This window comes from Dreissena polymorpha, chromosome 8 (assembly GCF_020536995.1).
Source record: "Dreissena polymorpha isolate Duluth1 chromosome 8, UMN_Dpol_1.0, whole genome shotgun sequence".
Taxonomy (NCBI): Eukaryota; Metazoa; Mollusca; class Bivalvia; order Myida; family Dreissenidae; genus Dreissena; species Dreissena polymorpha.
The window spans coordinates 45,943,659-46,015,747 of NC_068362.1; the positions used below are offsets into that span (position 1 = coordinate 45,943,659).

At 35.5% G+C, this 72,089-nt stretch overlaps 1 protein-coding gene across 1 annotated transcript; it reads left to right on the forward strand.

Moving 5' to 3' along the window:
* The first annotated feature begins 40,899 nt into the window (after positions 1–40,899).
* On the forward strand, positions 40,900–58,761 carry LOC127840944 (uncharacterized). The gene is made up of 6 exons (XM_052369409.1): positions 40,900–41,000; positions 41,280–41,351; positions 46,569–46,750; positions 51,461–51,671; positions 52,387–52,465; positions 53,381–58,761. Exons 3-6 carry the CDS (start codon positions 46,666–46,668, stop codon positions 53,561–53,563), a joined length of 558 nt encoding a protein of 185 aa, XP_052225369.1. The 5' UTR covers positions 40,900–41,000; positions 41,280–41,351; positions 46,569–46,665; the 3' UTR covers positions 53,564–58,761.
* The last annotated feature ends 13,328 nt before the right edge of the window (positions 58,762–72,089 follow it).

Consider the following 72,089-nt stretch of genomic DNA (forward strand, 5'->3'; position numbering starts at 1 on the left):
ACTTAAATGTATTATGAATATTGCTGGGCCAAGTGTGAGGTTGAGCGCTCTATAACCAGGTTTAAACCCCCAATGCTTTGCATTGACCGTTCCAATGCGGTGACCCCAGCTTTATTCATATTTTGTGTTTATGTTGGTTTGTATTGTTCTGTATTGTGCAGTTTTGTACTGTTTGGGCAATCGGTCTCTTGCCTTAAATAAAGGACCAACTAATTGTTTTTAATGAAAATTCAATACTGCTCCAGCAGCTGGAGTTTCACTTCTTTATATTGAGCTTTTTTTATTATATCTTTACCTAAATCCACGGAGTACTGGTTCTACTAAAAACGGACTCAAGAGCGTTTTAATAAGCCTTCGGCTTTCGATACAATTAAACTACAATAAATCGGTTTAAACTAAATTTGGAATACACAATCATAAATTTAATACCATACTTATTTAAAGTGAAAGTGTTGATTAAATCGTACGACTGACTAAGAAATATGTATAATAGTAATATATGCATTAATCAACTCTGATAACGACAATAACTGAACGCAACTCTATGATTAAGGTTATTTGCAATCGCTCAAAACTTGCTTTGCATTGACCGTTCCAAGGCGGTGACCCCAGCTTTATTCTTCTATGTGTGTATGTTGTTGCGTATTGTGATGTTTTGTACTGTTTTGGCAATTGGTCACTTGCCTTGAATAAAGGACCAACAAATTGTATATAATGAGAATGCAATACTGCTCCAGCAGCTGGAGTTTCATTTCTTTATATTGGGATAGTGTGTGATCATGATCCAAAGAAAAAAGCTGGAATGAACGCAGTAAGTTTAATAATCAATCAGCAAGTATATGATCTTATGGAACGCTGTGTCTTGCTTTTTGATAGCTTTGCCTAATTACATAATCATATTTGGAAATCTTGTGTACTCATGATTCTGTGACGTTGATCGTCATCACTATTTATTTCAACGTCAAACTCAAGGCTTTTTCAAGATCAAGTATTAATTGTTTATCAAAATAAAAAATATATAAAAGAACAATCCTACACTTTATGTTCTTATACATCATATAGGGTTATGCTTAAGCATTAACTTTACACGATTAGCATGGAAGAAATACAGTGATCCCGCGTGTATCCGGACACGTCCGTTCCGGAAGAAATTTCCGGATTAACGAATCTTCCGGATTATCGAACCAGTGCCGTATCAAGAGTTAAATATTTACCTCATGACATAAACCTTATGTTTATGTACATTTACTTACTTATTTCGCATCAAGAATGATATTTTCTTCTTACGCAGACATTTATTTGGTTTAAAAATCAAATGTTGTTAAACAATGTAAATACAAAAACGCGTAACCGAATTTTAGTACATGTACACACATGGCGTAAAGCTTTGTGAATGTAACAATCACACAGTTAAGCGTTGATAGCTAAGTATTGAATCGATATACCGTTGCTGTATTACTTTCCATGAGGACTGCGTGTATCTCGTGTGATACTGCCGCAGTGAAAAGACGTTGCCATGGGTGGCACTCGAGCTGTAAGCTGGTGATGTCACAGAGTTACACATCAAGGGTGTTGCAGGCAAATGAAAATAAAACATAAAACTGCGATACTGTTTTAATATCTTCATTTATAACCCGTCTCATACAACAGAATGTTGAAATAATCAAAATAGCGACACGTAACGCTCGATGTGTTTAAAATGAATTGCTTAAATAACCCCAGCACAACTTTTCACGCATTACAAGTTAATTTCGTAAAAAAGTCCGTCACTTTTGGTCCAGTGAACGCTGGCTGTTTTGATGGTCGTTGTTTGTGAAGCCGGTACCCGTCAGCTCGAAGTATGAAGTGACAGTAGAAACTGCAGCCCGTGCTTCCTTGGTGGTGACGTTATTTTACGTGATAAACAGTTTGTGATATGTTTGTGACATATATATATATAATCTAGGTCTTTGGTTTAAAGTCGGGGTCAAATCGTGTTTAGTAACGCCTATTAGCTATCACGCCTAAACACAAAAATGTTTCACGCCTCGGTGATCGCCCTTTTGTTTAAACGACGGGTTGGCGATTAAGCCTAAAACAACAATACTTCACGCCTCGGTGATTGCGCTTTTGTTTATACGGCGGGTGGGCGATTAAGCCCCCATGTTGGGAAGCATCCGGATTAACGAGACATAATTACGGCTAAATACTATTAAGGCATGCCTGTCATGAGGTAATATTCGAGGATCTGCCGCGAGTTGTCGATTATGAAAAGATAGTCGAAATTTTGTGTGAAGTCTTCTTCAGCTTCAGACAGTCAACACCGAATAAGGGATGAGGCATTTTGGCATCAGGGAAGCCAGCACCCTGGGCAGTCGTCAGTCAAATTCTTGCCTATGATCAATATGTACTCTGGGAACAAATCGTACATTCTGTCCACATTATACTTTGTTTGCAAAATTGTCATGAAGGAAAACCTTCATACCTTTGTAATTCTTGTATTGGAAAGCTTCAGAAATCATCATGGATGCGCCATAAAGTAGTTGCCTGTACAACATTGTTCTGATGTTGGGTTGTGTTCATGCACTCATTAACTTGCTGAGAGCCATACGACCCGTGATGGAAGGAACGGGCCCCAAAAACATACTTAACACTGTCTATGGGGAAAACTCAATTGTGCATATTATAACAGAAAAAGCTGTCCAGAGGGCGTGTTTACAAGTGCCTACGCAGCTAGCTCATATCCAAGATCCCAAGATTCAGATACTGCTGGTTCAGGCCTAAGATTTGTACTCTTCCCTTTTAGGGGGAGATACGACGCTCGCAGATGCTACATATTCTGAGATTTTGATCAAGCTTCAGATGGCTTTAGACAAGAGGATACATTTACTTGCCCAAAATTTAAAGACAAGCCACAGCTAAATAAGAAGCTCATGTTTAGCATGGCAAGGATGTTTATCAAGGAATATCGTAATGGTTGTGGTCTTGGCATTGAGAAGACTTTGATGGGGTCTCTTAAGCATATATATTTAAGACAATACAAAGCCGAAACTCTTCAAAGTAGCTCCGCTGTTAAGATTGCTAAAGACCATGCTATGGATTATGTCTTCTGGTTTTAGCATGTCCTTGTGGTGTCAAAATCTGGAGATCTTTCCATTAAAGACGTATTGTCGCCCCATCCTTCTGCCCTCTATGAAGCCGGTAATATACTTCCTAAAGCAGACAAGCCCCAGATCATTCATGCAATTAGATATCATGCTGAAACGCTTCAAGTGAGGCTTTGATGAACTTTATTCCTGAAACAGATTGTTACTTGCTCGGTAGTGGCACTTTGCTTCATTGTTTACCATTTAAAAATGGCGACACATAGAACGCAATTGACGAGACTTATGCAGATTTCACTGTTAGGTATTGAGGGCAAACGATAGTGGTGTTTGACGGTTAGGTAAACTGCCATTCTATCAAAGACAACACATACTAGATACGAGGAAAAACACTATGTCTGATATTCTTAAAGTATTCTTTGACCCCCGAAACCGAGGTAGATAAATTTAAATCATCAACTTTGAGGGAATTATTGCATAGTTACATGTATAACCATAAATAGGTTTCGATGGTCATTTTGTCGGACATCTTGAAAAAAAAACTTTCCGGAGTTCTGATGTCGGTTAATATGTTATAAAGTACCTTCTACCCTACCAGGATCAGTCAAAATACCTTTTGTCGCAAGGTTTAGGGGTTAAAGTGTATATTGACTTGACTATAATACAAACGCTAAAGTTGATGAAAAGTCACTCGCTGTAAAAACTGTAGAGGTGCCTATATCAGCATGATATATGTTCATGTACTATATAAGCATGTGTTAGTCCATATTCAAGTTAAATTCTTGGTTTTTGACTTTTGGATTATTTTACATGGTCACTGTATTTTAAAATGTAAATTAAGGCGCTACGATTACATTTGATGAATGGACACGTGGATGAGATTTATTTATATATCAGTTTGTTTACAAAATGCTGATGTCATCTTCAAGAACTTATTAGTCTACATTGTGTGGAAACTCTTGGTTGGGACTTTGGACACTGAAAACCTGGGTACTGTACGCTTAAAGAAATTTTAACACGATAGCTAAACTACAAGCGGGTGTTATTCGATACTCCGGTGAAATGTCTTGTTTGGAATAACTAGGAAATGTACGTTTTAAGCTAACACAAACTCTAAAAATAAGTACAAAGGCTGAACCTGATATCACGTAACCTAACTAGCTGGTAGGTAGAAGTGTGCTCGAAAAGAACCAGTTCGTCTATTGTAAAGGTAACACTCTTCTTTTAGACTTTAGGACACTGCAAACATGGGCACTCTACGTAAGAATATAATACAATAACACTTAATTAATATCACAACGACATACGTTCTAATGTTTGTAGTTGTTGCAGATTAAATAAAGGACCAACTAATTGTTTATAATGAGAATGCAATACTGCTCCAGCAGCTGGCGTTTCACTTCTTTATATTGTACACGTTAAGAGATAACTAAGAAAGAAAATGTATGTTCCTATTTGGGTTTGTGTGAGGTATGAAGACCTGGTTCCATTTCCCTCATTTAACCGGTAAAAAAGGAACGGGACCATTAATTACATGCAGAAATTTGTTAAAACACGTATAAAGATATCAAAACATATCCAAAACGTTCAGTCACGAATATCTTTTTTTGTCAATCCAAGCCAACGTATACTGAGACATTAAAAAAGTCCGTTCTTAATGGTTGTAAGGTCTGCACAAATATTATTTTGTCTTACTTGTGCGTGGTATGTTTTTCCATTACTCATGGCATGTTAATAAATTGTTAAACGTATTTGCAAACGATAATGATATTTGTATGTTCCATTTAAATAACAAATGTACTTTTACAATAATGTTTACGTTCAGGTAAAAGAGAGAAATGTATATCAACAAATATAGGTGCAAATTCACTTTTGCAAATACGTCTTAAACCACTTCAATATATTCTTGATATTAAGAACTGCCCATATATAAAGCTCATCATGGAACCACTTTGGTTTTATCACTTCTTGCCGATTAAAAGTAATGAATACATATATAAAACCAATCATTATGTTAAGTATTGTGGAAAAAGGTCATCATGGTGGTTTAATCGTTACATAATTCAATGATAAATTCGAATATAAATGAGCTCATTGTTTCATATTATTCTCACTGTAAACACTAAATCCTCTGTAGTCTTTGTCGCGGTTCGTAAGAACGAAACTCCATGATATGATTTGAAAATGCACGATACATGTTTTTATGAATGTTAATGTTATTAATTTAATGTTTGTATCATCCGTTCATAGGTTCTATCGTGGGCCTTAAATACCAAAAATACCAATAGCAATATATTTAATATGTTTTTTCTCAGTTACTTATTTAAACTGGTGGTTCACAATATTTTGTATAGTGTAATTTATAGTTATAGTTATATTCGGAATGGACAACGTGTAATAAGCAATGTTTAAATACAATATATTGTAATTGCATCGACAGTTATAACTTTATAATTATGATACATGTGTTGTCTTACACAAAAAGGTATCAGTCTCTAGTGAATGTAACATTCCATGTAAGAGTGAATATTTCATGACAACGGGTTGTTGCACTGGAAAAATAATGCGTTGAATATGACAACTGATTGTTAATTGTGTAGGTCAAGGTAATTACTACTGTAACTTAATTATATGCTCCAGCTAATCATATATGGTTGTTACTGGTTGAGTCGTGGGTTCTGTTTGATTCGTGGGTATAGAAATCGCCTGAAATCTCGCGAAAGAATGTTCGCACATGATGCAGTTCGTTACGGAAAAATGTTTTGACACGGTCACCATTTTTTCCGATCAAAAATGCGTCAAAAACAAGTAAATAGTGTAATTCATCATAACTTGATAGGTCGGTATGAAATATTTCCTCATTTATGTATTGTTCATATAGTGTTTCAAAGTAACACAAAATCGTTTATTTAGAAGTATTTACCATGCTTCATCGTCTGTTGACATTTTTTTCACAAGAAATTAACCTGTCCTGCAAGGTCAGTTTTAAGGCTATTAATAGTATGCAAATCTTGAAATTCTGGCAGCCAATCAGAACCCACGAATCAACCGGAAGCTTATTTTCATGACGGTAGTTTGACACTATCAACACAGTCGATAATTTTGATGATAAAAGACGATAAACATTTGAAAAAAAGCAACAAATCTTAAAGAAGAAAGGTTAATTATTATTTTCTAAATGATTCATGGTCAGATATTTATAAAATATTTGTGATGTAACAACTTTATGAAAATTACCCACGACTCAACCAGTCTCGCGCTCATCGCACTCATAATTATCCGTATCATCATCTTCCGCAGAGTGACTAATATCTTCATTGTGATAATTGTTATATAAATTTCTTAATGACCTTAATTAGAATAATAATTATCATATATGTATCATTTTCATTTTTATTATCACAACTACCTACAACTTCATCACCCCCACCACCCCCACCACCACCACAACCAGAAACTACACCATCATCACCACCACTAACGAAACCACCGCAAACACCTCCACAACCAAAATCACCACCACAACAACAACCACCACCGCAAACATCAGAAGCACAACCACAACCGCCACCACCACCGCAACCATCGCCACCAACACAACCATCACCACACCTTTCTCTTCGCATAAAATCAGTATCAACAGCAACATCATCATTATCATCCTCAGCTTCGCCGTCTTTATCAGAATCATCATCATTAACAATATCATCATCATTATCATCCTAATCATTCATTTGGCATGAGTGCAACAAACTGATCAACGGGTAAATAAGTTACAGCTGAAAGGAAAATATACAAGTTTAAGTAAACAACAACATTTGCCAAGTTAAAACTTTTGGAAGCAAACACATTACATTTGGTGCCCTGACCAAACAGTAAAATGCCGACGACAACAGAGAAGTTACTAGGCTAGGTTTGAAGAATATTGAATAATATTTTTGACCGTTTCGTCAGTAAAATACATGAAGCGAGCGATGAAGACGATGACATTCACTTTCAAGCGCTTATCGAAAATTTTGAAGAAAAAGTTGCATGTCTGCGAGTCTATAATGAAAAAATTCTCTCGCTCACCGACGCCGAAGCAGCGCCAGAGGAAATGGTCGAGGCAGAGGAGTACACCTTCGACGTAGAGGTCATACTACGAAGATACAAGCAGCGTCTACAGCGGACCAGCATTGGCATCACAGACGCCGCCGATTTATCATCGCATGCATCCGGTTCCGATAATCAGCAGGCATCCGGTCCACAAACACCAAACAACCAACTCAGGGTCAACACCAATTCGTCCAACAACAGCGGCCAGTCAGCTCCCGATATAAGTACATCTACTTCTCATATATTGCAAACATTAACACTTCCACGATTTGACGGTGATATATTACAATGGCAATCGTTCTGGGATTCCTTCGAATCGTCAATCCATTGCAATGTCAACTTGACGGATGTGCATTAATTCAGTTATTTGAAAGCACAGTTGGAGGGTGCAGCCGTCATGACTATTGAAGGATTTGCTGTCACGAATGCGAATTACACGCGCACAGTCGAATTGTTACTTTAAAGGTATGGTCAACATTGCAAAATTGTTCATGCAACCATGCAAGCGTTATTGAAATTGCCATCACCAACGTGTACAGTCGCGAGTTTGAAAGGGTTTTACGACCGCATGGAAACGTACATCCGGGGTCTCGAGTCGCTAGGACAACATAAAGATATGTACGGTAGCCTATTGGTGCCAGTTGTATTAGAAAAAGTGCCGATGACTGGTTTTGCAAGATCTACGACGAGCAATTAACAAGGAAATCAACATTTTCGAGATCAGCACCGGTTAAGCGTTGCCGGAAGTGAACGACTACAACTCAACAGCATTGTTTCATGCAAGTACGAATGGTAAGAAATTTACAGAATCGCCGCAATCGGAAGCCGCCGTATTCCTCTCGTCTACAAAGAGGTCGAACGCAGACGTTGTATTAAAGACCGCCATTGCCCATGTTTCGTCGTCCTACACTACAACGGACGCCGCCATATTATTCGACGAGTGCGAGCAGCGATCCTTTATCACGAGAAAGCTTGCTGACGATCTTTAACTAGAGAGTGATGGAATATAGACACTTAGTCTGACGGGATGCGGAGGAAGTAATAACAGAAGCCTAAAGTAACTAGAACGCACGACAGTGTACATAGTATCGAAGAAAAAAGAAGATACCTTTCAGTGTGCTTATCGTCCCCACTATTGCGGCTCCCATCAATTTTGGATGTCTCAGATCCACTGCGGAACTTCCGTATCTGCGGGGATTGAAGTTGGCTCATTCCGTTACAGGTGACCCGTATTTCACATTTCATTACTCGTTGGAACTGACCACTATTGGGATGTTGTCGAAGATCGTGTTGTTCGAGGGAACGGGCCGACCGCCGTTAAGTCTAAGAAAGGTTATTTACTGTCCGGTCCGATGCCCTCCACGTCTCATGCGCAAGCTGATCAGCACATCTTGAATGTACATGCATCGCGCGCCCCAGAAAACAGCATATTAGAACGTTTCTGGAGTCATGAGAGCATGGGTATCTCACCTTGTGAACCTGACCGGAAGTCTGTCGAGTACCTAAAGCAATACCAAGAGACATCTATTGAGTACGACAACGGAAGGTACCATGCCAAACTACCATGGAAGCAAGACTATCCTGCTCTACCAACAAATCGCAACATTACTTTGTAGAGAACTGTTGGGACTTTTCAGAGGTTGCGCCACAAACCGGGAGTGCTGCGGTCATAAGGTGACATCATAGCAGAGCAGGAAAGACGTGGAATCATCGAGCGGGTACAACTTGGTCAAGAAACAGCTGAACAAGTGCACTACATCCCTCATCACCCAGTAAAAAGAGAATCATCAACGACGCCCATAATCATCGTCTACGATTGTAGCTGCCGTCAGTCACGTGATTCACCAAGCTTGAACGACTACCTGGAATCAACGCCACCGGAATTGAACGAGCTAATGTCGATTCTTGTTCGTTTTCGGTTGAATCAGTACGCTGTATCCACAGATATAGAGAAGACTATTCTACACATCGGGCTACACGAAAAGGATCGTGACATAACGAGGTTTTACTGGCTTGAAAATCCGTTAGATCCAGATAGTCGACCTTTGAGATACAGATTCAAAGTAGTGTTCTTTGGTGCAAACTGTTTGCCATTTATTTTGAATGCAACATTACTGAAAAATCTCAGCAAGAACATGAATGTGAACGCTGCGCACGTCATTGAACGGGACTTGTACGTAGACAACGTAATTTCCAGCTTTAAGTACTTCACAGAGGCAAGACAATAGGTGTCCACAGCTGGGATGAATTTGAGGTCATGGATAGTAAACAGCGCATGTCTGAGAACAGCCGCGGAAGACGAAAACGTTTCGGATACTTGTGACGTCGCCAAGGTGCTCGGGCTGAGATTGGATCCCAAGTAAGACACAATAAACTTCGAAACAAACATATACCAATTTTACAAAATGTTACGAAAGGAACGGTTCTAAAGTTTTCGATACAGATATATGACCCGCTTGGACTTCTGAGTCTAGTTACAGTCCGAGCAAAACATCTCTTGCAAGAGATGTGGAAACAGAAATATGACTGAGACTCGCCTCTTCCGTCCAGTATACATGCAACATTGTCTGAAATCGCCACAGATCTCAACACTGTTGTTCGGGAGACGTCACTGCGCCGCCAGCTAATATTATCTGTTGAAGAACTGCAAGTGATGTGAAAACGAAAATGCAAGTCTTCGTAGATGCAGGTAACCAGGCGCATGACGCAACGGTATATATCTGCAACAGAAACGAGTCAAGAATGGTGATAGTGAAAAGCAGAGTAACTCCTGTTAAATCACTATCGCGTCCACAATTAGAATTGATGGCTGCTTTGGTTGGAGCGAGACTAGCTACCAACAGTCCAGCTTCATTGCACACGACAAATATCACGTTTTGGTCTGACAGCAAGATAGTCCTTCATTGGCTCTACACTACCAAAAATATGAAGAAATTTGTAGCCAACAGAGTGTCCGAAATAATCACGTTGAACAATGCAAACTGTTGGAAATACTGTCCAACACACGACAACCCCGCAGACCTGGGTCCGGTTTAATGAAAAACTACAAAACCAGACTGTAGTCGGTTGACTGTGTGGTCGACCGACGCTCGTCGGCCGCAAACTGACCACTCCTCGCGTTCAAGAGGCAAGTTGCCGCGACTGTGGTCGCACGACGATGTGGTCATTCGACTGCGGTCGTGGTAGTCGCTATTTATAGGAAAATTGCCACTTCCGCCATCAACGTCCGACGGCGAAAATGCACACAAAAAATGGAAGACGAAGACAGCAACGATTCGAGTGCCATTCGTGGTCCAAACAAGAGATGAATATCATTTTAGAACTTGTTATCGAGAACAAGAACCTGCTACACGGAAAGAATGGGCCATTGGTGACCGAGGCAAACAAGCGGAAAAAGTGGCAGGAGATTGTGGCAGCCATAAACGCGTGTGGGGTGGCGTTGAGGACAGCAAACACATGTAAAAAAAAGCTACGAGACATAAACAGGAATGCACTAGACTGACCACTCGTCGCGTTCAAGGTACAAGAAGTAGACCCCCATACAGTCTAAGACGGTGCCATGACCGTCTGGGTACCTGCACTAGACTTCCATACAGTCTGCGACGGTGCCAGACAGTCTCTCAGACATGCGGGGCACATGCAGGGGACTCCCAGACAGTCTGCGACGGTGCCAAGACAGTCTCCCAGACCGGCGAGGCACCTGCAAGAGATTCCTTTACAGTCTGCGAAGGTGCCAAGACCATCTGGGCACCTGCAGGAGACCCCGAGACAGTCTGCGACGGGGTCAGAAAGTCTTCCAGACCGGCGAAGCACCTACAGGAGACTCCTAGACAATTTGCGACGGTGACAAAACCGTATAGGGACCTGCAGGAGACTCCCAGACAGTCTGCAACGATATCATGACTGTCTGGGCACATGGAGAAGACTCACAGACAGTCTTCAACGGTGCTAGACAGTCTTCGACGGTGCCAGGACCGTCTTGGCAGCTGCAGGAGAATCCCAGACGGTGCCAAAAGTCTCCAAGACCGTCAGGGCACCTTCAGGAGAATCCCAGACCGTCTGCGACGGTGCAAAGACCGTCTCGGCACCGGCAGGATACTCAAAGACGGTCTGCGACGGCGCCATAACCGTCTCGGCACCTGCAGGAGACTTTAAGATAGTCTTTGACGGTGCCAGACAGTCTCACAGACCGGCGGGGTACCTGCAGATGACACCCAGACAGTGTGCGACGGTGTCAAGACCGTAAGAACACATACAGGAGATTCCCAAACTGTCTGCAATGCTGTCAGACAGTCTCCCAGACCGGCGGGGCACATGCAAGAGACTCACATACATTCTGCGACGTGCCAAGATAATCTGGGCAACTTCAGGAGACTCCCAGACAGTCTGTAACAGTGCCAGACAGTCTCTTTCTCCATTGAAGACTGTTTGGAAATCTCCTGCAGGTGTCCGGACGGTCTTGGCACCGTCGAAGACTGTCTTTGAGAGCCTACAAATGCCCCACCGGTCTGGGAATTTGTCTGGGAGTCTCCGGCTGGTGCCCGGACAGTCTTGGCATCGTCGCAGACTGTCTGAGAGTCTATTGCAGGTGCCCTGACGGTCTGGGAGAATTTTTTGCACCGTCTGGGAGTCTCCTGCTGGTGCCCTGACGATCTTGGCAACGTCGCAGATTGTCTGAGAGTCCCCTGCTTGTGCCCCGCCGGTCTGGTATATTGTCTGGCACCATGTGCGAGTCTCCTGCCGGCGCCCAGACGGTATTTCCGTCGTCACAGACTGTCAGGGAGTCTCATGATAGTGCCCCGACGGTCTGAGAGACCGTCTGGCACCGTCTGGGAGTCGCCTTCAGGTACCAAGACGGTCTTTGCATCGTCGCCGACTGTCTGAGAGTATCTTGCAGGTGCCCCGGAGGTCTGGGAGACTGTCTGCCACAGTCTGGGATTCTCCTGCAGGTGCCAATAAGGTCTTGGCACCATCGTAGACTGTCTGGGAGTGTCCTGAAGGTGAGCCGCCGGTCTTAGAGACTGGCACCGTCACACACTGTCTGTGAGTGTCCTGCAGGTGCCTCGCCGGTCCTTAAGACTCTCTGACGACGTCGCAGACTGTCTGGATCTCTTCTGCAGGTGCCCAGATGGTATTGGCACCGTAGCAGACTGTCTTGAAGTCTCCTGCAGGTGTCAAGCTGGTGTGGGAGACCTTCTAAAACCGTCACAGACTGTCTGGGATTGTCCTACAGGTGCCCAGACGATCTTGGTACCGTCGCATATTGTATGGAAGTCTCCTGGCACGGGTTTTGGGTGCCGACAAAGCGTCAAGCGACGAGATGTCGTGGTGTGAGTGGTGGACTGCGGACGTTCGACAGTATGTCTAACAACGCGCGGTAGACTGACGATCGTCGCTCTCTTTTAAACCCGATTATCGTCGCACAACGATTATTCGCTGGTACAACCTTAGTCGCCCGACCATGGTCGCTCTCATTAAACCGAACCCTGCTGACACGTGGGGTATCAGCAAACATCTTCATGAAGATCAGCATTTGTCAAACGGGGCCCAGGTGGATCGCAGACACAAGGAGATGGCCTACATGGGAGACGGAACCGCTAACTGTCAGTACTATTTTAGATGACCTCGCCGGAACATAGATTGTGCCATTTCACGTGCTACAGAGAGATAGATCTACCGGGTCTCTACCTAACCTTCAGAGCGTTATCAACATTTCTGACTACAGTTCCTACCGAAGACTCTTGATCGTGACAGCTCTTGTAAAAAAGATTTGTCAAAAATTGCAAACTTCAATAAAAAATACATTTACGGAACAGTAAATGCAAATGAACTCTGATGTGCTGAAAAACTGTTTATTCGGCATTGTCAAGCCACGGAATACGATGATGAAAAAATAAGTTTAAAATCACGAATGTGTCGCATCCCGCAAGTGAAACAACTTCGTTTGTTTATCGACAGTGACAACATTTTTCGATGTGGTGGGAGAATTAAAAACGCTCCACTATCGGAGATGACGAAGTTCCCGATATTGTTACCGAAACAACACCACATCACACGGTTGATTGTCAGAGATGCGCACATCACAAATCTGCACTCGAGGCTCAACGCAACTGTCGCACATATACGACAGAAGTATTGGATTCACGCGATAGGAGAATGTGTGCATGCGGTCGTCCGGAAGTGCGTCACTTGCCGCAGAGTCGTTGGTCAGAGTCCCCGAGCCGCCGCCATTACCGAAGAAGAGAGTTGAAGACACGCCGCCCTTTATAGTAACGGGGGTAGTTATCACGTGCGCTCTATACGTTAAGCAGGCAAACGGAAGTGATATAAAAGCATGTCTTTTCACTTGTGCTTCTACTTGCGCCGTCCATCTCGAAGTTGCCACCGATCTAAAAAGGGAATCGTTTCCATGCGACTTATTGGTCTGACGAAAATCGCTCTGAAAAAAGTGGCACATCTTAAGTCACACTTGAGTCACTATAGACAATCGTCACAGAAATCGAGGCTGTACTTAACGATCGACCATTGACGTATACATCAAAAGATCTAAACGATCCCGCGCCCATCACGCCGTCTAAGCTGTTATTCGGTCGCCGAATAACAACGCTGCCACACGATGACGTCACGGTCGATACCGGGAGTACTGTCGCTGCAGCCGACAATGCTATTTTTCAACCGCTGGAAGACTGAATACCTGACGTCACTCCGCGAATACTTCTGGATGTCTGGTTCAAACACGCAAACGATTAACACCGGGGACGTGGTGCAGATTCATGATGATGGCCCTAGATGTCGATGGAAACTTGCCGTGGTCGTCGATGCTGTTACCGGAAGGGACGGGCATGTTCGCGCGGCCTAAGTGCGAACCAGTAACGAACTGTATACCAAAACCTTTATCCACTGGAAGTGATAAGTGCCAATTGAAACTGATGGACAATCATGATATTGTTGTGATAGACTGTTTTTAAATATTTAAGCATTTTGTTTTGATTATCGTATACGTATAATAATGTGAAAACTCTGTTTTATCATTCTGCGACCCCCAGTATGCCGTGAATTTTATATGAGATTGTATACGTAATTTTATTTGTGCTGAGCCTGATATGTTACAAAAAGATAAGGCAGAAAACTGTTTTTCCGTCTATCATACCTATACGTCCCCAATTTTAAAGAAATACTGAAAACATCGCAAACAAGCTACATTTGTATCGATAAAGAATATGAATTTTGTCGTTTGACGTGTTAATAATGATGTCATGAGCACGTCATGAGCAAGTGCGCTTAATATTTGTAAAAAATGTTTTTGCTGTTTGTGATGAATACTGTGTTTAAAATATTACATCTTGGTATCAAATTGTAAGTTTTGTTTAATCTGATTCTATTTTACTAAAAAGGGTTACTTTATAGTTGCTTCCGAGTAATATGACCTACCTTGTATCATCGACTGATAAAAGAACTTCCTGTTGAACTGATATTTAACAAAACTATATCATGCAACTAATTACTAAGTATTATTTCTTACATGTGCAATATGAACTGAGCAATATCATCTATTTCGGGCCCGAGTATGGTACTTCTTGCTTGTTCGATGATTATGTTCATAAGAGTATAAATACCAAGTAAATGGCTTCCAAACCAAATTGGAGCAAACATGATTAAGGTTTGAACACTTAAAATGTCTTATAACACTTTGTTGCTATTTGATTTCGAAGGCAAGACACGATAACAATATGAAGTATGCCAATACAGAAAAGTAAAGTGAAACTTTAAAATTATATTGATAAATGTAATTTTATATTCACAACGTATACTTAGATAAGCTATAGTGTGAACAGTATATTATAACAGCGGTTAATAAATATAACATATACTGGGCATTTAAGAGCTACATTAAGATAGCAAAGACAAGAAAAGCAATTTATATTGAAAAGTTGTACTGTTATTTTGAACAATATATACTCTTACTTCAACAACACAATAATTTTGAAATACATGGAATGTAAGAAAATGATTACACTATGACTTCAACGCATATAAAATGCTGAAGTCAAATTTAATTTAGACAAGAGAAATTTGTATTGCGAGATGACTTTAATGAAATGCGACAGTCAAAAGTGTTTCTAATATTTCATAGCAATTAAGAATTTACCGCCTCAAATAATATAATCGCTTTTTCACATGTTTTCATGTTTGTTGTGTTATTAGAAAACTTGCTAAATTTGATGCTCTTTTAATCCACACCGGAAACCTTTGAAATATATTAACCTGCATTTGTTGAATTGTAAGTCACATGGTGTTGTTACTTCAGGCATCTAGATTCCAACCGAATACGCAACATTTCTTGGGAGTCTTTCAAGGGCTTGACTCGACTGCGCAATGTTACAATTTTCGGGGGGTAAAAGTTCATAACTTCACAACACAGTATATATACTCTACATTTTATTTACACACTACGACAATAAATATATACACCAATGAATAAGAACCTGGCTTTTCATACAAATTTGCCCACCCTCCCATATTTGGATGTGTAGAAAGACACTGATAGGACCTAACATTTAATTGATATTTATTATAGCAACTGTTGAAATATTTGACAAGCAGACTTTGCAGAGCAACACACCAGACTAGTCTTTATTATGAAATGATGACCACATGGTATCCTGTTCTGATAACACATGTTCACCATGCCCCGATGGCATCAAACAAAGCAGTCTAAATTGAGTTCAGATATTAAAAATTACAACAGCGAACTGTAAGTTACAATATACACTGCTATTATTTGCTTTATAAAGGCAAATGAATATTCAAACACTATTTGGTTATTTTGAGTATTTAATTAAGTATTTCATAGCATAGTATAATTCGTATTGATTATTTTAGTTCACGATGTTTTTGTTTAAGGCAATTATCCTCCAACGATCTCGAAACCATAGACGACGGTGTACTTGGAGAAGTGCCGAACTTAGTCGAATTGTAAGTCGTTTACAGAGAGCAAATCCAGTAAAGATAATGCATGTAAAGTTAAAAGTTGTAATTATCTATTCGGTGTAGACTAAAGCATTATTGCCCCTCGTTTTCAAATAAAAAATTTGATAGTAAATAACACTTCATTTACAAAAGCTCGTTTAAATATTTACACCAATGGTTCAGAATACACATTTCTGTGAAGATCTCTTCTCTAATAATAGTACGTACTTCGTTTGTTTAAGTATTGTTACAAAGCTAAATTAACGTTTAACAGAGGTAAAACACTCGTTTTTTAAGAACTATTTTGTTTCCGAGCTAGGAAATAATGATAAAATTATTATGAAATTTACAGGGAATACTTTTAATCAGTTAACTGCGATATGTCAACATGCATTCGATATTTTATCGCCATGACAGCAAGTATTTTAATACCAATCGACAAGAAATCATTTTATACCTGCTGTTTTAGAATTACCATTTCATTCGCCTTTGTGTAATATCGTATAACATCTTATCGCTCGGTCAGGGAAATTGTTATGCTTTTTTTTAAATTGCAAAGCCCACGCTAAGTTCCTCGCAAATAGCTTAAATCGAAATATAAATGATAGTTGCAATTTGGGTAACGCGACAAATTGAATAGTACATGTTATTGACTATGGTCAAATTGAAATAAGATAAATACAACCAGCTAAATTTGTGACATATGTATGATTTTGCTGTATAATCAATGCGCTTTTCTTTACATAGGCCGTAGTCTTAATGCTATAAACGCGCATCCGCTCCAGGACATTTTCTGTTAAAGTATTCCGTTTCCAACTTTCTGTTTTCGTTTTGTTTATCTGACAATTGATACGTTGCATACGATGACAAAACTTGCTTTCCCGCATCTTTTTGAAAAATTTCTCATTAATCAACATTTTTAATTGTTTTGTACAGCAGTCAGAATCATAGCTTACAGTTAGCACGGTTTACGATTGAGGCCCCAATGCTTCTACAATCGGGATGAATGCTGTTGATATATCGCAAAGGAAACATATCAACAGGTATACACGCCTGATGTCTCAATTTCAAGCAAGGCATATTCCTAACGAATAACAACACATTTTTAAATTCACGAGTATCCGTAAAATACCATATTTCAATGATTCAACACTTACTATAAGAATAATTACGTTAGGATAAAGTTATGTATTCTATAACGACAACAAACATTTAGAAAGAGATCACTGTATAAAATAAGTAAAAGTATATCAAATGTGTTTTCAAATACATGCGAAATTACATACATTTTTATAAATATGTTCGCCTTTTATAATATCATTTTCATGATAGATTGGTGAGCGATTTAATGAGTTATACAATCTAATTATCCTTTTTGACTTGAATAAGACATAATGATAGTATTACTTGTTTTTTAAATTTTTAATCAGTGGAAAAAGGGGATCGTTATTATTGATAAACAATAATAATAGAAATGTGTAAGAATAAATATTTTATTATCAAAACTACCTTCATGTTTTAAGTAATGTTTTACAATTTTATATTTGTTAAAAGGTTATTTCTAGAACTGTCAATTCCTCTATTTTCTTACTGTTTTTTACTGCAAAATTCCATTGAATATTCGCAGAAGTACGCCTGATGCCACCATTTTACACAAGGCATATTCTTAACAAATAACAAAATGGTTAAAGATTCAACATTTTCCGTTAACAATCATATTTCACTGATTCAGCACTTAGTATTAGCACAACTAAGTTACGGTAAAGCCATGAATTCTATAACTACAAAAACATTTTGAAACAGATATGTATCAATGTTTAACAATAAGCAATATCTAATCAAATGTGTTTCCAAATACCATCGAAATAACATACATTTTTATAAATAATTTTGCCTTGTATACAAACCTTTCGTGATCGATTCGTGGACGATTCATGGTCGAGTTATAAAATGTCATTATCCTATTCGACTTGAATAGGATATAAAAATAAATAAATTTCGTATTCATTGGCGAAAAAGGATCGTGATTACTGATAGAAAAAAATATGAATGTGTAAGGAATAAATAATTAAAATAAGTTGGAAATTCCAGTTGTTTATGCAGTTTAAATCAAGAACTATATATTTCGTCCTTATTCGGCAACAAAAACGAGCAATAGTATTTATACATTAATTGAAGAAGAAATATGTATGTACAACTATTTTGCAATAGAAATACATGGATAATTGTGTTGATAAGTATATTGTACAGAGTGTTACATGCGAGTTTTATAGTTTTATATGATTTAAGATCATTCAAAACAAGAAAACCAAGAAAAGTGATAATTTCACAGCATTTTGTACCGTGCAGCCACACTTCCGACATGCTCAGCACATTGAGCAGAACATGTTTGCCAAGTTTCGTGACTATCGATCAGAAGAGTGCACCTTCCACGTAGAGGTCATACTACGAAGATACAAGCAGCGTCTACAGCGGCCCAGCATTGGCATCACAGACGCCGCCGATTTATCATCGCATGCATCCGGTTCCGATAATCAGCAGGCATCCGGTCCACAAATACCAAACAACCAACGCAGGGTCAACACCGATTCGTCCAACAACAGCGGCCAGTCAGCCAGATATAAGTACATCTACTTCTCATATATTGCAAACATTAACACTTCCACGATTTGACGGTGATATATTACAATGGCAATCGTTCTGTGATTCCTTCGAATCGTCAATCCATTGCAATGTCAACTTGACTGATGTGCATTTATTCAGTTATTTGAAAGCACAGTTGGAGGGTGCAGCCGCCATGCCTTTTGAAGGATTTGCTGTCACGAATGCGAATTACACGCGCACAGTCGAATTGTTACGTAAAAGGTATGGTCAACATTGCGAAATTGTTCATGCAACCATGCAAGCGATATTAAAATTGCCATCACCAACGTGTACAGTCGCGAGTTTGAAAGGGTTTTACGACCGCATGGAAACGTACATCCGGGTCGCGAGTCGCTAGGACAACTTAAAGATATGTACGGTAGCCTATTGGTGCCAGTTGTATTAGAAAAATTGCCGATGACTGGTTTTGCAAGATCTACGACGAGCAATTAACAAGGAAATCAGCATTCTCGAGATCAGCACCGGTTAAGCGTTGCCGGAAATGAACGACTACAACTCAACAGCATTGTTTCATGCAAGTACGAATGGTAAGAAATTTACAGAATCGCCGCAATCGGAAGCCGCCGTATTCCTCTTGTCTACAAAGAGGTCGAACGCAGACGTGGTATTAAAGACCGCCATTGCCCTTGTTTCGTCGTCCCACACTACAACGGACGCCGCCATATTATTCGACGAAGGCGCGCAGCGATCCTTTATCACCAGAAAGCTTGCTGACGATCTTTAACTAGAGAGTGATGGAATAAAGACACTTAGTCTGACGGGATTCGGAGGAAGTAATAACAGAAGCCAAAAGTAACTAGAACGCACGACAGTGTACATAGTATCGAAGAAAAAATAAGATACCTTTCAGTGTGCTTATTGTCCCCACTATTGCTGCTCCCATCAATTTCGGATATCTTAGATCCACTACGGAACTTCCGTATCTGCGGGGATTGAAGTTGGCTCATTCCGTTACAGGTGACCCGTGTTTCACTTTCATTACTCGTTGGAACTGACCACTATTGGGATGTTGTCGAAGATCGTGTTGTTCGAGGGAACGGGCCGACCGCCGTTAAGTCTAAGATAGGTTATTTACTGTCCGGTCCGATGCCTTCCACATCTCATGCGCAAGCTGATCAGCACATCTTGAACGTACATGCATCGCGCGCCCCAGAAAACAGCATATTAGAACGTTTCTGGAGTCATGAGAGCATGGAAATCTCACCTTGTGATACTGACCGGAAGTCTGTCGAGTACCTAAAGCAATACCAAGAGACATCTATTGAGTACGACAACGGAAGGTACCATGCCAAACTACCATGGAAGCAAGACCATCCTGCTCTACTAACAAATCACAATATTACTTTGAAGAGAACTGTTGGGACTTTTCAGAGGTTGCGCCACAAATCGGGAGTGCTGCGGTCATAAGGTGACATCATAGCAGAGCAGGAAAGACGTGGAATCATCAAGCGGGTACAACTTGGTCAAGAGTCAGCTGAACAAGTGCACTAAATCACACATCACCCAGTGAAAAGAGAAACATCAACGACGCCCATAATCATCGTCTACGATTGTAGCTGCCGTCAGTCACGTGATTCACCAAGCTTGAACGACTGCCTGGAATCAACGCCACCGGAATTGAACGAGCTAATGTCGATTCTTGTTCGTTTTCGGTTGAATCAGTACGCTGTATCCACAGATATAGAGAAGACTTTTCTACACTTCGGGCTATACGAAAAGGATCGTGACATAACGAGGTTTTACTGGCTTGAAAATCCGTTAGATCCAGATAGTCGACCATTGAGATACAGATTCAAAGCAGTGTTCTTTGGTGCAAACTGTTTGCCATTCATTGTGAATGCAACATAACTGAAAAATCACAGAAAGAACATGAATGTGAACGCTGCGCACGTCATTGAACGGGACTTGTATGTAGACAACGTAATTTCCAGCTTTAAGTGCGAAAAGGATTTGATTGAATACATCACAGAGGCAAGACAATGGATGTCCACAGCTGGGATGAATTTGAGGTCATGGATAGTAAACAGCGCATGTCTGAGAACAGCTGCCGAAGACGAAAACGTTTCGGATACTTGTGACATCGCCAAGGTGCTCGGGCTGAGATTGGATCCCAAGTAAAACACAATAAAGTTCGTAAACAAAAATATAACAATTTTACAAAAAGTTACGAAAAGAACGGTTCTAAAGTTTTTGATACAGATATATGACCCGCTTGGACTTCTGAGTCTAGTTACAGTCCGAGCGAAACATCTCTTGCAAGAGATGTGGAAACAGAAATATGACTGAGACTAGCCTCTTCCGTCCAGTATACATGCAACATTGTCTGAAATCGCCACAGATCTCAACACTGTTGTTCGGGAGACGTCACTGCGCCGCCAGCTCATATAATCTGTTGAAGGACTGCAAGTGATAAGAAACCGGAAATGCAAGTCTTCGTAGATGCAAGTAACCAGGCGTATGACGCAACGGTATATATCTGCAATAGAAACGAGTCAAGAATTGTGATAGCAAAAAGCAGAGTAACTTCTGTTATATCACTATCGCGTCCACAATTAGAATTGATAGCTGCTTTGGTTGGAGCGAGACTAGCTACCAACATTCAATCTTCCTTGCACACGACAAATATCACGTTTTGGTCTGACAGCCAGATAGTCCTTCATTGGCTTTACACAACCAAATAAATGAAGAAATTTGTATCCAACAGAGTGTCCGAAATAATCACGTTGAACAATGCAAACTGTTGGAAATACTGTCCAACACACGACAACCCCGTAGACCTGAGTCCGGTTTAATGAAAAACAACAAAACCCGACTGTAGTCGGTTGACTGTGTGGTCGACCGACGCTCGTCGGCCGCCAACTGACCACTCGTCGCGTTCAAGGAGCAAGTTGCCGCGACTGTGGTCGCATGACGGTGTGGTCATTCGACTGCGGTCGTGGTAGTCGCTATTTTTAGGAAAATTACCACTTCCGCGATCAACATCCGGCGGCGAAAATGCACACAAACAATGGAAGACGAAGACAGCAACGATTCGAGTGCTATTCGTGGTCCAAACAAGAGATGAATATCATTTTAGAACTTGTCATCGAGAACAAGAACCTGCTGCAGGGAAAGAACGGGCCATTGGTGACCGAGGCAAACAAGCGGAAAAAGTGGCAGGAGATTGTGGCAGCCATAAACGCGTGTGGGGTGGCAATGAGGACAGCAAACACATGTAAAAAAAAGCTACGGGACATAAACAGGAATGCACTAGACTGACCACTCGTCGCGTTCAAGGTACAAGAAGTAGACCTGCATACAGTCTACGACAGGTGCCAAGACCGTCTGGGTACCTGAACTAGACTTCCATACAATCTGCGACGGTGCCAAACAGTCTCTCAGACATGCGGGGCACATGCAGGGGACTCCCAGACAGTCTGCGACGGTGCCAAGACAGTCTCCCAGACCGGCAAGGCACCTGCAAGAGATTCCTTTACAGTCTGCGAAGGTACCAAGACTATCTTGGTATCTTGGACGGGGCCAGAAAGTCTACCAGACCGGCGAAGCACCTACAGGAGACTCCTAGACGATCTGCGACGGTCACAAAACCGTATAGGGACCTGCAGGAGACTCCCAGACAGACTGCAACGATATCATGACTATCTGGGCACATGGGGAAGACTCACAGACAGTCTTCAACGGTGCTAGGCAGTCTTTTAAACCGGCGGGGACCTGCACGTGACTCCGTGACAGTGTGCGACGGTGCCTTAACCGTCTGAGCACCAGTAGGAGACTCCCAGACAGTCTGTGACGGTGCCAAGGCCTTCTGGACACCTGCAGGAGATTCCCAGACAGTCTGCGACGATGCCGAAAAATCTCCCAGACCGGCGAGGCACCCGAAGGAGACTCCTAGACTGTCTTCGACGGTGTCAGGACCGTCTTGGCAGCTGCAGGAGAATCCCAGACGGTGCCAAAAGTCTCGAAGACCGTCAGGGCACCTTCAGGAGAATCCCAGACCGTCTGCGACGGTGCGATGACCGTTTCGGCACCAGCAGGATACTCAAAGACGGTCTGCGACGGCGCAATAACCGTGCATAACCGTTAATAATGCACCTGCAGGAGACTTTCAGATAGTCTTGACGGTGCCAGACAGTCTCACAGACCGGCGGGGTACCTGCAGATGACCCCCTGACAGTCTGCGACGGTGTCAAGACCGTAAGAACACATACAGGAGATTCCCAAACTGTCTGCAATGCTGTCAGACAGTCTCCCAGACCGGCAGGGCACATGCTAGAGACTCCCATACATTCTGCGACGTGCCAAGACAATTTGGGCAACTTCAGGAGACTCCCAGACAGTCTGTAACAGTGCCAGACAGTCTCTCACTCCATTGAAGACTGTTTGGAAATCTCCTGCAGGTGCCCGGACGGTCTTGGCACCGTCGAAGACTGTCTTTGAGTCCCTGCAAATGCCCCACCGGTCTGGGAATCTGTCTGGGAGTCTCCGGCTGGTGCCCGGACAGTCTTGGCATCGTCGCAGACTGTCTGAGTGTCTATTCAGGTGCCCTGACGGTCTGGGAGAATTTTTTGCACCGTCTTGGAGTCTCCTGCAGGTGCCTTGACGGTCTTGGCACCGTCGCAGATTGTCTGAGAGTCTTCTGCTTGTGCCCCGACGGTCTGGTATATTGTCTGGCACCATGTGCGAGTCTCCTTCCGGCGCCCAGACGGTATTTCCGTCGTCACAGACTGTCAGGGAGTCTTATGACAGTATCCTGACGTTCTGGGAGACCGTCTGGCACCGTCTGGGAGTCGCCTTTAGGTACCAAGACGGTCTTTGCATCGTCGCCGACTGTCTGAGAGTATCTTGCAGGTGCCCCGGAGGTCTGGGAGACTGTCTGCCACAGTCTTGAATTCTCCTTCAGGTGCCAATACGGTCTTGGCACCATCGTAGACTGTCTGGGAGTGTCCTGAAGGTGCGCCGCCGGTCTAGGAGACTGGCACCGTCACACACTGTCTAAGACTCTCTGACGACGTCGCAGACTGTCTGTATCTCTTCTGCAGGTGCCCAGAATGTCTTGGCACCGTCGCAGACTGTCTTGGAGTCTCCTGCAGGTGTCCAGCTGGTGTGGGAGACCTTCTGAAACCGTCACAGACTGTCTGGGATTGTCCTTAAGGTGCCCAGACGATCTTGGTACCGTCGCATATTGTATGGGAGTCTCCTGGCACGGGTTTTGGGTGCCGACAAAGCGTCAAGCGACGAGATGTCGTGGTGTGAGGGGTGGACTGCGGTCGCTCGACAGTATGTCGAACAACACGCGGTCGACTGACGATCGTCGCTCTCTATTAAACCCGATTATCGTCGCACGACGATTATTCGCTAGTTCAACCATAGTCGCCCGACCATGGTCGCTCTCATTAAACCGGACCCTGCTGACACGTGGGGTATCAGCAAACATCTTCGCGAAGATCAGCATTTGGCAAACGGGGCCCAGGTGGATCGCAGACACGAGGAGATGGCCTATATGGGAGACGGAACCTCTCACTGTAAATACTATTTTAGATGACCACGCCGGAACATAGATTGTGCCACTTCACTTGCTACAGAGAGATAGATCTACCGGGTCTCTACCTAACCTTCAGAGCGTTATCAACATTTCTGACTACAGTTTCTACCAAAGACTCTTGTGCGTGACAGCTCTTGTAAAAAAGATTTGTCAAAAATTGCAAACTTCCATAAAAAACATTTACAGTAAATGCAAATGAACTACGATGTGCTGAAAAACTGTTTATTCGGCGTTGTCAAGCCACGGAATACGATGATGAAAAAATAAGTTTAAAATCACGAATGTGTCGCATCCCGCAAGTGAAACTACATCGTCTGTTTATCGACAGTGACAACATTTTTCGATGTGGTGGGAGAATTAAAAACGCTCCACTATCGGAGATGACGAAGTTCCCGATATTGTTACCGAAACAACACCACATCACACGGTTGATTGTCAGAGATGCGCACATCACAAATCTGCACTCGGGGTTTAACGCAACTGTCGCACATATACGACAGAAGTATTGGTTTCACGCGATAGGAGAGCGTGTGCATGCGGTCGTCCGGAAGTGCGTCACTTGCCGCAGAGTCGTTGGTCAAAGTCCCCGAGCCGCCGCCATTACCGAAGAAGAGAGTTGAAGACACGCCGCCCTTTACAGTTACGGGGGTAGTTATTACGGGCGCTCTTTACGTTAAGCAGACAAACGGAAGTGAAATAAAAGCATGTCTTTTCACTTGTGCTTCTACTTGCGCCGCCCATCTCGAAGTTGCCACATATCTAAAAAAAGGAATCCTTTCTATGCGACTTATTGGTCTGACGAAATTCGCTCTGAAAAAAAGTGGCACATCTTAAGTCACACTTGAGTCACTATAGACACTCGTCACAGAAATCGAGGCTGTACTTAACGATCGACCATTGACGTATACATCAAAAGATCTAAACGATCCGGCGCCCATCACGCCGTCGCAGCTGTTATTCGGTCGCCGAGTAACAGCGCTGCCACACGATTACGTCACAGTCGATACCGGGAGAACTGTCGCTGCAGCCGACAATGCTATTTTTCAACCGCTGGAAGACTGAATACCTGACGTCACTCCGGTAACACTTCTGGATGTCTTGTTTCAACACGCAAACGATTAACACCGGGGACGTGGTGAAGATTCATGATGATGGCCCTAGATGTCGATGGAAACTTGCCGTGGTCGTCGATGTTGTTACCGGAAGGGACGGGCATGTTCGCGCGGCCTAAGTGCGAACCAGTAACGAACTGTATACCAAAAACTTTATCCACTGGAAGTGATAAGTGCCAATGGAAACTGATGGACAATCATGATATTGTTGAAGCATTTTGTTTTGATTATCGTATTCGTATAAAAATGTGAAAACTCTGTTTTATCATTCTGCGACCCCCAGTATGCCGTGAATTTTATAAGAGATTGTATACGTAATTTTATTTGTGCTGAGCCTGATATGTTACAAAAAGATTAGGCAGAAACCTGTTTTTCCGTCCCCAATTTTAAAGAAATACTGAAAACATCGCAAACAAGCTACATTTGTATCGATAAAGAATATGACTTTTGTCGTTTGACGTGTTAATAAAGATGTCATAAGCACGTCATGAGCAAGTGCGCTAAATATTTGTAAAAAATGTTTGATGCATAATGTGTTTAAAATATATTGAATCTTGGTATCAAATTGTTAGTTTTGTTTAATCTGATTCTATTTTATTAAAAAGGGTTACTTTATAGTTTCTTCCGAGTAATATGACCTACCTTCTATCATCGACTGATAAAAGAACTTCCTTTTGAACTGATATTTAAAAAAAATATATCATGCAACTAGATACTAAGTATTATTTCTTACATGTGCAATATGAACTGAGCAATATCATCTATTTCGGGCCCGAGTATGGTACTTCTTTCTTGTTCGATGATTATGTTCATAAGAGTATAAATACCAAGTAAATGGCTTCCAAACCAAATTGGAGCAAACACGATTAAGGTTTGAACACTTAAGTGGTCTTATAACACTTTGTTGCTATATGATTTCGAAGGCAAGACACGATAACAATATGAAGTATGCCAATACAGAAAAGTAAAGTGAAACCTTAAAATTATATTGATAAATGTAATTTTATATTCACAACGTATGCTTAGATAAGCTATAGTGTGAACCATATATTAAAACAGCGGTTAATAAATATAACATATACTGGGCATTTAAGAGCTACATTAACATAGCAAAAACAAGAAAAGCAATTAATATTCAAAAGTTGTACTGTTATTTTGAACAATATATACTCTTACTTCAACAACACAATACTTTTGAAATAGATGGAATGTAAGAAAATGATTACACTATGTCTTCAACGCATATAAAACGCTGCAGTCAAATTTAACTTAGACAAGAGAAATTTATATTGCGAGATGACTTTAATGAAATGCGACAATCAAAAGTGTTTCTAATATTTCATTGCAATTAAGAATTTACCGCCTCAAAGAAATAAATCGCTTTTTCACGTGTTTCATGTTTGTTGTATTATTAGAAAACTTGCTAAATTTGATGCTCTTTCAATCCACACCGGAAACCTTTGAAATATATTAACCTGTATTTGTTGACTTGTTAGTCACATGGTGTTGTTACTTCAGGTATCTAGATTCCAACCGAATACGCAACATTTCTTGGGAGTCTTTCAAGGGCTTGACTGGGCTGCGCGAACTGTAAGTTACAATATACACGGCTATTATTTGCTTTATAAAGGCAAATGAATATTTAAACACTTTTTGGTTATTTTGAGTATTTAATTAAGTATTTCATAGCAGTATAATTCGTAATGATTATTTAAGTTCACGATGTTTTTGTTTAAGGCATTTATCCTACAACGATCTCGAAACCATAGACGGCGGTGTACTTGGAGAAGTGCCGAACTTAGTCGAATTGTAAGTCGTTTACAGAGAGCAAATCCAGTAGAGATAATGCATGTAAAGTTAAAAGTTGTAATTATCTATTTAGTGTAGACTTAAGAATTATTGCCCCTCGTTTTCAAATAAAAACTTTGATAGTAAATAACACTTAATTTACAAAAGCTCGTTTAAATATTTATACCAATGGTTCAGAATGCACATTTCTGTGAAGATCTCTTCTCTAATAATGTTACGTGCTTCGTTTGTTAAAGTATTGTGACAAAGCTAAATTAACGTTTAACAGAGGTATTACACTCGTTTTTAAAGAACTATTTTGTTTCCGAGCTAGGAAATAATGATAAAATTATTATGAAATTTACAGGGAATACTTTTAATCAGTTAACTGCGATATGTCAACATGCATTCGATATTGTATCGCCATGACAGCAAGTATTTTAATACCAATCAACAAGAAATCATTTTATACCTGCTGTTTTAGAATTACCATTTCATTCGCCTTTGTGTTTTATCGTATAACATCTTATCGCTCGATCAGGGATATTGTTATGCTTTTTTTAATTTCAACGGAAGACGTTTTAAATTCAATCAGACCTTTATTCATTATTGTATGATCTCATTTACTTTTTTAACGTTTGATAATCTTGATTTGGGAATGTCGAGGAATTAATATTGCAGATGTTGAATAACACGTGTTAAAACTTATTGTTGAGTTACTATGATACTTTTGATTAAGCAGAACTATAAATTTTAATAAACGTTTGCGAAGTGTAATTTATAGTGTTATTCGGAATGAGGAAAGTGGTATAAGCTTTGCGTTAATTTTTATTTTTAAACAATATAAGGATATTGTATCGATAATTATGACTAAATAATTATTTCTGGTTTTGTTTACATACAATATTTTCTTAAAGGTACCAGTCTTTAAATTATGAAACATTCTATGTGAGCGTGTTTTTTCCATGACAACGTGCTGGTACACTGGCACATTTATGCTTTGAATGTGACAGCATCTTGTTCATTGTCTGATGAATGTACTTCTTACTTGTGAATATGATTTTTTTCTGAATACAATGCCACTATTTTTAAGCTATCATGGCATTATTTTCTTTGTTAAAAAGAAAAGATTTAAATGAAATTCTATTATATACATTTTATGATTAACTAGAGATATACAATGTATAACAATATAAAGCCAACACACACATTGTGTCGTGGACTGTCAGACGGTAAAATATGCTGAGTGCGTTTGGTTTTTATAAACAGACATAATCTCTTGGCAATATGTAACAGTATTGCGAATACGGTGTTTGAACATATGCCGTTACATACTAGGAAAGTATGTTTCATTAATGCTATTCTTTCTTCGACGATACAAATAATATTATAACCATCTTGAGTATTATGTTAACCACAACTTCCAACAACATCAACACCAGCAACACCACGGCCAGCAAAACCATCATCATTACCACCACCACCATCACCACCACCACAACCACCATCACCACCGCCAGCGCTACCACCACCACAGCCAGCAACAACCTCAACAACAACCTCAAAAACAACAACACCACCACAACTACCACCACTACAACCACCACCTTCCTGATCTTATAAAATCATAATCAACAGCAACATCTCCATCATCATCAGCTTCGAAATCATTATCATCATTAAGATTATCAACATCAAATAATAATATTTTACTATTAATTAATAATAGTAAATTCAAATAATACTGCATTTATGGATCTCAAAGCTCAGATAAACATCAAAGCGTTAGTTGAAATGTTTTAGACCTACATTTTTGCCATTTAAATGAATGGCAATGACCCACTTGGAACAATAATAACTATGGGGACACAAAAATATTTAACCCCATACAATGTAGATAATCATCTGCATATTATTCAAATAAAACCTTCTAATAATGCAGCCTGAACATCTTTTTCACCTAGAGCTCAATGTGAGATTTGTTATGCCCTTTGTTGATGTTTTTATATCTTTACTTTTACTATTATAATCAAGAGAAATGTATTTTATGTTTAAAACCAATGTGCATGAGCTTAAAAGTATCAAACAGTTCCAAATACATAAACATAACAAGTTAGAAGACAAGTATATCTCAAATATATCAATTTGCACATAAGCTTTTTTTCGTTATGTTTGTCATTTAACCCAACCACGTTTCTTGTCTTATTTATCACAATTATTGATCATATTCACATGAACTATAATATATTTATATTCCAAGTCCCATAGGTATGTATAATTGTAGTTAGGATGATAATTGTATCTACACTCTTTTTCAGGTACAAATTGAAACAAATGTGATTAGCACAAAACATATATTTTGTACATATGTTTCATTTTGTTATAATATTGTTTAATATTTGACAAACAACTTATTTGATTAATAAGAAGAATATGTTTACAATTGAACTTGAAAAGCTTACCACAATCATGGAAAATATATGCTGTTTGTGTCATTTGCAGAAAAAAAGGTATTTGTTAATGTTTTCTGTCTGCCATCTTGGTGGCCATCTTGGATTTCGACCGCGTGGGGATAACAATTTTCTTGGGAACAGAAATTTTATTTACCCAAGGCAATGTAGAACATCATCAGCATATTAAAAAAGGTTCCAGTCATGCACTGTGGACTTCCGTTCATTCTAGACTATTTGTTTTACCCATGCAAGATAAATTGGAACTTTAATGTTTAGCAGTGAATCTAAAACTATTTTCATTTATAAATCAATTAAATATCATAAACAATTTCAATGTTCAAAATTGTATTTTCTTCTTGACAATAAAATTAATATCTTTTAAAAATGACTTATGATGAGATATTGGTAGTTTTCCTGGTTTCAGTGGGAGAATAAAATGTGATTGCTATCTTTTCTTTACTTCACTTATAACACAATATTAACTATTACAGACGCATAAATAATGCATGTAGGTATGAACTATACCTTAAACCGGTATTTGAAGATATATGTGCACAATTATATCATTATATATGAAAACTACTTACTAAAAGAGCAATATGATCTGAGCAATATCAGCTGTTCAAAGATCTTTTTCTTATTCTTTTCGAATACGTTTTGCTTGTTCGATGGTTATTTTCATCAGAGTACACATTCGAATAAATGGTTTCAGAACCAAATGGGGACAATCAAGATTAAGCTTTGCATTGAATGTTCTATATCGATTCTGGGATTGAAAAACAAAACAATAAACACAAATTAATATCGAAAAGATCTGATGTTATTTGCAGTGGTAGCTCCTAGAAAATATTTTGTTTCTAGAACACCAATGTACTTTTGAAATACTTGGAATGTAATCAGATCGTTTACATTTCCTTTTACTGCAAATTATAATAATACGACTTCAACACATACACAATTATTTAGTGCATATAATTAAAACAAGCACAAATAATATTTAAAGATGGATGTGAATATTTGAAAACCTTTTCTTTTGTTTTCATTTCACATTAGAATTTAATGCCAAAATAAGGAATTACTTTTTTCTTTCAAATGATTAAATAATCAATTATTCATTTTGGAAAAGTAAAGTTATTATAAAATTTATTTTAGTTTACAATATCAACAGCAACATAGTGTGATCTATATGGACATGTTTGTTACACATGTCCATCTTTTAATAGAGTAAACTATTCAGATTTCAATTTAACAGTTGCTTTAGTTTTAAGGTGTAAACTCAACAGTCTTATCAAATCTTATATAAGTAAATGCAGTATGGTAATTGTACAATTATCAACTTTAATTTACAAAATGTATTTTTGGTATTTAAGCACATATATATTAATATACAAATGACAGTGCTTTTCATAAAGCCAGCAGCATACATGTATACCTTTTCTTTAGGCTGGGCTCGCTGGAGTTGATTCTACTTGCTTACCACTAGACTCACCCATTTTATGGTTTGGCGTGTTTTCATCTGTTTCATGTGGTATCAGGAAACATATAATGTTTGATGATCTTTTATTACACACAACAAAACCTTTAAAATATGTAAGCCTGTATTACGTGAATGTTTATTAACATGGCGTTGTTTGTTGTTACTTCAGGTACCTGCATTACAACCGTATACACACCATTTCTCGTTTGGCGTTAAGGGGCTTGACGAATCTGAGCAAACTGTGAGTTGCAATAGACACCTGATGAGTATTGAAATAATTGCCGTTCAGCTGTCCTTGTGTAGATGTGACAGTTTTTGGTCTTCTTGATTGGATTAAATAACTTTCTCTGTATTTTGTGTCATATAATTGCCCAATATTCCTCCTGGTTTTCTGCTCTTTCTTCTACAATTCGATGACATTGTGAACTATTCTGAATTCTGCTGCGTATGGGTTGTAAATAGAAAAACATACTAGTATTTCCCATATAAATATAAAGAAGTGAAGTATAAAGGCATAATCAGACGAATTTCAAACAATTCTTATCTTGTTAAAAATTGCAGTGTTTTTGCCAGCAGCTATGTCTTTTATTTAGCTTGGGTTCGCTGGAGATATTTCCATGGGCTTACTAATAAATTTGATGATTGTACGGGAAGACTTGTGGTGTTAATGAAATCAACACCGGAAAGTTTTGAAATATGTTTACCTATTGTTTGAATAATTAATCAGATAGCGTTGTTTGTTATTACTTCAGATCCCTGTTTGGCAACAAAATACGCAACATTTCCCGGGAGTCGTTCAAGGGCTTGACTCAACTACGCAGACTGTGAGTTAAATAGACACATATTTGTCTTCAAGTACATACCATCCAGCTGTCAGTGTATAAATGTGCTAGTATGTGGTCTGCTTGCATGAATGGAACACCTTCCTCTGTTGTTGTTCCTTTGTCTTATTATAACCCTCTGGGCAGCTTGGTTAAGTGGGTTCTCGGTATGAATACTGTTCAACACTAAAACGGTGAAACATTATGGCTGAATATAGACATATGCTTGTCTTTTCTATTTTATAATATAATAATATGCAGATATCATAAGCTTATTTTGAGTATAAGATTAAGTCTTCCATAGCAGTATAATCCTCGTTGATTATTTTCGTTTTCTTTTGTTTTTGTTTAAGGTATTTGTCCCACAACCATCTCGAAACCATAGACGACCGTGTATTTGAAGAAGCGCCGAACTTAGCCGTTTTGTAAGTCACAGATATGAAATCCAGTAAAGATAAGGCATGTAAAGTTATTATAATGCATTTGTATATTAGGTGTAGACTAGATCATATTTGTACATCGTGTCCAAATAAGAAATACGGCATTTTAATTCAATGAAGCTCATTTACATGTATTCCAATGGTTCAGCATACCCATTTCTGTGAAGGTAGATCGGAGTATCTCTTCTGTGATATGATGTTTCGCACTTCCTTTTTTTAAATATTGTGAACACAACTACATGAACAATTAACCCCGGGGGTAATACAATCTTCGTTTTGTGTTTCCCATCTAGAAAATAATGATCAAAATTTATTTAAATTAAAGGGAATAATATTAATCAGTTAACTGCGCTTTGTCTACATGCATTCGGTATTTTATCGCCATGACTGCAAAAATGTGAATACCAATTGACAAGAAATCTATGTATACGGGATGCTTTTGAATTCATTTTTAGTTTATTATAAGCCGGTCAGCTACCATTTCATTTTCCTTTGCTTTGTTTCGGATAAGATCGTATCGCTCGATCATATCTGCCATTGTAAATAAACATAATAAAGCCGAAAATTGAGATTTTTGCGCTTTTTTTTATTTTCGAAGCACTCGCGGAAATCCCCGGCTAATATCTTTTTAAAAGCTTACATCGAATTATTTATGGTTTCGCTTGAATTTTTGATAAGCAAAAACTTGAATAGTAAATTGTATTGACAATGGTACAATTGCAATAAAATGAAAACACGTAGCTAAATTTTAGTCATACGGATGATTTTATTAGTTCTCCAGCAAATTTTCAGACTTGTTGTGTTTCGTTTACAAATTTGTGGTTTCCTGTTGTATATTTGACAATTCATCTGTTGAATACAATTTTTTTTTAACTTGCTTTCCTACATCTTTTTGAAAAATTTCTCAAAGAAGTAACATTTTAATTTAAATCTGATCGTTTGATAATGTAACGAAGGTAAACGATTAAGGTCCCAATTTGGCTCCAATGTGGCCCATTTTGCTTGAAACGATCGGGATAAATGGTGTGGTACGAATTAAAATGAAAGATTTTTTATTAAATCCAAAGAACTGTTGCCTTCAATGATTAAAAAAAACACTAGATGTCAATAGAAAGGGGAGTTTGACATGCCTGATGTCACTTTTTCAGACGTTACGGTAAAGCGATGCATTCTAACGACAACACACATTATGAAACAGACACTTATCAATAAATTACAATAGGCAATAGTCTGTGCTTTTAAATACTGACGAAATTTAAAAAGTTGTTATAAAAATGTTTGCACTGTATTCAAACTATTCGTTATACACTCGTAGTCGAGTATTACAATGTCATTTTCCTATTCGGCTTGAAACAAGGGTATGGGTCCGTGTGTCTTATTCAGTGGCAAAAATGATCTTTATTATTGATCACAAAATAATAATGGAAGTGTGTTACATGTTAATTGTTTTATAGTAAGAATTGTTTTTCTTATTAGATTTGAAAAAGGGAATAAGGAACTAATTGCTTAATCAGGGTTTAAAGGGGGGGGGGTTGATTAATAAATCAATCAAATGTGTTCGAATAATATATATTGATATAACTATTACAAAATAATTCGTCACGTACTCGTGACCATTCATCAAAAATAACATTTATATAAAATAATAACTGAACGTATGCATTTATTGCGACACAACGTCTCAAACAAGGGTTTTTCCAGACAAGGGACTTGTTATTGTAGTACCCGTTCAGCTACGAAGCTGATATTATCACGTGATGTCTAATTTCGTCACTTGCACATCTCTATTCATATAATATAGCGGTTACCAATTGTAAACGTTTAGTGCCCATGTTTGAACGTTCTGTGCAGTTAACGTATGAACTCGCAAAGGATTTTACTGAATATTTCCTTCTACCATGTATACTAAGTCACCCATCATCTTAATACATCACATGTACATTATGTAATGATAATATTGTGAACGTTTTACTTTATTATACCATTTTCTTGTCGAAAGGGTCTCGGAAAGAACTATTACTGTTTATGGCAAACACATTTCCTACCGTCTCAATTCGCTCATCGACTTATAAAAATACGCCATGCGCCAGTTTCAGATGATCCGCTGTTTGTGTTGATGGTGCGTTTCCCAAACACTCAGAGAGAAATACGTTTGTCTGTTTCGAAATTAAAATATGCTTTTCTTTCCCCACTATTACTATTCAGTGACAAATAATTTGTTTTCTTTAGAGCTTTCTTAGATTTCCTTGGACCAAGGTTACTTAAGAGAATATTGGCAACGGGAAAATGAATGCCATCGCCATAAACAAATGCTTTATGTAAAGGACAGCTTAAATACTACACTTGTTTAACGTCTATACCAAACTAAAAAGTACTTGAGTAGCGATTTCTTAAAGTATATATTTAGAGATTTTTAATGAAGAACATAATTATTCAAACAGTGAGCGTAAACATCGATGAAAAGCTAACTTGATATGCATTAACGGCTTTTCGCGCTAATGTGTGCCCTTTTTGCATAAACCGCGTGTTAAAATGCCCCTTTTGAATTTCCTGCGCAATGCCACTTGGCTCTCCTACAACCACGATTGCTTAGTCGGATAAAGACAATTGCATATTAATCCATCGATATCGAAACCATAACAAGGCGGAACATGTTTGTAATTTTTGGCTTTATTGAGAACTACGGTGTAAACTGTTAAAATAATTGTGGGCATTTTTAAGAACATGTTTTATGTTTACCCTTGTTATATTTATATTGCACATAGCCTCGGGACAAAACCCGAGGCATTCCCATCAAAACACACCAATTATATGAACTTTTTGTGATTACGGTAATGTCGAAACAATTATTAAATTAACTCATGACATTAATAACAGACTTTCTTTATGCATGTACATTTTTCAAAACTTGGATTAGACAACTGACACATTTCATAAATGATCAGACGAATTTTAAACAATTCTTATCTTGTTAAAAATTGCAGTGTTTTTGCCAGCAGCTATGTCTCTTTTTTAGCTTGGGTTCGCTGGAGATATTTCATAGGCTTACTAATAAATTTGATGATTGTACGGAAAGACTTGTGGTGTTAGTGAAATCAACACCGGGAAGTTTTGAAATATGTTTACCTTTTGTTTGAATAATTAATCAGATGGCGTTGTTTGTTATTACTTCAGGTCCCTGTTTGACAACAAAATACGCAACATTTCTCGGGAGTCGTTCAAGGGCTTGGCTCAACTATTCAAACTGTGAGTTAAAATAGACACATATTTTTCTTCAAGTACATACCATCCAGCTGTCCGTGTATAAATGTGTTAGTATGTGGTCTGCTTGCATGAATGGAACACCTTCCTCTGTTGTTGTTCCTTTGTCTTATTATAACCCTTTGGACAGCTTGGTTAAGTGGGTTCTCGGTATGAATACTGTTCAACACTGAAACGGTGAAACATTTTGGCTGATGGTCTTATTCTTTTTGAATATAGACATATGCTTGTCTTTTCCATTTAATAATATAATATTATGCAGACATTATACGCTTATTTTGAGTATAAGATTTAGTCTTCCATAGCAGTATAATCCTCGTTGATTTTTTTAAGTTCATTTTGTTTTTGTTTAAGGGATTTGTCCTACAACCATCTCGAAACCATAGACGACCGTGTATTTGAAGAAGCGCTGAACTTAGCCGTTTTGTAAGTCACATATATGGAATCCAGTAAATTTAAGGCATGTAAAGTTATTATGATTCAATTGTATATTTGGTGTAGACTAGATCATATTTGTACATCGTGTCCAAATAAGAAATACGGTATTTAATTCAAAAAGGCTCATTTGCATATGTCTGCCAATGGTTCAGCATACACATTTCTGTGAAGGTAGATCGGAGCATCTCTTCTGGTATGATGTTTCGCACTTCCTTTTTTAAAATATTGTGAACACAACTACATTATAAGTTAACCCCGGAGGTAGTACAATATTCGTTTTAAATGACGTTTTTTGTTTCTCAGCTTGAAAATAATGATCAAAATTTGATTAAATTAAAGGGAATAATATTGATCAGTTAACTGCGCGTTGTCTAAATGCATTCGATATTTGATCGCCATGACTGCAACAATGTGAATTCCAATTGACAAGAAATCTATGTATACGGGATGCTTTTGAATTCATTTTTAGTTAATTATAAGCCGGTCAGCTACCATTCCATTTTCCTTTGCTTAGTTTCGGATAAGATCGTATCGCACGATCATATCTGCCATTGTAAAAAAAATATAAAACAGCCGAAAGTTGAGATTTTTGCGCTTTTTTAATTTTCGAAGCACTCGCGGAAATCCCCGGCTAATATCTTATAAAATGTTTACATCGAATTATTTATGGTTTCGCTTGAATTTTTGAAACGCAACAACTTGAATAGTAAATTGTATTGACAATGGTACAATTGCAATAAAATAAAAACACATAGCTAAATTTTAGTCATACGGATGATTTTGTTTGTTCTCCAGCAAATTTTCAGACTTGTTGTGTTTCGTTTACAAATTTGTGGTTTCCTGTTGTATATTTGACAATTCATCTGTTGAATACAATTTAAAAAAAAACTTGCTTCCTACATCTTTTTGAAAAGTTTCTCAAAGAAGTAACATTTTAATTTAAATCTGATCGTTTAATTATGTAACGAAGGTAAACGATTAAGGTCCCAATGTGGCTCCAATGTGGCCCAATTGCTTGAGACGATCGGGATAAATGGTGTGGTACGAATGACAATGAAAGATTTTTTATTAAAACCAAAGAACTGTTGCCTTCAATGATTTAAAGAAACTACATGTCGATAGAAAGGGGAGTTTGACATGCCTGATGTCACCATTTCAGACGTTACGGTAAAGCGATGCATTCTAACGACTACACACATTATGAAAAAGACACTTATCAATAAATTACAATTAGCAATAGTCTGTGCTTTTAAAAACTGACGAAATTAAAAACGATGTTATAAATATGTTCGCACTGTATTCAAAGTATTCGTTATACACTCGTAGTCGAGTTTTACAATGTCATTTTCCTATTCGGCTTGACACAAGGGTATGGATCCGTGTTTCTTATTCAGCGGCAAAAAAGATCTTTATTATTGATCACAAAATAATAATGGAAGTGTGTTACATGTCAATTGTTTAATAGTAAGAATTGTTTTCCTTATTAGATTTGAAAAAGTGAATAAGGAACTAATTGCTTATTCAGGGTTTAAATAGGGGGGGATTAATAAATCAATCAAATGTGTTCGAATAATATATATTGATATAACTATTACAAAATAATTCGTCACGTACACGTGACCATTCATCAAAAATAACATTTATATAAAAGAAAATAACTGAACGTGTGCATTTATTGCGACACAACGTCTCAAACAAGGGTTTTTCCAGACAAGGGACTTGTTATTGTAGTACACGACCAGCTACTAAGCTGATATTATCACGTGATGTCTAATTTCGTCACTTGCACATCTCTTTTCATATAATATAGCGGTTACCAATTGTAAACGTTTAGTGCTCATGTTTGAACGTTCTGTGCAGTAAACGTATGAACTCGCAAAGGATTTTACTGAATATTTCCTTCTACCATGTATACTAAGTCACCCATCATCTTAATACATCACATGTACATTATGTAATAATAATATTGATTACGTTTTACTTTATTATACCATTTTATTGTCGAAAGGGTCTCGAAAAGAACTATTACTGTTTATGGCTAACACATTTCCTACCGTCTCAATTCGCTCGTCGACTTCATAAAAATACGCCATGCGCCAGTTTCAAATGATCCGCTCTATGTTTTGATGGTGCGTTTTCCAAACACTCAGAGAGAAAAACGTTTGTCTGTTTCGAAATTAAAATATGCTTTACTTTCCCCACTATTACTATTCAGTGACAAATAATTTGTTTTCCTTAGAGCTTTCTTAGATTTCCTTGGACCAAGGTTGCTTAAGAGAATATTGGCAACGGGAAAATGAATGCCATCACCATAAACAAATGCATTATGTAAAGGACAGCTTAAATACTACACTTGTTTAACGTCTATACCAAACTAAAAAGTACTTGAGTAGCGATTTCTTTAAGTATATATAGAGAGATTCTTAATGAAGAACATAATTATTCAAACAGTGATCGTAAACATGGATGAAAAGCTAACTTGATATGCATTAACGGCTTTTCGCGCTACTGTGTGCCCTTTTTGCATAAACCGCGTGTTAAAATGCCCCTTTTGAATTTCCTGCGAAATGCCCCTTGACTCTCCTACAACCACGATTGCTTAGTCGGATAAAGACAATTGCATATTACTCCATCGATGTCGAAACCATAATAAGGCGGAACATGTTTGTAATTTTTGGCTTTATTGAGAACTACGGTGTAAACTGTTAAAATAATTGTGGGCATTTTTAAGAACATGTTTTATGTTTACCCTTGTTATATTTATATTGCACATAGACTCGGGACAAAACCCGAGGCATTCCCATCAAAACACACCAATTATATGAACTTGTTTGTATTTTTTGTGGCACAATATATTCCATTTTAATTCCCCGCATCGATATCCATTCATACAACACACGACACTAAATTGGTGAACGAGCATGTCTTAAATATATTTTCCCTAAAAAACACACAAAAAAGTGCATTTTATATCTTGTTGAATCTATGTTACCAGGCCACATCTTTGCCATTGCTATACGGAACATTGATTTTTTTAAGTATGAACTTTATTTTTCGAAATATTGTACGAAATATCCGTTGATTTGATAAATTTCTACATTACGAACTTCTGATGTTATCAAGCTGATATATTAAAACATTGGCTATTTATATAGTGTGAATGATCATTGTTTTTGGTATGCAAACAAACAATTATAAAGAAATTAATATCGAAAACAATCCTTTATATTATATTTATTATGTCTGGAAGCGCCCCCCCCCTCCCCCGTTTTCTAAAGGATGATTTTCGATATTCATTATTCATTTCTTTATAATTGTTATAAATATCTATATGGATATGGAACACGAATTTCTCAATTGGCTTGTATTTTTGTTTTTTTTCCTCGTGAAATTAAAGAGACTCAATTGCGTATGTGGCCTACATATGAATCACTTCAAGAGCAAATCAGAGGTCGAAGGTCCAAAGTATGTATCCGGAGAAATTAATACATGGCGGAAACAGTTCAGGACGAATTACCGGAATGGGGCAAGGCCATTGGTGTAAGGCAGTTGTTGAAAATGAGTGAACTCAGACGCCTGAAGCAGCCCAATACTCATATGACCGACTTACCGCAAAGTGCAGCCGATATACACCGACCCGTGGTCAATCACATCTTTATAGCAAGTCAGCCCGTCAAAAATGCATCGATTTGAACAGCGAGACGGATATGGCCGCTAACTTGAACGGTTCTGTGCAACAAAATTACACCAAAACTATGTATTGTACCGATGGACGCGCAAAGCGACAAGTGCTTGAAGTAGGAGCCCCACCAAATCCGTCAATTCTAAATCTAATACTCATCCACAACTGGAAATCACAATCTACTCTATCGCGCAATTAAATTAAATATGTATATATATTAATATATGAAAACGCTAAATTGGACATATCCTCACGTGTCCAAGATTGAAGACATCACGCGATTTGATGAGTTTTGAAGGTATTTCTGCATGTTGCAATCAATTTGCCGTGAAAACGGTTGTTTTGGAAATTTAGGACACTGTAACATGGGTTGTGTGCGTTTAAAGGTACAACTAACTCAAAAATCGATAAGCGATCGCATGCCGTGACCCATTTAGACGGCACATATCTATATCAGTAATAAAGGTACTCTAAAATAACGTACTAGTCTATAGTCGGGAAAAACACTTGTTTAAGCATTGTTGTATACTTAAACATGTTAACTGTACGTTCGAATTAATATAAAAGCGCTGACAGTAAATTTGTTGGATAGTAAGAATTTACCCCTAACATATGACAATAACTTTTCTTCAAATAGTATTGCGTTATAAAATGATATATTTATACCTTGGTAAAAATGGACCTTTATTTTGCCATTTATAAGTAAAACATTGACATAAAAATAGTGTTCAGTGGCACGTTTAGTAAAAGTTTCCATTATTTGTCACAAAAGGAAAACATATATATTGTGTTTTATAATGCCTTTCCTTTTTTTATATCCATACCCAATCTAAATAGATAAATATGCGATTGCAGTGCTTTTCAAATAGCAAACAGCAAGCAGGTTTGCGTTTTATTTATCATGGGCTCGCTTGAGATAATTCTACTGGCTTATCACTTGAATAGCCCATTCACTGATTTGACGGGATTTCATCTGTTCTTTATATTATCAATACATCTTTTAACTGTAAGTCTTCTTTCAATCAAAACCGATAATCTTTTTAATGTATTTCCTGTATTGTTTGAACGTTTAGTCATATGGCACTGTTTGTTTTTTCTTCAGGGACCTGAGTTACAATCGGTTACGAAATATTTCTCGGGCCGCGTTCAACGGCTTGACTCGACTACAAATACTGTGAGTAACACTAGACGCATGATTTGTATTGAAAAACATATCGTCCAGTTGTTAATATATACATGTGTTAGTCTCTATTGTTGTCCCTTTGTCACATTGTTGCTTTCTTGTAAGAATGCTGTTTATCATTTATTATTCAATAAAGACACATGCTTGTCTTTCCCATGTAAAGGCGTACGCACAATCCTTATTGAACAATTAATATCTTATTTAAAATAGTTTACCAAATGTTTCATAGTATATGTGATTCGCTTTTTTTGACGTTGTTTTTTGTTAAAGGTCTTTATCCAACAACAGTCTCGAAGCCATAGACGCCGGTGTATTTGAAGGAGTGCCGAACATAACCGAACTGTAAGACGTGTTCAGATCAAATTTAGCACACATAAACAATGTAAACTTTTAATGTTGAGATTATCTATTTTTTCAATCATAACTAATGCGAACTGGTTACAATTTGCAAATATCATTTATTATAACTCATTTAAATATGTCTACCAATGGTTCAGAAAACCCATTTCCATTAAAATGGATCAACGTATCTCGTCTGGTAAGATATATTTTCACAATTTGTTTTTACATACAGTTGTAGTGAGAATAAAAATATATATTTAAGTCTAACTTGAATACAATTGCAAGCATTGTGTTGGTCTCTGCGCTAGATCTTAGGAACGTATTATCGATATGTGAGGAAACTTAAAGGCAATACTTTCAATTGTGTTTTGCTTTGACTGCGAAATAACATCACACCTTTTCTTTGTAAATCCATTTTACAATAAGTAAAAGAAATCGGCCTGGATGCAAAACAAGGATCTGGTTCCTCGCTCTTTATACAGCGGCGAAAAATGGAACTAGGCAATTGATGAATCAATACATCAATAAATCAATAACATTAATAAATCAATAAATCAATACACCAATACTTCAAAATAATTCGAGGGTCAATTTGTAAATAAATCAATAAGTCAATAAATCAGTAATCCAATTATTCAATAAATCCATAAATCAATAAATATGCTGGAATTTATATTTTATTATATTAAATTCATTCATTGTTATACTTATGAAGCAAAGTTTGTTCAATGTTTAAATATTATTTAAATTCAGAAAAAAAAACATTCCCGTATTTGGCTGCAAAAAGAAACACGGCTTATACAAGTTCATTGTTCATTAATGCTGCAAGAAGGAACTAGATGATTAGGAGTATTTGGAATGTATATTATTAAGCACACTTACATGTAAAATGATTTACAAGTGGTAACAGTTTCGTCTATGAAAATGTTTGTTCAGTTAAAAATTCCAGTTTCTTATTAATAAATACATATTTTAAAACAACTATTTTAATGTAAAATTGAATGCAGTCTATAGTTGTGTAGTACAGTATATTACACTAGGAAAGTATTAGTTTATGTTTAGTATATGTTATATTATTTCTTTCGTTCACAACTTTAAGTTCGTTACTTGGTTTGAATAATGAATATGGCAATTTGTATGCTCCTTATTCAGGAAAAAGAAATGTATTTATTACATTATTAATATATAGAATTAAGTAGAAACGTGTTAGAATATTTTTTAATATCAAAACTAGATGCATAATAATTGCTATAGTTATATTAAAGAGTGTTGTACACAAGAAGTCATTATTTTACGGAGAAAATGCAAGTTGCTTGTTTTGTTCAAATAAGTTACAACGAACAATAATATAAATAGGTACAATTGTACAATGAAAATACAGTAAACGCTAATATATATATATATATATATATATATATATATATATATATATATATATATATATATATATATATATATATATATATATATGTGTGTATATATGGAGAGTGTTTACACGTTAAAAAAATATATGATGTGAAGCGCCAATTCTGTATTCGTTTCGAATAAGGAATAATTAACCAATTCGTTATTCATTTTTCAGACGCGATAAATCTAGCTGAGTAGTTATATGATAGTATTAATATGTTTGATATAATTAATAAATGTTTCATTATTAATATATTTATTTGGTACAGTTTGGTACCATGCATGTTTCTGTGTTGAAGTTCTAATAAAAATATTAGTTAAACAATAAAAATGAATGGTCATCAAATTTTATGTGACAATAATTAACAAACACGCATTCCGTAATTTTGCTAAGAATAAAGGAACACATAAGTGGTTATACCATGGTGTTTATTACGATGAGTACAAGTATTGATATTTCTGTTCCGACAATCTGTTCTTCTTTCTGTCTGTCGTTTTTGTGTTTGTCACGTCTTTTGTAAACTGACAGAGGAATGAAACTTACAACACATGTATTAGCATTCATGTTGAATTATGATATTTTGATTCATTTTTCGACACGTTAAAGTTTGATATAAAAGAGGACTGCTGAGGCATCAGTGTCCTACGAACAGATGTTTTTCCATGAATGGGTGTTGAACTATAAAAAATACGCAAAACGTTCAATGAAAAGCCTTTGTGATGTTAAAAGAGAGTGTTGATTTGATTCTCAGACGTTCGAGGGTTCGAATCACAAAATTGAAAAAGTTGTTTTTAACTTTTCTTTTACAATCACCTTGGCCATATCAATATAAATTGTTATCCCTGTATATACTCCGTTTTACGTTATTAAAACTTATTAAATATTGCAAGTTTTAGGTGACTAATTCCACCGTGGTTTGTGTAGGCAAACATATTGTTTCTTCAACTATAAGTTGATTTGAAACTACAAATCACCTTTTAATCATTTTTTTCATAATTGACTAATACGATATGAAGCACTGCTGAATAGCATCGCTTAAGTGAGTAAGATTAAGTTAACAACATGGGGTATTTCGGGTCTGATTCGTTTTCATTTACCATTAGTGCCATGCATACTTTCCAAACGTGTTTTTGACATTTGTTTATGAAATAAAATGTGTTTCATAAGTTTTGCAACATAAATTTATGAAACTAAAATATTGTTATATATTCAATCAAGGATAAATCATAATAAACTTAAGCGTTCAAAAATTGCATGTTCATTTTGACGATTAAACCACGACGAATGACTAGAGATTATTATTTTTCTGCTTTTCTGATGGGAGATAACAACACTTTTTTGCTTGGACGTCTTTATTCCGTTGTTTACATCGTATTTACTTATACATGCATTGATAATAAATGGAGTTATTATTATATACCAAATAACTCTGGCTTGTTCAATATTTAAATTCATAAGAGTGTTTGTTTAAATACTAAAAAAGTTGACTGTTGGAAACTGCAAATGTCAGAGAAACCTTATTTGGTTAGGTACAATTTGCTTTGTCGTTGATTTAAATGCATAATACAATACACTTAGGAAATAAGCGACGAAAGAATAGACAATCAAAATGCAGTATTGTAGTATTCAAACCTAAAAAGTATTAAGATAACTGTAGTTTTATATTCAACACGTGAACTTGGATAGTATAAGGTGTAATTCATATAAATAAACTTATATTTGCAAATTACTGTACTGAAAACTCGAGAAGCCAATGAATGATATTTTTTAAACAAAGACTCAGTCGTTAATGATGTGTGTATATTTTTGAGCGCTTGCACTACATAGAAAGATAATATATGTAAAGTATCGTCAGGGCTGGCGCTTTTTTAAATAAATCATATTGTAGTCATTTGCGACTAAAAACAAAGAACAAATTTGCAAAAGCAAACCATGTTCAATATGTTAACTGTACTGATAATTGTTAAAAAATGGTGGTTTATAAAATGGGAAAAATCTTAAAAGCAAACACCAAGATACTGGAATATGAGAAAATCAGTATATTTAAATTAGACAAAAACAACGACAGTTTTTAGATGATATCAAATAAATTTGAGATTTGAAGACCTCTTTGGTTTTCGCATTACACATTACAAAGTCCCTCAAACATATTACACTAGATTTTCTTCAAAAAGGATAATTTCATAAAACAATGTATTTCTACCCTAGAAAACAGTAAGTTCATTCTCCAATTGTAATCTGTTTGCAACATAAACAGAAACAATACTTCAATTAAATAGGAGAGAGGGGTGGGGGTAGAGAGGGTGTATAGTGTGTGGGTGTGGTCATTTATTATGGATCTGAGGTGGAGTGTTGGGGATGGTTTGGGTGGAGTTTATTGTGGTTTGTCAGGTAATTATTGATTAGTCAAAGTAATTTGACCTTGAGAGTCAAGGTAATGAAAAGGTTATGGTCAAATTCAACTTGCCAGGTACAGTACTCTCATGATAGCATGAAAGTATTTGAAGTTTGAAGCCAATAGCCTTAATACTTTAGAAGTAAAGAGGATCTCAACACAAAATTTAACAAATTTTCCAAAGTTACTAAGTCAAAAGAGGGCCATAATTCCGTCAAAATGCCAACCAAAGTTATACAACTTGTCCTGTACAGTTTCCTTATAATAGTTAGCAAGTGTTCCAAGTCTGAAAGCGATTACTATGATACTTTAAGCGCAAAGTGGACTTAAACACAAAACTTTTTAATTTTTTAAGTATAAAGAGTCCATAATTCTGTCAAAATGCCAGTCAGAATTACATTTCTTTGTCTGCACAGTCAGTAAGTGTTACAAGTATGAAAGCAATAGCTTTGATACTTAAGGAATAAAGTGGAACTAAACACAAAACTAAACTTAATTGTCTATTTTCTAAGTATAAAAAGGGCACATAATTCTGTCAAAATGCCAGCCATAGTTATCTCACTTTGCCTGCCCAGTCCCCTCATGATAGTTAGTAGGTGTACCAAATTTAAATGCAATAGCTTTGATACTTTATGAGTAAAGTGGGCCTAAACACGCCGACGCAGACGCCGACGCAGACGCTCAGGTGATGACAATAGCTATTTTTTTCAAAAAATAGATGAGCTAAAATCTAAAGCGATATTCACGCAAACTTTGAGTACATGTTTCTTAATGTTTAACAAAAATACCATATTTAGAATGCAATTTGTTTTGAGTTTTACGTTGTAAATTCAACTGACAAACGCACAAACCAATCCACAAGTGTATGGGAAAATAAAGAATTCTCCCATTAACACAGGTTGTTTTAAAACATGCATTCTTATGCATGTACATATCTCATATTTACATATTACTATAAAATTGAAGTGTTTGTATACATAGTCTGCAGACAGGTATTCGTTTTGGCTGGAGCTCGCTTGATATTACTTTTTGTTCTATTAATTCCCCCGGTAAACCTTTGAAATGTTTTCACTAATGTTATTTGAATGTTTAATCAAAGGTCTGTTCCTGATGTTATTTTTTCAATGGTTAAAAATGACCAGTTATCGTTTGTTAAAAAGAAAAAAAACTAAACAATTAGTAGGTATTATAATGTTTATAATTCAACCATTATTTCATGTGCTAAACAACCATTGATTTTCTGTCAAGTGATTGTGAAGTACCAACACCGAAGCCTAAAACTGTCACAAACAATTGTTATATTACACATTCTTTTCTATTCGACATATCGGAATCGTAATTTATTTTGAAGGCCTCCAGTTAGTAGTAAAACTGTAATTTACACTTAAATAGCTGTAGATAAAAATTGTTCCAGTGATCTCGAAAACAATCCGCTCTTCTGCGACTGCCAGCTGCGATGGCTCCTTGAGACAGAACAGGGCGGCAAGTCCAAGATCAACGTATTCGGCGCCATGTGTAATGAACCCGCGCACCTGAAGGGCCGATACATATTGAACGTTACCAAAGCGGAACTCATCTGCAGCAGGCAGACACACGGTATGATGATAACGTGTATAAGAATTTGTGTTCATTTTTCTGTCATGCGTCGTCCGTCGTCACAATTACATTGTTAAGACTTTAGAGGACACTTTTTTTCCAATCTTCATGAAACTTTGGCAGAAATTTTGTCCCTGTTATATCTCTGTTTAGCTTGTAAATGGCTCCATAAAGTAACATGGCCATCATTATTAAAACAAATGACATCTGAACGTATTTAGAAAATGGTTCCGGTTTGTTGAAATACATCGCCGCCAGTGGTGGGGAAGCGTTTCTTTTCTGGCTCTAATGTAACCTTGATTACACTTTAAAAGTCAATTGTATGCTATATTAAAAGCTTGGTAACACTATTGAAGTGACAATCAGAGTAAAATTTTCACGAAACATTGGTCATATCGTTTGCTTTCATAATATCTTGGCAAAATTTCTAACATGGTTTCGGTTCCTTTAAACACATTCTGCAATGGGTATGCCTTTTATGACTAAAGTGAAACCTTTTTACGCTCCTATGGTTACATTTATTGGCAAATATTCATGCAACTTCGTCAGAACATTTGTCCTAATGAAACCTCAGCTTAGGTTGCAACAAGATATGTGAGCCCCAAAAATAGGTCACTTTGTCAAATTTGCAAAAGAATCTTTCTTTCATAGAAGTCACTTTCGTTGTCAAATCTTCATGAACCGCGGTCAGAACATTTGTTGCAATGCTATCTCAGCCGAGTTCAAAAATAAAAATGGGACGACGCATTAAAGTAACATAAATACTCAAAATCAACGAATATTTCGCAAAATATTTCGTAAAATAATTTTCACCATACAATGTTCTTTATAGCAATAGCCAAAATTTAAATGCTTGGTTTGGTATGGTAACATAGATTTAACAACATACACAATGCTCTTTTTATTTTTTGTGCGACAATATATTTCATGTTAATTCACCGAAACGATTCCGAACATTTACGAGCGAACGCGTGACTGCCTTCGGGCAGCGTCGGAAGAACGACGTATTTTTGAGAACTACGTCGTGCTTCCGGAGCTGCCCGAAGCCAATCTCGCGTTCGCTCGTAAATGTTCGGATATCGTAGGTGGAAACTCTCATGCAATGTATAATGATACAATAATTAAAAACGTGCATTTTGTTTCGCGTTAAATTTATGTTCCCAGACCACATATAGCGTTAACATTTTGGCTATTGCTATAAAAGACATTTATTTCGTATGTGTTTGTTTTTTTGAGAAGCATAGTACGAAATTTTTGTTGACTTGTAGTGTTTATGGGCTTTTAAATATGTATGTATTATAAAGAACTTTCATTATTTTGAACTCCACCTTGTCAGAAAAGTAAGGTTCCTTGGGGTATCAGATGAGCGACTTCGGGCTCATAACCCTCTTGCTTGATGATATTATCCGAAAATAACTTTCTGTCAAACATTTTGCATTATTTAATTGTTAAAAATAGTAAAGCTCTAGCGGTGATGGTCCTTTATCCTTCCCACACTTTTGTACAATGTGTGAAAGTTTGAGCTGGTTAAAGAATCTACTGGCAGAACACTGGCGTCACAATCTGATGGTTGCAACTTCGAGACTATGAGCGCTGTTAAAACCTATTACACATTCATATGCTGCATGAGATGTTAAACTGGGGTGCAGGACCCAGGGTTGACTAGTACAGAAGAAATCTTGGAAAAAACAAACTGTGTATGAACAAGATAACATGTTTTGCATTATGATTGTTTACAGTACCTTTCAAATCTTTTCTTGTGTTTTAAACTGCCAAATTCTACCAGATATATCCAATTGGTGTAATTCATTTATACAGGATAGGCTTCTTGCTTGATTTGTGCAATTTAACTGTTCAAGTCTTATTTAGAAAAGTCACAACACAGTTTATTATTATAATGATAGAAAGTGCTAAAAACTTCTGGTTCGTGTACAGAAAGGGTTTATGCAATAAATATAGCCTCAAATTTGTGTTACCTTCAGTTTCTGTTCTTAAATTCTAACATGAGGGTTAACCACTGTATGCGATTTAAATGCTAACGAAACTATCTCAGCTACACGTATCTGGAGTATATTGCATTTGTAATTCTTTGATGTTTCATTATTATATGAATATGTATCTATTTTGGATCATGATTGCACAACACTCTTTTAGAAATTTCTCCTTAGAAAGTTTCATACAGTTTGAAGGAATTGACGAGTAAAAGTATATATGAACATGGTACATGTAATGTCTGAAACTTCAAATTTTTCTAGTTTGTTGGCATTGCACATCATACAGTAACAGAAGGAACGCCATAAAAGTATATTTTGTAGAAAGCAATGACAATTAAGCATAATGATATTACAACTGATTGCACATGTGAGTATATAGGTTAACTAATTTTCACAATCTTCAATATCTCGTGGAGGTATATTTGATTACATAACAGAGATTATATGCAAGATAATATGCATGGTGCCTTTTTATTTGATAGCATACAACATATCATTATTTTGATAAATGCAAATACTTTTCAGCTATTTAAGCTACTTCACACTCATGTTACTTATAAATATTGTTTGAATTTGTCTGGAGCGCAGCACATTAAATGCATAAAATAAACGTTGCTTTATATATACTTATATGCAAATTATTGCGCGATCAATTAATGATTGCTTTTTTATTATATTCTTAATTAAGACTTTACTTCTATTGGTGTGATTTTGAATATAGGAATTAGTGCTCCAGCTAGGATTTAAAAAGGGTGCGTGCAGTAATACAAGTATTATCCTTCTGAAATGTTTTTATTATGGCATGTTTAATTTTAATATTTCATATTTCATGAACATGCATTTTCATTCACAAGATTGTCACTTAAATTAATACAACTAGTTTCACTGACATAACTAGTTAATGTATTGGTTTTCCAAATAAAATTTGCTTTATAATTATAGGGCGCAGAATCCTGCCACCCTAGTGTCCCATTCTTCCTTATATTAGGCAGATGGGGCATGTGGGTTACAGGATGCTGCGCAATTTCGTTATGCCTTTCTGCGTTCAGCACATCATTTTGAATGTGATTTTTATATCTGTTCTTTTATCCACAAGTTTGATGTGAAATTGGAGTGAACTATATGAGACCCGTGTACACGTATGAAAACAAAATATATGGCTTTTTCTGGAATCGGTGTATTCAATCAGATTTATTTCTGGCCCTCAATGGCATGGTAACCTGATTAATATAATTAAAATCCAGGTCCGAGCAGCGCTTTGATGACAATAATTACCACTGATATAAGCATGTGAATTATTTGAATCAGCTCGGGCTAAATACATATGTGACCAGCATCATCCCAGATTAGCTTGTGCATTTATACGATACAGTACTGTAAGCTCATGTATTAAATCTAGTTTTCCTGTAGCGCAACTCAATTTTAATGAACATGTGGACAGTATATTGTATCCGAGTGCAACATATTGCTTTCCATGTATAATGCTAGCCTGAAAGTCTGAAAAATTCAATATGTTCATCGCTTGTATTTTCTTTATAACGAGGATTTTTTAAGGTCATTTACCAAATTTCATGAATTCTATTGAATCAAGTACTGTATTTATTTATGCTAGATATTCCACCGTTGTTGCTAGGTATGGATGCGTGACAATAGTAAAAATGCATATATTAGATACGAATTATATCTTTGTATAAAGCCCCATATTCGATTGTATGATTGTTTTATATGAACATATACCGGTGTAATTTCATGAAGATATTATTTATAAATAGAAATACTATTTTTCGTATTATTTAACCTTAGGTCAATATCAGGTCCTCTTTTCCAAACATGTATAAAGTAGTATGTGTACCAGTTAATCTTATGCATTGAGCAATCTAGCATTGGGTGATGATCTTGTGCTAATATTATTTCAGTTTACATATTTTGTCGTTTATACCAACGATTACATGAATCAAAGTACTGACAGTACTGGTGTGACGATGATTTTGAAGAGGATGGATATAAAAGCATCAATTTAAGTTTAACTACATCACCACTACTGTGTTATTTTTATTGCTTGTCATTTATCAGCATCCTTAATTTAAGATTTGGCATAGCTGCAGTGTACATGGACTTTTAGACAATCCACAGTTCTTTATAAAACTATATTAAGAACAAGAGGCTTTTTTTGCATAATTAATTCGTACCCAACATTTTATTTCCCACATTTTGTTTCGTACCCAAAATTTTGGGTATGAAACAAAATGTGAGTACGCAAATGTTGGGTACGAATAAGTTATGCCAAAAAAGCCTCTTGTTCTTAATATTGTTTATTTTTCAGCAAAAAATGTCACTTTAAGATAATTCACAAACTTATAGAATTGTATATGTAATTCTATTGACTGGTCTTTAAGTATTAAAATGGTCAGTAATAATTATTATGTGGCCAGGCTAGACTGGACAACAATTAGGGGGGGGGGAATAGTGAGTAATGCAACAAAAATTTGAGGTTAGAAACTTAGCAATTCATGATAATAGATAACATCAATTAAATCAAAGTATTACAACTGGGGTACATCAATATTGACCCATCAAAATATTCCGGCCATGAGTTTTTAAATTCTGTCGTTAGGCACGTTTTAGAGAAATTATTTTACTTGTGCAGCAATATGAACTGTTTAAACGCGCCTTTTTGATTTTGTATCTATTGCTTTTTGTTCCTCTCACAATGTAGAGGCTTCAACATCTCAAGCACCGGAAGCACAATCAACTGCCTCATCGACTACGGAATCGTCGACATTGACTGCCTCATCGACTACGAAATCGTCGACATTGACTGCCTCGTCGACTACGGAATCGTCAATATTTGTGTACATCAGCATTGGGCTCGCTGTCGCTCTGTTGGTTGTCATCACTGTTGCAGTTATTGTCATCATAACACTGAAGTAAGCTGAAACGTTACTTGTCAAAAGTACATGTGTTCAATGAGAAGTGCAAGATACTGAAGGAAACGTAAATGGTATACTGTAAACGATTTCACTTAGTACATCCGATGGAATGAAATTATAATCCATAATGTGATGTACGACAAAACATACATGATTATTCGAGCAAGCGTTCATTACACCGGTATTAAACATTCGCATTGTGTACGTTCTCAGAAATTATAGTGTCTGAAAACATTGTCTGTTCTTTAAATATGTATGATTTGAAAGTTCTCAACTTGCTCAATCATCTTCACGTATTTATCGGACCCAATGCTCTTCTTTAACTCCTGTGTGTGTAAGTGTAACGTCACCAAGCGAATGCGGGACAAATTCATAAGGGCTAGTTTTTGTCACCGCTTCATTTTCGTACGACGGATTATACCGACCATTACTTTTTGTTCCTATAGGCATCAATGGTATCGTAAGATTTGGGATACCTTGGAGGTTACAGGAAGTTTGATTGCTGCTGGTAACTTTCTTCCAGAGCAGTTCTGCTTCTCCCTTCACTTTGTTGTGCACATTTGTTTTGTATTATCAATGATTTTGAAATAACGTATTTACATATTTATATCTAATGACTTAATATATTGTTTTAAATGTATTTATTTATTGATATATTAATGTATTTATTTGTATTTATTGTTCTGTATTTTACATTAAACCTTTGTCAAAGAAGACGCAGGAGGCATAATACCCATCCGATGACAGACCCCAAACACATTCTGCAATGCGTTACCTCTCCGATAGATGCTGTACGTTGCAACCCATTGATACAAACACAAGTATTTATATGTTATTGCTCTAGACGATCAGTAATGTTGATGATACAACACAAGCGTGCAATTATTAAAGCAACTAGATATTGAGAAAGACGAATGTAGTCAAATTGAGCCACTTTTCCTTAATCCTTTGCTCTCTCCCTCGTTGCCTATCGACCTTTTTGCTCGGGTATTGCCAAAATACAAGGTATGTTTAAAATATTAGCGATTGCATATCAATATAAAGAAGTGAAACTCCAGCTGCTGGAGCAGTATTGAGTTTTCATTAAAAACAATTAGTTGGTCCTTTATTTAAGGCAAGTGACCGATTGCCCAAACAGTACAAAACAGCACAATACAAACCAACATAAACACAAAATAGCAACGAGGGAGTGAGCAAAAAATTTAGAAAAATTGTTTTTGTTAATTGCAATTTTAAAACTTCAATCTGGAACGATCACAAGGTGAGTTTTTCGCCCAAATCACCATTTAAATAATATGCTACTGTAATGACCACTGTACATAATTGGCTGATTCTTTCTAAACCTGAAAAACCAAATATGAGAAGAATCAAGATGCGAATTGATGTGTTTTGCACTGTTGAGTAAATAAAAACGAGGTCTGTAGACGATTCCTCGCTAAAATGTAAAATGACGTCAAAGTAGTATTCAATGATCAGTCACAACTGATAGTAATTTAATTGTTAAAACAGACGCTTTAAAAGTGATTGCAATTAATAGCGAGGCTGTGAATGTCCGAATTAAATCGTATTTGATTAGGAAAAATTATTCATACAAGATGATATTTAAAAGAATTGTGCATCCGCAAAACGATAAATTTCTTCAATATATTTGTATAACCTAGCTTCGTTATGAACAGCAGCCAGATCACACTTACGTTATTATGCAGGGGAGAGACTATACAACTCTGGCAGATCGTGGTCCGATGGAAAACCATTATGATCACTTAGCAGACCTTGATGTGCATGCAAGCCAGTATTATGAGAACGACGAGATTGTCAGAGAGACAAGCCTTCAAACTAACGTTCCACAATACAGGGCGCCGCTATCAGCACCGACGATGGTTACCTAAAACCAATTACTGCAAAGTTGTCAAGGGACATATCAATACCACTGAAAACAAAGGACTAGCCGTAAAATTCAACAAGTGTCACTCAGCATAACACCATTGCCAACAGAGCGTTCAATGGGTATGCACGCCCCACTTAATAAACAGACATGCGATTGTCCCTTCGCACAAAACATCAAAGGCATCAGATTTTTTATCCACATGTATGGATCTTTTAAAGTGGAGAGGAATAGTTTATATTGTAAAAGACAAACAAACCAAAATGTTTTTTTTACATCCCGATATGTAAACAATGTATCACAATAACAATTCCAAATCAAGATTTAGTTTGAAAAACATATTAACGATAATGTGCATTCTTTTAGATATATATGTTAATTGTGTGTGTCTGTGTTTCCTTTATGTCCTTACATGATATTCTAACAGTAAATTATTTATTTAACGCTTCCTTTCGTGATGTGAGTTCTGGTTATTATCCCCCGCCATAGGTGGAGGGATATTGTTATGGCGTTGTCCGTCCGGCACTTTTTTGTCCGGTGCCATATCTTGGAAGTGCTTTGGCGGATTTCATAAAATCTTGGTATGATTATATATATCGAGAAGAAGACGATGCACGCCTAAGGGCATTGTACACCATCTGTTAATTACGGAGTTATGGCCCTTTGAATCTTCAAACAAATGCTTTTAAATATTAGCTTAGAACTTTATCTCCATTAAAACATGATCTAGCGCCATGAAACCTACCATAGTTGTTCTCAATCATCTGGGGGTGCTTCACATTCAACCACCATAATCCTATGAGCTAAGGTCAAGGTCACACATTGAGGTCAAAGGTCACAAATTTGATGAATTATTCATTATTTAGTCATTCCTTTACTATGCATCAAGGGATTCTGTAATAACCTTCCACAATTGTTCTCCCTTATCTAGCTGAGTGTCAAAAATAAGATCCAGGTTGCTAGGGTCATAGTCAAAGTCACACACAAAGGGAAAAATCATACATTTTGATTTTATATGCCTTAATAGGTAAGGATTCTACCATACTGAAATGGATTTTCAAAATGTCCTGATGTAATTGTTCTCAGTGCAACCCTATGTGATTTTGACCAAAGTCAAGGTCACACATCAAAGGTCACATATTTGTAAAAATATTTATTATTTAGCCATTATTTTACTTTTCATCAGTGGATTCTGTAATAACATTCCATAATTCTTCTCCATCTTCTTCCTTGCCGTGTGTCAGATGTAAGATTCATGTCTAGGATTAAGGTCAAGGTTCATGTCTAGGATTAAGGTCAACGTTATACAATATACTTCATGTAAGGTCATACGATTCACATCAAGGGTCAAGGTTACACAAAATCTTCATGTAAGGTCGTACGTTAAACCCCTAAACTGACCAGCATTTTTCCAGAATAATGTATACATCTTTGTACTTAGAAATTACAGGTTCGAGATGTTGTGCTACAACAAGGGAGACTATATAGTCGCTGACTTGTGCATCCGTCCTTTACTCTGGATGATATTGTTTGGCATGCTATTGTCTGCAAACCCATCACATGTACAAATGAGTTAAAAAAAATTGACAAAAGGCACAACCCTTCATTTATACCTTTTCTTTAAGTTCTACACCCATCCATAAACACAATTTATTTGGCGGGGATATCAATTCAACGAATTTGCTGGTATTATGTTAATCTTGATGTACAATAACGCTGTACAATTTGCATGTATATTGATGTATTTCTTACGTTTATCGCAATTCCATGCGGCAAAATACTCAAAACTTTAACGAGAGTTCAGCTTACATCCGTCATATTTTGCATTGATGAATACTTCTATTGAAAGAATGCGATTTTAGAGCACTAGTTTGCTGAATAATGTAAAATATAAAGTTTAAAACAGTTTTTGGTATATTCATTTCTAAAATCGCATGTCAACATACTGTTGGATTAATATTCGTAGTGCGGAGTGTGCTGGATGTTGAACATAACACACAATAATATGGCGGTGCAAATGAAAATGACCCTTGTTAATTTATTTTGCAATTACATACCGTATCAAGTATACTTATTTCCATGAAACTATCATTGTTTCATAACATGGATTATACTGAACATATATTTTTCTAGATATATGGAGTTCCAGATTTCCGTTACAATTTTGATCAATTTTTCCAAGAACTATTTTGCTGTTTTCATATGCTTGAATTACCTTTTTCTTCCGTTTGTTGAATTGTTTTAGCCTGTAAGTATGGTTGAAGTTCATATTGATTGATGGAAGTTAGTATAGCGAAATCAAATATACTATGCTTATATGAGTTATGAGTATTATTGTATGTATATTTATAAGTTTCATTCTTAACGCGTCAAATTAAAGATTGTAGATTTTGTTATATATTACGCAAATACAAAATATAAATGTGGTTGTTGTAATTCGTCAAATAGTTGCTTGATCCATGGTATACTTACTAACTAGAATAAATACGTGGCTACTTTGCTGAATCAATAATCAAATTTAGTCATGTTTTAATATTACAAAATATTATTACTTATGACTGATGGGGTAGTTTGCTTTTGCATGATAGTAAAATACATAGATTGCTTTGAGAATAGTCTTATAACGCTTCATCTTTTTGACAAGCATGATTTGTAACATTGGATGAATGAATGCGTTACGCTATATTAGAAGTGTTAATATTTGTATGCGTGTATTGTCCGAAGAAAGTGAACTTGAAATCATGTTTCTGTACTTCGATTTTGTTTATTCTAGAAATATATTAACTATAATCATGAAAAAATATATATATTTCTTTTATGAATGAACTGTTTAGTGTACGCACATTGCATTCACATATTTCTCTGTTACTTTTTCCTTTAAAAAACTGAATATCGTGCGCATTTATCTCGAAGCGTGTTTTTCCAAAGATCTGTAAACATATATTTCGATGTTATTTATAATTGCGATAAATGAACTGGAACAATGCATTATAATTTCTTTGTTATATATCATTGAGGCATAAATCGACTGTATATGGAGAGAATCGATTTCGATATTTTTTGTTAATGAGATAAATAATCTCTATCGAGCACATGTACTTGGATATTATACATGTATATGAATTTAATGAATGCATATCTAAAGTAATTATTTAGATGTTTTTTTTTCTGATGCAAATCTATGTACATATTTGATGGCTCAATTTTCCTGAGATACATCTACTAGTGAATGCTTGTATTTTTATTTTGTTTAGTTTTTGTTTTTTTACAGAAATGGCATTATATTGTGAATATGTATTTTGAATTTTAAGGTTCATGTTAAGTGCAAAAATGACCCCACATAGCAGAAAATGAAACATATAAAAATGATCAGTAATACCCAACATAAATTAATGAAATTTACACATGGTTTCAATAATTACATATTTTTTTCTACATATGTATACATTTTCCAAAAAAAACACTCACAAATCATAGTAATAATGTCATTATTAGCAAAAATATTCCAAGTAATGGCAACTTCTCAAATTCATTAAAAATAACACACATGAATTAAATAAAACCACCAACAGTATAGGCCAGTTATATTTAAGGTACTACTACCATTGAATTGCGTCAATAAAGCCCCACAACGACACTATGCGTATTTCAAAATGAACATGTCTATCCCTCGAATCGCTATTTATAGATTTTGGAAAAAGTCTAAGTTTTCACTTGCATAGCATGCGATCAAGAGGAGTTATGATGTTATAAAATATATTTCTTGAAAATATATCATTTTCAGATTATCTCCATAACAATGACACTTACGTGAAATGCACTAATTCAATAGAATATTGATACATTTGAGTCTCCTCCCGATTTAATTTCATATGTCGTCCATCTTGGTCAGCAATTTGTATGTATCCGCATATACGAATTTGTTAAATATTGCTTAGATATGACATTTATTCGATTACATAACTTTGAATTACCTTATAAACATATTATAAATATTTTGGAAAAATGGATCGGTAATAATGTATAAATGATCGAATTTCGAAAGAAATATTTTCCGAATATACTTCCAGCAAATAACGCCTAGCTGAAGAAGTAAACATGACAAGACAATAACACATGTTTTTTTTAACGATGAAAAGGTTTTTATAGGATAGTATGTGTTCAATTGGTTATATATGTACGTGTGTCCAACATTTGTATAATTCATTGTTCCGATCCCACAAATAGTATGCCTAGATCGTTAATTGAAATAGTATTATGTCGACTTCCTTGAAACCGGATGTTTTTTTATGCCCCACAAATTTATCGAACGTGTATGGTGTTCGAGCAGTGATATACACATTGTCGTAATTTGTTTTAAGGTAGCCAATTAGTCGTCTTTCCGAGTTCTATATATTTCAATTGAACATTCAACGTGCTTTCCTTTTGGTAATATAGTTTAGTTTGTGTCATTGTGTCATTTTGTAACTATACTAAGTACTGTATTGCGAGTTTATCAGTAAATCTAAAAATGAAAGTTCACTGGAAAGTCCACCATTCTTAAAATAGTTCCCAATTTATTTGGTAATTTTGACAGTTTTAGATTTTTTTTCTTTTGCATATATTAAGATTGTTGGTGTGTGTTGTGTGGACTTTCCATTTGTAGTACCTAAAATTATGTGTATACAACAGTTTGACCAAAGGAATTTGTTCAATTTACCTCCGTTTTTGTTATTTTGATAAGTTCATGCATGCGCTGTAAATTTCTTCAATCGCAACATTTTGTGTCAATTTTTTTATATTATCATTTACTGATATGTTCTTCAAGTATTTGCGAGCCTATTGACATATAAATTGAATTAATTGCCATAATTTTATTGAAGTATTCCTATGTGAAGAATACGCCATTTTACACTTTACATGAACCTTATAGATATCATAATTGTATAACTTTCACACGTATATTGTTGGTTCCGAGATATATCTTGTGTACATATATTTTATTTTATGTTTTCGTTCAACTAAATAATTGTATATTAATCACATGTATAGCGCATTGATTTTATTTTCCCTGAGATGTTACAACTGTAAATGGTGCACATGTAAATTAATTTTATTCTTTCCGGTTTTAAAAGTACGGGATATTGTTCACATATATTTTGATTATGGGAAGATATAAGTGTATTGTGTGCGCATTGTTTTTTGGGGTCTTATTTTTTCATGCTATAAATGAACATGAGCTGTTTAAAGCAAAAATATTTAGATATAATATATATATATATATATATATATATATATATATATATATATATATATATATATATATATATATATATATATATATATATATATATATATATATATATATATATATATATATATATATATATATATATATGTGTGTGTGATTAAGATGTGTGCATTCTTTATTTTAATGAATTTAATCGTGCTAATATGTATGTCGATGGCGTTTGTTTTCGTGATGTAAATGAATTCATTGATGCACACATGTACTGATGAAAGATTTTCTTGCAAAATTATTGTGTTACAAATGCTTGTAAACTATATGTTTACAAGCATTATATGTTGCAGATTTATTTACATTTATTTTTTATCCACCGTTTTTACCAAAATATGTGCTCGTGTTATGCATAATTCATAATTGTTTGATTGGGATTGACTATGAACTGCATTCGTTTTTTTTTAGGGATAAGCTATACTTATACCGGAAACAACAAGTACACGTATAGTACATTACAATTATTGTTTACACATGTTGTAGAGTTTTCTTTTTTAGTTTCACATACTTGTGTACTTTGAACACGCTTTGAGCACAACCACTAATAATATTGTTGTCCGTTATTTGTATCAACGATTTCATAATGTGAAAAAAATCTAGTTAAACGTCGTAGTATTTACAAATATAGTTCGATTGTATGAATCACTTCTATTGTCCGAAGCACGACGTAGTTCTCACGAACTGCCCAAAGCCTATCTTGCGTTCGCTCGTAAATATTCGGATATCGTCGCGGGAAATGCACATGGAATATATTGTCACACAAAAAAATAAAAACGAACATTTTGCATCTCGTTAAATTTATGTTACCAGATCACATATATCGTTAAAATTTTGGCAATTGCTATAAGGCATACAGATTTGTCATGGCGTAAACTTATTTTAATGAAATATTTTACGAAATATTGGTTGATTTTGAGTATGTATGTTGCTTTACTATAACTGTGGTTTGTTTGAATATGCATGAATGTTTTTTAGTATTTATACCCCTTAACAAATTGTTTACCGCTATAAACACAATTTCGAGTCATCATGTGGGCTGGTCTGTTCTTTATTAGTTGGTTGTCCGAGGGGATATCCTCTTTTAACAAGAAGGGATTTAACTGATATTTGTTCTAACTTCATTTCATCACACCTCAAAAAGTTTCAAGTATTTTACTATGGACATCTTAACAATTGAATAATTTAACTGGAATAAAATTATACGTTTTATTGGTTTTCATTTATAAATAAGATGCTATGAGGTTAATGTTAATGCTTGTTAACACTATTGTCGTGTTTGAGTAATAATTGACTAAGTGTTTTGTTCAGCTACTCATGAACGGTTTAATCACACAATGGTTGCAAATGGTCGTTCCACGGCGGTATATCCAGTTTTCATAATGTTGTGTGTTTAATATTGTATGTATGGTCTTGTATAGCGGAACCAATTGGCCATACGCCTAAAATTAAAAACCAGCGGACAGGAATTTCTATTCTGTTAATGATTCTGGAGCTTCATGTCATCTATATATTTGATAAAAGCTGATTGTTCGAATTACTTTTTGATTTCTTTGTGAAACTACAAAAAACATATATCGGTTCATATTCTAAATGGTAAATGCGGGGCATATTTTGAGCTTCGGTTTGATAATATTTTTACGTAAAATGTGATATACCGAATATGCATACATTTTATAATCGAATTTACCATAATTAGTATTCGGCAAAATTCAAAATGGCGGACACTCGATACAATTAAAAGAGATTATTGTCAGCTTTCTTTGATAAAATATTGTTTTTCGATGTTTCTTCATGTTATATTGAACTTCAAACGTTTTATATTAAAACGAAACAATAGAAGTGGGCGAAATAATTTATTTTGTTTATTTTGTTATGTCAATATGATTATTAATCGCCATCTTGGGTTTACTTAATTTAACATTACAACAGTTTTCATAAAATTTAGCTGACTTGATGAACTCAATTCATGGAAATATTTGAAAAAATATATTATCAACAATATGCGTGCAAGCATTCGACATAAAGAGTCCACCAACAAAATACAAGCAAGTTGACTTATACCTATCTTAAATTGTTTAAAGTTGCAATTTTATCAAGAAAATTTCGTTAACATTTTTTGACAGATTGTGAGTAAAACCAAATTAGTTGCTCCACGTGGTAACTTTATTAATGTATCAATTTAACTTTTTCGATAAAAGTAACTTCGCAAAATGACCGACTGGCGGTTAACTATAACTCCCATTGGATATGAGCACTGTTTTGTTTGTAATACACACAACTATTGTATATTATATATTTGTATGTTAAAATACACTGAACTTAAATGGAATTAAATCACATTCCAGTCTTTTTCGTTTCCTAATTACGTATGGTACATACTTTCGTAGGCAATAACAAAAACGCTTTATTCTAACATTTCATTAGTAATTTATACTTATCATAATATTAACTGAAGATCATGTCAGAGATTTATGCAATTAAATATAGTACACGAAATGGTACTATTTATCAGGTACATAGTATAAATATGAATACAATACAATGTAGCTATGTAGTGTTTCGTCTTAATACGAATCTATCTTTTATTTTAAGTTATTGTTCCGAAATTTGCGGTTTGAAAACAGCGCAATCACTAAATGTTTAAGCTTATCTTTGCTATCGAGTGCTCTTATTTTTCTAGTTGCTGATTTTTTTTACGACAGCTGACTTATGTTTCACAGTTTCTACTACTTACCTAAAAGATTGGTTAGAGAAAAAAAACGTAGTTCTTTATGAAATATATATATTGTATATACTGTTTTGTATAAGATGCTTTATTCCCTTCCCCGTATTTTTCTATATTGGAATAATTATATATATATTTTGTTTAAAGCGACTATGCCAACACAATTCGCCCAGCTGTAGTAGACATATCTTAAAACTTAAAGTTAATAACGCCAGTAAACAAAAGTATATACTAATGAACATATAACAACGTAGATCGTGTTTGTTGGACTTTTTATTTGTAGTGTAGAGTCAACCACATGTTAACTTATTACATCGTCTGTTTATTTTTTATTTTAATTTGGTCTTCATTTTTTGTATTTTCATGAATATGTTAATATATTCATTTTTTAAAGGTTCTGTCATAATTTCAACGTTTGTATATTGTTTGAATTAATGATTTCTTTAAAGTATGACGGGTTCTTTTAAAGCCACACACCTTGAAATGAAATACATGTTAATCAATACATATAGATGCAATTTGAAAGTGTGCAAAATTGTCATTAAATATAAAGCCTAGTAAGCAAGTAATTTATTTTAAAAAAATATTTTAAAACCGAAAGTAGTATTTCTTTACGTATACGTATATTTTGACAAACGCGATTATTTTTAAGTTTTAAAGCGCAAAATAGACGGATTTCTACCTTGTAACCACCAGATATATTCTAATTGGCATAGATAAAATATGTTTATTATTTATACTCAAATTTACTATGCCATGTAGTTCATTTCAAGGTGTGTGGCTTTAAGTCTGATCAATTGTTTCGGGAATATAATCTGTTGGTATGAACTCTCGGTTGATGTATGAATGAAATTCTTTCCTACAGTATATTACAGTATAATAAAAATAGCCTCTTTCGTAGAGTTCTTGTTTGTTTGTTATAAAAAACTTACTTATCATACAAGTAGTATGTATTCACATAACTATTGTTTTCATGTATTGAGCCGTTAAGTTTTAAAGTCACTCTCGTGTAGAATTTCGAGGTTGAATGTAACGTCGTTCTGAATTGTCGGATTGATTTTATTAGATTTTAAAGAGACATAAACGGACTAGCTTAGTAATGAACGTTTTAAAGGAACAACGTTATTTTAATTTTTCTTCAATTAGAAATAATTGTATGAAGGGAGCTTCACGCACAAATAACACACCATAGGACATTTAGTCCTAATGAGATGCATATTAAAGTAAATACCATGCAAGCTAGGTAACTATCTAATATCAAGTCTAAATGAAAGTCAGGTACGAGCAGATACATACTGACAACACCAATGACATTCTCCATAGCAGTTAGTTGACAATACGTTAGCAAGTTTGCATGAAAGTCAGCTACATGCACATAAATACCGGCACACTATGATTACACGAGATGTTACTATGCGAAGATGAACATGTATGTTTTGTTTACACTATGACATACATAGCACATATATAGAAACAAATATATACTTCCATCAAAAATGTCACTCAACAAAATACACATACATACATTTCATAATATGATATTGCCGTTCTATTCTGTTATTACGAATTTAACTCCCCAAAAAAGCTAAATAACAACTTTACCATATCATATCACAATTCTATACTTACGGCGCAAAATGTTACTCTCCACAACAGATATGCTATCAATAACAACTTATGTGATTCAGATTGTGTGGGAAATACTTTTTTGTCAGTACATTTCCTATTTTAAACAGGTGATGTAACATTGTAATGTAGCAGTTGAAGATATAAATATACGTGGTGTAAGCAATAACTTGCGATGCCATAGTGTAACTGCTGTTGTGGAAAATATTATTTGGGATATTTGATTTTTGAGCAAGTTTTCATGTAAAGCTTTAATGGATCACCTCATGTAAAATTCTGTATTGTTCAAGCAAACATATGGGTTGGTTAGTTGTTTAATTTGCTGTCATATAATGTAGACACAATTGACGCAGACACAAGGCTCCTATTGGCAAATATGTTAGGGAGGTTCAAAAATAGTTTCGGAATTACAGTACGTGGCGCAGTGTCATAAGGGCTACACTGGCAACACATGGCTTGAATTGATGTGCATTGCTGTTAGAACGACATATTTTCTGCAAAGCAGTCACTTGAAAGAACTCTGGAACTTGGTAGAAGTGCCTAAATTCGTGCCACGTTACTTAGATAAAATTTCTGATATGTTATATCGAAATAGTGGCAGTATTAAGTCGCTGCATGCGAAAACTCGAAAGATTCGTTATACGCGGAATTTTTGTAACCTGGTATGCGGAGGCGCGTGAGTCTGTAGTTGCTTTTGTTTGTATATGTTATTTTGAAAAACAGCCGATTTATAGGGGATATGGACGGCGGGTTATACTTATTGACTTACTTTTATTTTTCAAAAGCAAACGTGTAAAAGAAGATCGTGTGATCGGTTGTCGTATGTATCATTTTACATTTCGCATAGATCAAGAAAATGAGTGTGATAATTCCTTGATAGACAGATGTTGTCAAATTTTAAAATGGCTATATAGTATAAATATTTTATAAGCGAAACAAGAGGGGGGGGTTCCCAGGGAGTAGATCTGTCTATCTGAGCTACGGGGCCTTCTGTATGGTGTTCACGTCCGTATCTTCTATCGTGCTAGAATGCCGTGTTAATTAAAAGAATATATTTTAATGGTTTTGTTTGCGTCGACTTTTGCTGCAAAGATATTCATCCTACAAGTTTGTCCGGATAATAACTTTTTCCGGCATGGATGAATTTTCAAATATTTTGGCTGAAGTGATGGGATTTATCAGCCAGCGTCGTGTCACGGCCAATATTATGTTTTATATTTAATGTCGCAACCAAAGGTCACATAATAAAATAAAATACATTTATTTTAAAGTCTTTGTCATGCAAATATCTTTTCAACATGAAAAACTTTCTCTGCAAACGTTATAAGCATGATAGTTCGAACAAGGCCTATATGTCCAAGGAATTGGTCACTTTCAAGATCAATATAGTATATTCATCCTTACTACTTTGTTTGGAATATAACTTTTTCCAACATTGATTTAAAAAAAGCATGATCAGACAGAGTATCGAATGAATAAAGCCGCTTGGTCATAGGCCATGTTCACGTGTCAAGGTCCTAGGTCAAGTAAGAAATCAAGCCTAGCACTTAGCACTCTAGAGTATGTCTTTCTGCGTCATTGGCGAATTTCAACTGACTTTACACAAGTAATTAACATGATGGGTCGGTATGTCGTGTGCAATACATAGACTGTTAAGACCAAATGCAAGGTCAACGTAAATTATAGAAAGTACATAACTTTTTTCGTAGCATTTCTATGATCAGAATTAATGCATTTTCAAATAACTTATCAGCAGATATATTCAATATTAGATGGACTGTGGCATGCAATTACCAGGCCCGTAGGCCCAATGCCAAGGGCAAAACTTCAGGTAAATTTAAATGCATCAACATATAGTTCACTTTTTCGATCAATTTTAATTTTGATAGGCAGAAGTTATAAACATTTTTTTATGATAGAGTGAAGCACGGAATAATAAGGTCCCAATTCATAAGGTCAAGGTCACAAGTCACGGGCAAAACTTGATCAAGATTAAATAACGATTTCCAGTATGACTTTCTTTCTCATACTTAAGAAGTGAAAGGTTTGGTAATAAAGTGGCTCATGCAATAACCTGGTTTGAGTTAAAGGTTGCGATGTCAGTGGTAAATGTAACAAATCAACCACTATCACATGCGCATAATTTTTTCCAGCATGGACGGATTCTCTACAAACATTGAAGAAGTGACATATATCGCTTGGCGTAGTGTGATGTGCAAGAGCAAGGTCAATAACAACATTTTAGATTATAGATAAAACATAGTATTGAACATAAATAAAATGTTCACATGACCTGACCAAAATTGAAGCATACCAAATCGGAGTGGTAGACGCAACACACTGTCCCTGGTTCAAACGTCTAGTTCAAGTGGGAAATAAAATAAATTAATTTGTCCACTATAAGCAACACAAAATATGGGCGTATCTTTAGTGACAATCACACTTTTCTTTGAGATACTCGTTGTCGAAGAAAGTTCTATTATTGTACACAGTTTTATGTGGTTATAAACATCACATAATTTTGCAATGTATAACGATAAACTAATATTCCGATCTAATTGATTTCACAACCAACTCCCGTTGTGTAAACACTTAAAATTTAATTACTTAACGATGTTTGGTATGTTATGGTATAATAACTTACGGAAATGAAATTATAAACATAAGTTATAAACATTACACACACTTTTTTTCATAAAACTTGAACTATATACATTATATGTAAGGGGCGTACCTTTAAATTGTTTAGAAATACTGATATACTCCTAACTAGAACCTTATTCTATTGAAGGAATTCAAACATTAAACGCTGTATTAATTTTGGGACTTAGCGCGGATAAGTTTATTTAACAATCCGAAGATAATGTATTTGCTGCAGGCTTGAAGAAATAGCTGTAAAAGGTATACCAGTGAACAGATGAGTGTGTCAATCAGAAGACCAGAAGTAGATATGCAGGAAAATATGTTGTACAAAATATATATGAACTTACTTCTTTACACCAACCATAAAATCTAGTATCACCGAGTTTCTATACAACTCCATAGAGTGGCGTACGTTAATTCCTACCCGCGTTGCCTGCTGGCATAGACAATTATGCCCCAGAAAGTTAGACATATGCAACTGATTTTTTCATATATAACCACATACTAAGTTCAGTTAAAGGGTCTATAGAAGGTACGTGCAGCATTTTTTCTACGTCTGCATTAATAGGCATATATAGGCAGGAATTAAAGACCCGTAAAAAGTGACGATCTGTAATTATTGACGATTTTTAAATATTTTTTGGCATATTTTATTTATAAAGGTAATTAAAAAATAATATATGTATACATGTATGCTATTGGACATAACCATAATACATCAGCAAAACAACATGCGAATCGATTCCGAGCCGGTTTTCAAATAACAGTTTGATTGGTCGGCACAAGTCATTGTGTATCACGTGACCAGGTAAAGGGTGAAGATGCCAGACATTCAAAACAAAAATGGCGTCAAAAATGAAACATATATTAAAACAAGTATGCATGATGCAATTCCATGTAAAATATCTTACCGAACTCATGTTATATTTCTTTGTTTACGAGGATAGTGTGTTGTTTGTACTATGTCATCAATATATGAGTAATTAACGAAAGAAGCCGAGGAACATCGGAGATAGAGAAAATGTACGGAAATTGCAAAGTTGTAAACATTTCTGCAAACTATGAAACGGGTATATCTGCCATAATTCTTGACAACATTGCACCTAAGCTGTGTTATTATCATTTTTTATGTAAGAGTAACTGAAATCCGGTAAAAGTTAGACCTGTTTATATGCATAATAATTGGATGTGTCACCTTGTTATAGGCCTTTAATCATTTTACGCCTTTTACTTCTGCTTTGTTATGTGTTTACAGTTTAGTGTTTGCGTTTATTGCGCTTCATTAACTTCATATTTACTTATCACGTGATGCTTCAAATAGCCAATTACATTTTGATGGTTAATATTCTTATCAACATAAATTATAATTCTGATAACTGAACTAGTTCTTTGGTGGATTTTGATGAGCGTCTTTATAATGATGGCCAAGTAATGGTTCAAACAAAAACAGAACGAAACAACGCAAATAAAACGACATTAAATAAAGCTGGGGTCATTGCCTTCGAACGGTCAATACGTAGCATTGGGAGTTTAAACCGATTTGAGAGAATCCAAACTTCACACTTGGCCCAGCGATGGTAAGAAGAAAGCAAAGAAACAGGGTTATAATTTTCTGAGGCACAATGCAATGAACGAACTAACAAGTATCAATTATTCTTTTCTTTTGAAAAAACAACAACAACGCGTCTGCTAATTTATTTGGTGCATTTATTTGGTTTTCGCTTACGCCAGTAATGTGTCGAAGTATATGAGAACGCATTCTCTTACTGTCGTCAAAAATAAGACCTCTCGATATAAGATTTAACGATATTAAATAAACGTATACTTTATGATGATACTTGAAGAAAAAAACAGATAAACAAACACAACAATGCATTCACACATATTTTGTATTAATTCTAAAACATAATAAGTGTTTTCGATACATACAATGTTATCATGTTTACGAAATATATGTCTGATATCGCCTTATTTTTATGCAATTTGCATAAATTTTACGCCTGAATATTCATATACGGCAAACCTATCAGCACGCATGTTGTTATATTCATATATTTTGCCATACAAGTTTTATAATTGCGCTTGCATCTTTCTATTTCTATGCACTTCCAGCATTTTAATGCAATTATAAGCACAGCACTGACCGCAGTTTTTATTCCAGTTTTATCTTGTATCTTGTGATGTTTTGCATTGCTGCTTTCTGTTCAGGCAATTTGTCTCTTCCCTCACAAAGTCTAATTAAAATGAATGACGGGTTGTTGTTCTGAAAATATTTCTAGGGAAGCATATTTGTTTACACGTGTATACCCGGTAATCTAGTCTGGACCAAGTTTAAGGTTCAGCTTGCGAAATAAATTATTTAAACAACTAATGCTTTCTTTAATATTATTTAAGTTACTTTAAACATTGCATTTTTAATAATGCGTTTATGTATATTTAAGAAAGATATGTAATATTTTAAATTAATTTCTGAGCATGTATGTTAACAATATTCAACAAGTTTGTGATATCTTATGTTGTGTTACCGTTTTCTAAAATAAATATGTATCTTGGTGGATTTGAGCATATAATACAAGTATTTTCAAACGAAAAGAAGCCTGTACGTCAGGTATACCCTTAACACAGCATTGAGTCGAGGTATCTGAAAGCTTTAAATTTTTTCGTCGGATCATTTAAGGGGTGGTGCGGCAGTTTATTTAACCGATAATATATTTATAGCAAAACCGATGATGCTATTATCACAACTCAATATTTTTGTTATCAGTATCATAAGAAATGACCGTGTTGGTTCATAATTCAATTGTCAGTTGTTCGATCCCAGGTAGGGTTAACTTTTTTTTTACTTTTTTTTTATTTCTTTAATTTCAGTCTTGTTTTATACTGGAGCTTTTTAGTCATGTCGTTTAAATTTATCAATTTAAGGCATTTAATCACAAACTCAAAAAAAAGCCGAAATCTGTGAACAAGTACATGTAAGTTATTAATGATTAAGGTCGAGTTTGATACTGTTTGGTATTATGCTTGTGATTAAATATTGTTTTTTATTAATGTCTTTTGGTAAGCTGTTGTGATCCCAGTTAAGATTGTAAACAATTTCTAATGTTTATGCATATTTCTTACAATCTATGTACCGGTACTTGGGTTTTGCCTAATTGATGTATTTTTATAAAATTTGACGTAGACGGTAGGAATAGTTAAAGCAAAAAATATCGCTTAAAAGTGCGGTGACCCCCTTTTTTATTAGTGTTTTATGATGACAACACGTAAATGAACATATTTGAGCAGTTATGATGAATTCTATTTGACAGAATTTTTTAAATTACATTTTGGTGTTAAAAATAGTAAAACATTGACAAAATTGGGGTGACATAAAAATTAAAAAAAAAAGTAATAATTTAACTTGTGTTCTCCATTTTTGTGGCATTGTGTTGTTTAATAAAAGGTATTTTATGTATCTCAGCTTATATAATATCTATATGCTGTCTATTTCAAAGGTTATTAGTTGGTTTTAGGCAATTAGAGATTTTCCAGTTTAAATGAAAAAGTACATGTTATAAAATGGGGAATAAAATCAAAACGAGGCCGGTGACCCTATATTTTAATTTCATTGTTCATATAGAATTTGTATATAGTACATGAATATAAATTTTGAACAAAATCTTTTTGGAGGAAAAAATCAGCAAAACTGCAGCAACACCCCTTAAGTTAAATTTATACAAAGTAAGTAGTCATTAAAAATGATTTTGGCAACAAAAATGTTTACAGCTTTAAAAAGCACTTCACCATTTAAACTGATGTTAAATTTAAATCCAACTGCTTATGTGAAATAGTTTATCAATGTTTATATTGCGTCATATTAATATTGAAATAACTTTGCATAAAAATAAAACTTTTTTCTTAAACAAATGTTTTCTCTTATAATCACATGTGTAAACACATTTGTCTGGAAAATAGCATTGTCAACAATCTAGTTCATAATTAGATCTGCTTATTCATTCTTAGACGGATAGTTTTATTATTATGTATTTGTATGTGCATTTCCAGCATTAGTCTGCATTTTCCACAGTGTGCAATGTTATGTTTGGTTTTAATAATTCATACTTGCTGGAAGAAAAAAAAGTATGAATACAAAGTTTTGTGTTGTCATTGTATTATATTAAGGGCTTGTTGCAGCAATATGATCAACGTTTTAGCTTCTGATAATTTATTTTAAGCATTTATGTTGTTTTCTACTAAAACAGTATTATGTCAAAGTATATGAACGAATTCTCTTTATAGTGCCAGATTTAATATCTTCATATAAAATTTAAAGAGAGTATGCACGCTTTTTATATGTGTTAAATTGTAATATGTTGATAAAAATATGTACAATCACCCAAACTAGGCAAGAAAAATTATGCATAAAAGACGAATTTCATAAAATGCAGCATAGACAAATTGGCGCCCGAGCCGATTGTGACGAAGATATTTCGTACATATCTTCTTAAAATAAACGAAGCATTCGTCTTTTTATTAGAATCGGAGTTGGTGTTCACGTGTCGTATGAATAGATATCGTTGCAGGAAATTAAAATGATCCATAAAACAAAATTGTGTCTTTGTGTCGAATGAACGAATTTGCACTTAAACTAAATTTAGATTCACATCGTACATGATGATATACAGGCTGGCGAATTTGACTGTACATACATTTTCGATTTCAGAATATAATACCTGGCTTATTTCGCATTTTTCGACACATGTTCTTCTAAACTTTTGTTTTAATTTATATTGAAATATATGTATAATAAGTTTGTTTACACATTTGATATAAATTCATCAAAATCGTGCATACCCTCTTTAACGATGTATAATAACTGTATATTTTATGATGATTGATTTATAAAAACAGAACAAACGTAAACATATTCACGCGTATCATCAATTGATTTGATTCACTACTTATAAATAGTAACCTTATAGCATCGTAACTCTCATTTGTACGAAATACTGATTCTGATATCACCCTATTCTTATGTAATCTGCATACAGTGTACTCCTGAATACACATATATGGTAGTCAAATAAAATGCATGTAGAAATATATACATTATATTATAATAATTTATTATTTCGCTTGCATGAACAAACGGATTCTTTCTATGTGTGGGTATTTCCAGCATAAGGGGAACTTTTTAACAAAGCGCTTTTAAAACATATTTTGGAGATGCATTTTTTTAACTCGTGTGTACCCTGCAATCCATTCAGGAACATGTTTATGATTCACATGCATATACCGTTTTCTAAAAATGCGTTCATTATGTAAGAGTAAAACTCTAGTTGCTCCAGCATTTAATAAGGATAGAAATGTCATGTTTTAAAGTGCATGTTTCAAAAGTTGTGATATATTTTATTGCCTTTTTTTGTGAAGGTATATTTATGTACCTTGCTTGGTTTCAGCATAGCATACAAGTACTTGTCCAACGAAAAAAAGGCTGTACTATGGGTTTGCCCTTGAATCAGCATTAAGTCGAAGTACCTGAAAGCTTTAATGTTTGTCGTCGGATAATTTAAATTCAATTTATATAAAGAAATAAGTCTTTAACAATGATTTTGGCAACAAAACCGTTCACACCTTAAATAGCACATCACCATTTAAACAGATGCAAAACTAACAATCCAACTGCTAAGATGAAAAAGCAGACAAATAAATCCTTTTCTTAAATAAATGCATTTCTCTTATAATCACATTTGTAAACACAGATGTTGGTAAAGTAGCATTGCGAACAATCTAGTTCATAATTTTAATTTATTCTTCATACTGAGACGGATATTTTTATATTTATGTATTTATATACATTTTCAGAATAAGGTTGCATTATTTACACTGTGAAATGTTATGTTTGGTTTTATTCATTCGGACTTTCTGGAAGAAAAAAGTATAAATACTAAGTTTTGAGTTGTCATTTTTTTATATTAAGGTCTTGTTCCAGTAATGTGATCAAAGTTTAGCTTCTGATAATTTATTTTATGCATTTATTTTGTTTTCTACTAAAAAGTATGATGTCGAAGTATATGAACGTATTCTCTTCATGGTGTCAGATTTAATATCTTCATATAAAAATTAACGATATATAATAAATGTAGATCCTATGATGATTTTTTCATAAAAACAGAAAAAAACGTAAGCATATCTACGCATATTGAAAATTGATTTGATTCACTACTTAGGTATTCTCTATAAATATTAACCTCATAGCATTGTAACTCTCATTTGTAC

Bases quoted from the DNA above. Each gene is read 5' to 3' on its own strand.
- LOC127840944 (XM_052369409.1), top strand. From the start codon at position 46,666: ATGTGTAATGAACCCGCGCACCTGAAGGGCCGATACATATTGAACGTT. The intron at 46,751-51,460 runs GTATGATGATAA...CTCACAATGTAG, and splicing joins CTGCAGCAGGCAGACACACG to AGGCTTCAACATCTCAAGCA. The intron at 52,466-53,380 runs GTACGTTGCAAC...GTTATTATGCAG, and splicing joins TTACCTCTCCGATAGATGCT to GGGAGAGACTATACAACTCT.